Source organism: Arachis ipaensis, chromosome B5 (assembly GCF_059453495.1).
Source record: "Arachis ipaensis isolate K30076 ecotype BB chromosome B5, ASM5945349v1, whole genome shotgun sequence".
Classification (NCBI taxonomy): Eukaryota; Viridiplantae; Streptophyta; class Magnoliopsida; order Fabales; family Fabaceae; genus Arachis; species Arachis ipaensis.
The window spans coordinates 158080269-158150634 of record NC_142440.1 but is presented as its reverse complement, the minus strand read 5'-3'; the positions used below and the strand labels follow the sequence as shown (position 1 = coordinate 158150634).

The window sequence follows — 70366 nt, the reverse complement described above, 5'->3', positions numbered from 1 at the left end:
AGGCAACTCTGCTATATATATATAGCAAGCTACCACAATTCTGTTGAAACAAAAATAACAGAATTATTGAAAACAAGATAGGCTAGGCTTAACTGTCACTTAACAAGTGTGACTTGATCTTGATCTATTATATTATATACTTTATCTCTATTACCCTCCCTCAAACTCATGGCAATTTTAGAAATAACCTTGAGTTTGAAACGAAACTTCTCAAAGGTAGGAGCTGATACAGCCTAAGTGAAATTTTAGTAGGAGGAGAGTTTTCAAATTGAATAATAGTGTCAGTGATGGAGTTGTTGTGAGGATGTAGAGATTGGTGTGGCTGAGCAGATTTCACTTGTGATGTTGGAAGGGGAGTGATAGGTTCGGAGTTCTGAATGGAAGCAATAGTAGTCTCAAGGACAGGATTGGCAGAAGAAGATGACAAAGATTGTGTCATACTTGAAGAGAATGGAGGAAATGATATAAGAGGTAAAGGAAGATTTGTATGAGAAAACTGACCAAATGGTGAAGAGGGCTTCTGAAGTGGAAAAAGTTGAGCATAAGAAAATCTGTTTTCATCAAACAAGACATGTCTTGTAATAATAACCTTACCCTTCTCTAGTTAGGCATTTGTAGCCTTTATGGTGAGGAGAATAACCCAAAAATACAGAGAATTGTGATTTAAAATCTAATTTATGAGTATTATAAGGTTTCATACAAGGAAAAGCAGCACAACCAAAAGTCTTCAAAACGGAGTAATCAGGTGGATGATGATGTAAAAGTTCAAATGGGGATAGATTATTAGTATTAGAAGAAGGGAGTCTATTAATAATATATGTTGCAGAAATAAAAGCATCATCCCAGTGAATTAAAGGGATTGAGGCAGTGGCTAAAAGTGCCAAGCCTACTTCAGTCACATGTCTATGCTTTCTCTCTGTTCTCCTATTTTGTTGATGAGTACAAGGGTAGGAGAAGCGATGAGATATACCTTCTTGAGCTAGATATTGTGTGAAGGCATTGGAGAGATACTCCCTGCCATGATAAGTCTGCAGTTGTTTCAATTTTAAACCAGTGAAAGTTTCAATTTCAGCTTTGTACTGAAGGAAGGCTTGAAAAGCTTGTGATTTGGTATGAAGTACATAAATGCAAGTATATCGAGTGAAAGCATCCACAAAAGAAATATAATATGTGAAACCATGATAGGATGTATATGGTGCAGGGCCCCAAATGTCACTGTAAACCATTTCTAAAGGAGCATGAAAATGGAATTCATCTAATTGATAAGGCAACAAGTGCATTTTAGCCTGACAACAATGTTCACAAACACCAGATTTTATTGAAGCAGAGGAAATGAGTAGATTACACTTGTTCATTACAGAAACAACAATCTTAGATGCACAATGACCAAAATGTTTGTGCCATAAATTGTAAGTATCTAATTAGAAAGCATAAGTAGTAGGTACTAAAATACATGAGATAGAATTTGGTGAAAATATATGACTATTCTTAGGTGTAGATTTTGTGACAGCAATGTTATCAAACTTGTACACCCCATTATATGGAGCTCCTTGTAAAAGAATCTCCTGAGTGTCCTGAGATTTCACATAACAAACTTAGGATGAAACTCAAAAAATCAAACATTATCAGTGGCAAACTTGTGTACACTCACTAAATTTTGTGTAATTTCAGGAACAAGTAAAAGCTGATTCAAAAGAAAACGTTTCTTTGAAGCTAAATTCACTAAATATGAGTGTCCAACATGAGAGATACTACTAACTGATCCATTACCTAGAAGGAGTTGGTCTGTACCAAGAAATTCAAAGGGAGCCAAAATAGAGTGTGCATCATTTGTGACATGATTGCTTGCCCCCATGTCAGGAAGCCAGCTTGTATTTGAGAAAGTGGATGGAGCAGCCATGTAAGTCCTTGGATTGTAATAGGTAGTAGGGGGTAGCAAGATTCCAGATTGAATTGGTGCTCTTGCATTAGAAGATGGAGCTTGATATTGTTGATCAAAGCGATGAAAACATGAGTGCAGTATGTCCTGTCCTTTCACAGACTTGACAAATCGGTCTAGAAACAGAATTTGCAAACCTGCCTCTGTTAGAATTTATTCCTCCTCGACCTCTTCTTAGAGCATAATTTGTGGTATTTGGTGGTCTAGGAAAGGAAGATGGTGATTGAGTATAGTGTGCTTGTATCGTTCCCAAAGCAGTCTTTTTAAATCTTTCAATCATTTCTTCATGTCCAAGAAGAAGTGCTTCAGCTTCAATAAGAGTAATGGATTCAGATTTTTCCATTACTGTTGAGAGATACAAAGCATAGTCTTCATTAAGACCATCTATAATGGCTGATATGTGATCTTCTAGGAAAAGAGTATAGCCTATTAATGCCATGGAATCAACAATTGTTCGAATCTTTTTGAAATACTCATTTGTTGTCATACCTTGTTTCTTTACCGACTTCAATTCATTCTTTAATTGCTGAATCTTGATCTTGGAGGTCTTTGCAAAATATTCAATGATAGTTGTCCAAGCTTAATGCGCATACTTGCAAACCAGCATTCGATTCTTAAATGTGAGGTCCAGAGAAGAAAGGAGCCATGTCATAAGGTAATCATCTTTTTGCTTCCAAGTAGTATAAGCCTTTGATTCTGTACCCGCTTCTCTGGCAGATTCAGATTCAAATTGTAATGAAATCTTGTCAGCAGAAAGATGATCAGTAAGACCATTAGCATTGATAACGTGAAGGGCAAGCTTCTGCCAGGTTCAAAAGGTGTTTTTAGTCAATTTGTCAAGAACAGGTGCAGTAAAGGGTTGAGAAAAAGGAGAAGAAGAAGAAGAAGAAAAAGGAGTGGGTGGGTTCTAATGAGGGATTGAAGCCATGGATCTCTCACCTATGCTCTTGATACCATGAAAGAGTGTTCAATGGAACAGAGAGATGAAGTGAATTATCTATCTATCATTGAGTAATTGGATGTTATACAATATATGAGGCAACTTTGCTATATATATAGCAAGCTACTACAATTCTGTTAAAATAGAATTAACAAAATTAAAAACAAGATAGGTTAGACTTAACTGTCACTTAACAAGTGTGACTTGATCTTTTTTATCTTGATCTTAATCTATTATATTACATACTTTATCTCTATTATCTTAAATTAATGTATGAGGAGCCAATATAATTAATATACAATGTGTACAATAAGAGTATTTTTGAAATTAACATTAAATGATAATTAAATTAATTAATTACAAAATTATTTCTAATTTTAAATACAAAGTAAATAAGAATTCCAAACAGTTATGAACACCTCTCTCTCTCTCTCTCTCTCTCTCTCTCTCTCTCTCTCTCTGGTGCCGCTGAAGACCAAGCTGTACCCTAACCCCAACGAGGAGCTTCCAAAGAGTGAGACGAATTAGTACACGACGCAGTTTCCAAGACCGAATTTAATGAATCCCTTAGCAAAGAAGAAGGCGAGGCAGACGAGCCACAAAGATCGGGTCGCCAAAGCCTGAGAACACCGTCAATGTTTGGTTTTTAATTGTTGTTGTGTTTAATTAGTGGATCATGCTACTAGTTTAATCTTCATGGTTATTAGCAGATGGGTGTGTGGTTTATTGTTATCCCATCGTAGAAGACCCTTCATCGTGGAAGGAAATCTTGTGATTTATAGTTGTTTTAAAAGTTTGTCTTGTTTGTTTTCATTTTTTCTTCTATAACAATTATTTTAATTCTGATTATAGCTTCTTTGGCCGTACCTCAGAGATGTTTTTTATAATTTATTGTGGATATTATTTACTGCCATATTATATTTTTTTCAGAGTCACTCTGTAAAGATTTATAAGGTTTGAGATAGCTAATTTGCGTACTTATATTCATATTTCATATCATATAATTTTTTGGGTTTTGGCCTTTTTGTCATATTTCATATCACCATGGAGAGTAGCAAATAGTCCTTCTTTCCCAGGTGTATCAATGCTTGCAAATGTTAGGAAGTCATTTATGGCTATTGGCTAAGAATATCATTTGGATTGCTGGTGCTGGTCTTTTGATATTTATTTTATTAGGCGTTTGTATTTTTATGTTGTGGTGTTTTAAGCGAAGGCCAGAGAAAAAAAAATACCAAGAAGCAAAATATTGGTGTCTTCGAAAGTCCTTTACATAAACCTACTTGAAGTGACACTTCCTTTGAAGCAACCAATAGGAAGAAATTCTTTGTTGGGAGACTGTATTTAGCGGAAGGGATTCTTTATTGGGAGACCGTATGTAGCGAAAGTTTTATATATGCATGTAAATGTTTATTTTTCATATAAATGAAATATTTTAATGTATTTAATGGCCAATTTAGGATGGTCATTTTAATAGGTATGCGAATAATTATTTTAATTTTTATGTAGATGATTATTTTGATTGGATTGAGTTTGGTTATATATAATTAAAATATGTTGGATGTTCAATTCATTAAGTATGCAAATGATTATTTTTATTTTTAAGTGGATGATTATTTTTACTAAGGGTGAATGGGATGATTATTGATGAAGGTGGGAGTGGCCGCCGATTGAAAAAGAAGAGGGTATTGGAATGAAATGTTTTGATAAATTAAGATTTTGGATGATTAATTTTTTGAAATAATTAATTGAATTTTTTAAAAATTTTAAATTTAAAATTAAAAAATTTAAAATTTAAAATTCAATGTGAAATAATTAAATAAGAATTTTTGAATTTAGAATAATTTGTGGACAGATTTTTATTATTTATCCTTATTAGACTAAATAATTAGCTCATTATACACATTATACAGATATCTCATTAGTTCCTAGCAAGATTCTATATGTGTATTAATATTGATGTACAAGTTTTTAATTGGTTATTTTCATATGCAATAATGAGTGAAAATTTCTTAATTAATTTCTTTTGTATATTTTATTAGTTTCTTTTAACTTTTCAAACTTGATGAATTATTTTACTATTAACTTCTTTTAGCTTAAAGAGAAAATAGGCTAATACATACATGATCAAAACAAAATTTGTTATATTTTTGTTTACGTAATTTCACATACTACTAGATCTAATTATTATATTTACATACATAAAAATACATTTGTTAAAAAAATGTAATAAGGAATTGATTTTTTAGTCAATATAAGACAAATTTTTAAATTTTAAAATTTAAATTCTAAAAGAATTACAAGTTCTTATAATTAAAAAGGAAAAAGGGAAAAAAAAATACCGATTACTTAAAAAACATATATTTTTTTATATTTTCACAGAATAAATGGAGACCAATTGAGAGAAAAGAGATTGTGGGTAGTAGTAGCAACAGGAGAATTGACTATGCAGTATGCACTGAAGTGTTAGCATGCACCTTCCACATAGACGATCCCTTGTTCCCTTCCACGTACCAAATTTGTTCTTCTCTATCACCTATCACATGTCACCGCCCCTGTTTCCTATCATATCATATTCTATTCTAAACTCTACACACACATATATATAGACGTCACCCATCTCCATATTCCATCAACAAAACACAACACAACGCTACCCATATTCTCTCATTAACAACCCACACCAATGGAACAATCTGCCTCCTCCACTCTCACCGGACTTCTCCGCCGGGCAGCCGATACCTTCCCCTCGCGTCGCGCCATCTCTGTCGCCGGCAAGTTTGATCTCACCCACTCCCGCCTCCAACATCTCGTCGATATCGCAGCCAACCGCCTCATCTCTGCTGGCATCAAGCCCGGCGATGTCGTGGCTCTCACCTTCCCCAACACCGTCGAGGTTCGCCTCTCAAATTAAATATTTTTTATATTTTCTTTGTTCCATTTTATTTTGTTCAACAAATTAAATATTATTTATTAATTTTTAATATTTTGCAGTTTGTGATAACCTTCTTAGCTGTTATTCGAGCGCGTGCGACTGCAGCGCCACTTAACCCCGCGTACACTGCGGAAGAGTTCGAGTTTTATTTATCAGACTCAGAATCCAAACTTCTAGTAACTTCTTCTGAAGGAATCAAGCCGGCTCAAGCCGCGGCTTCCAAGCTCACCATCCCTTGCGCCGCGGCTTCATTAAATACACCCGAACAAGCCGATAATGAAGCAGCCGAAGCCGAATTCACCCTCTCCCTCAGCCACCGTCCTGACTCGGACTCTAACTCGGACCACGACTCGCTCTCCGGACTCACCAACGATCCTTCCGACGTGGCGCTCTTCCTCCACACCTCCGGCACCACGAGCCGCCCCAAGGGCGTGCCGCTGACTCAGCACAACCTCTTTTCCTCCGTTCGCAACATCCAATCGGTGTACCGACTCACTGAGTCAGACTCGACGGTGATCGTGCTCCCTCTCTTCCACGTCCACGGCTTAATCTGCGGATTACTCAGCTCTATCGGCGCCGGAGCAGCCGTAGCCTTGCCGGCGGCGGGGAGATTCTCCGCGTCGACGTTCTGGAAAGACATGATCAAGTACAACGCCACGTGGTACACCGCGGTTCCAACGATACACCAGATCGTACTTGATCGCCACCAGAACAACCCCGAACCGGTTTACCCGAAGCTCCGGTTTATTCGTAGCTGCAGCGCGTCGCTGGCACCGGCTATTCTGGGTCGGTTGGAGGAGGCTTTCGGTGCACCGGTTTTGGAGGCTTATGCGATGACGGAAGCCTCTCATTTAATGGCTTCGAATCCGTTGCCGGAAGATGGGCCCCACAAGGCCGGGTCCGTTGGAAAGCCCGTGGGGCAAGAGATGCGCATATTGGATGAAACGGGCCGGGTCTTGGAGGCTGAGGTTAACGGTGAGGTTTGTATTAAGGGTCCCAATGTGACGAATGGTTATAAGAATAACCCAGATGCTAATACGGCGGCGTTTCAGTTTGATTGGTTCCATACCGGTGATCTTGGTTACTTTGATTCTGACGGCTATTTGCATATTGTGGGTCGGATCAAGGAGCTCATTAACCGTGGAGGTATTTATTTATTTATTTATTTCTAACAAGTTTAATTTTGATTCATGGACAAAATTTGACGTAATAATCTAGTCAGATTTAAATGTGAAAATAACCTTTGTTAATACCATAATATATGATTAGTTGTTATTTTCTACAAGTAGAATAGTAGGAATAACGTTGGTTTTCTCTTTGCATGGGAATGAGATGACAGCTGAGAATTATTCTAATCATCTGATGTCTAGGTTGAGAAAATCAGAGTACATTGAAATTTCTTACAATTGCATAATTGCATTGAATTTTGATTTTGGGATATTGTGTATTTGAATTAAATACTGCTTGTTTGGAGGTCTTTGGCCACGAGTCAGATGACGCGTGGGTTTTCTTGTTGTGTTATAATTTGTTATCTAGTAAACATTCAAGAAGCTTTTGCGCGTTGGATTATTGTTACAAGATTTTGACATGTTGAATTCAATTCAATCAAGTACGTAGCAGTTTGAAACGGTTGGAAAATCAGAAGTGAAACTGACTTTTTCCTTACCTGATAGTCCAAGGAGTTGAACAATATTGGTTGAAGTTGGCTTTCCTAGTTTGGTATCAAGCTGGTTATGAGTTGTGTGGCGGTGTGATAGTGATGTTAAATAGCTTTTTGATTTGATATTATCTTCTTGATAGATGCAATTGTTGTCAATTATGACCCACTAAATCAAACCACAGCAATCTGTACGTTACCAACTTATATTACATAGAAATTATGCATGATTATAGATTGAATTATTGATTGAGTTTTATATATTTTGTAGGAGAGAAAATATCACCAATAGAAGTGGATGCTGTCCTCCTATCTCATCCTGATATTGCTCAGGCGGTTGCTTTCGGAGTTCCCGATGACAAATACGGCGAGGAGGTATGTATTTTTCTTATTTTGTTTTTTTGGGCCTTCCATTCCTTTGTCTTTTTCCCCCTTACCAATCTAACCCAAATAATAATGGAACTCTCAAAGATTAAAACAGTTGTCCCACTTTGTTTCACACACTTTATTTATTTTCATACACCATACAATAAGTGCACAACAGCCATTTTTACTTTATTATAATCAATGAATGAGTTTCACATACATAACTCATATGCCTGAGGCCCTACCATGTGGGGTCACGTGTACCTGAAAGTTGAATTGATCTGAGGTTTTATGTGGTGTTCAATTTCTTTTGCTTTGTATGCTTCTACAACTAGGTAAAGGTCACGCTTTAATCACGTTAGTAACATTATGTGGCGTACAAAACATTGCTGATTGTGAAGCTCAAGCTCCAGAACTAATATAGAAGTTTGGCAAATGGAATATGCTACCAAATATGAAATTATCAATTTGCTAACTTCTTTCTCCACCGAAAAATAGCAATAAAATAAATAATTTATGGTCCATGTGTCTTGAAAGCGATTTCCCATGGTTTATGATCCACTACACTTTAACCTTTAGATCCCGTAAAAAAAATAAAAATAAATAAATAAATAAACTTTAGATGCCTTTCTTGTTAGGGAAAGACAGCTACTTATACCTGTAGACTGTAGTAGCCAGTTGTTTTGTTGACATGTGAATTGTGAAATACTTTATATGACGTTTATAGCATTTCTATTTTGAAAGAATTTAATTTCCTTTGAAATACAATGTTTCGAAGATTAATATGTAACTGCTTAAGAGATGTGTAAACACCGCACTTTGTTTTGTTTGTATACTAGGCTATATAGATAGATATGCATGAACTTATGAACTTATCAACTTTGAGTTGATCTTGGATACATATATTTTTTTTCCCTTTGTACAGATAAACTGTGCAATCATCCCAAGAGAAGGGTCAAACATTGATGAGGAAGAGGTGCTGAGATTTAGCAAGAAGAATCTTGCATCTTTCAAAGTCCCCAAGAAGGTCTTCATCACTGATTCATTGCCCAAGACAGCCACTGGCAAGATTCTACGCCGCCTAGTAGCTGAACATTTTGTCTCTCAAAAATGATATGCTTGCTGGAGTGCCTCACCTTAAACCTTTCCTACCTGGCCAATAAAGGGTTGGAGTCTATAATTATTCATAAATGTTGACAATGTTGGCATTATGAGGAACAAAAAAGAAACATGCAATTAGCATTCAACATTGTAATTTTATGATTGTGAGGGGTTTACAGATTACAACGCAACGTTTTTACATGGGATTAATTTTGTGATGAGATATAGAATACTAATAGTGTGTTGATTTTGTAGGCAAATTCTAAAACTTGAATTTCTTAATTCTATACTTTGGATAAGTGAAGATAACACATGTACCAGGAGAATACGAAACAAGCATCCGAGAAACAATTATATAACTGTTAGTGCTGGTTACGAGAATCCAGTTTAGAATCAATAATCCAATTTAGAATCAATAATCAATCATCTACACTGATCTACATCCCTCCAATTCGTTAACCGCTTCATCATACCGAAGCTCTTGATCCAAGTGTTAGAAATGACAAAAAGCAAAATCACATTCATTCCAATATTTAGTAAGATCACCTTAAGTTAAAATCAACAGGAATGCACCATGCAACACATAACCACCTAGGCTTCAATCAATCAGTTTAGAAAGTGTTAAACATAATTAGAAAGGAAATAATACTACAAGTCTACCACTACAGTACCCATAAGGATATAATAGAACAAGTCAACTCCCTTTCCAGGCAGAAAGGGGAAAAAGGAAAAACATCAAATCCCACAGCACACAGAACAACACACAGTTCAATTACACTACTACTTAAGCCTCTTCCTGAACATCCTCATCTTCATAGTCTTCATATTCTTCGTCATCAGCAGTGGCATCTTGGTATTGCTGGTACTCAGCTACAAGATCATTCATATTGCTCTCAGCTTCTGTAAACTCCATCTCATCCATACCTTCACCAGTGTACCAATGCAAGAAAGCCTTTCTGCGGAACATGGCTGTGAACTGCTCACTCACCCTCCTAAACATTTCTTGAATGGAGGTGGAGTTGCCAATAAATGTTGACGCCATTTTCAAACCAGATGGTGGAATGTCACACACTGTGGATTTGACATTGTTGGGGATCCACTCAACAAAGTATGATGAGTTCTTGTTCTGGACATTGAGCATCTGCTCATCAACCTCTTTGGTGCTCATCTTGCCACGGAACATCGCAGATGCAGTCAAGTAGCGACCATGACGGGGATCAGCAGCACACATCATGTTCTTGGCATCCCACATCTGTTGTGTCAACTCAGGTACAGTGAGCGCTCTATACTGCTGTGACCCACGAGATGTGAGTGGGGCAAAGCCAACCATGAAGAAATGCAATCGAGGGAAAGGAATGAGATTCACGGCCAGTTTGCGAAGATCTGAATTGAGTTGACCAGGGAATCGAAGACAGCAAGTTACTCCACTCATGGTAGCAGAAATTAGATGATTCAAGTCTCCAACTGTGACAGAATACGCCAACGCAAATTTAGAAAAATAATCAGAAAAATTCAAATGTCAGTGGAAATATGCATGCAAACTTAAGACAGACATGTTAGTTAGAAAGCAGAACATAAACTCACAGCTGGGAGTAGTGAGCTTCAAGGTGCGGAAGCAGATGTCATAAAGAGCTTCATTGTCCAGAACCATGCACTCATCGGCATTTTCAACAAGTTGGTGAACGGAGAGAGTAGCATTGTAAGGCTCCACAACAGTGTCTGAGACCTTAGGGGATGGGAAAACAGAGAAAGTGAGCATCATTCGATCAGGGTACTCTTCCCTGATCTTAGAAATAAGAAGTGTTCCCATTCCGGAACCGGTTCCTCCACCCAATGAGTGGCACACTTGAAACCCTGCAAAAACAAGCAAGATTTTAAGCTCGTTGCTCACCAGTTACTCAAAACACAGATAACAAGAAATTTCAAATAGAAATCAAACAATAGTCATCATAACGTAGCACGCTCGCTCCTATTCACGCACAAAATATTTACATAACATGAAGAAAATAACAAACAAATTATGCACATTTTCATATCACAGATTAGTATGATTTAGTTACTATGATATTCTAAACCATGGTGGCGATTTTACGTAAATTACATAATAAATCAAAAAGAGCTGCCATGGTACCACAGTTGCATATCAGAGTTTAAAGATGGTATTGCTCGTAACACAGTTGAATATCAGGCATACGAGTTATCACTCGTTAGTAGTAGTGGTAGAAAACGGAGTCCCAAGGAAATAATAAAAACGAAGACAACAAAAAAAGCTAGATTATTAGTATTTGCACTTCTTTTTATCATTTTGATATTTTAAATTTGAACTCAAAATCGGTCGCATCTACTACGGATTTATTGAAAAATGTTCTCACTATACTGATAATTTTTCAAATATTAGTAAAAAAAATGAGAAGTAGCAAATCTATGTCAGAAATGAAAAATCGAAGCTCAAAAAATAAAAAACGAAACAAGCAACACATCATCATCCAGATCAGCAACCAAGAACTAAACCCTAACACATTGCAAGTTCAAACGCAAACCAAAACACAAATTAGAAGCACCATTGACTTCACGACTTACCTTGAAGGCAGTCACAGTTCTCAGCTTCCTTCCTCACCACATCGAGAACCGAATCGATCAACTCAGCTCCTTCTGTGTAGTGTCCTTTCGCCCAGTTGTTCCCTGCCCCGGACTGCCCGAAAACGAAGTTATCAGGCCTGAAAATCTGCCCGTACGGCCCGGATCTGACGCTGTCCATCGTCCCTGGCTCTAGATCCATGAGCACCGCGCGTGGAACGAACCTCCCGCAACTCGCTTCGTTGTAGTAGACATTGACTCGCTCGAGTTGCAACTCGTTGTCGCCTTGGTACCTTCCGGTGGCGTCGATCCCGTGCTCAGCGCACACCACTTCCCAGAACTTTGCTCCGATCTGGTTCCCGCATTGGCCTCCCTGGATGTGCAAGATCTCACGCATCTTCGAAGCTGAGTTAAACGACCGAGTTCTAGAGAGAGTGAGGTAGTGAGTAAGTGAGTGAGTGACTCGGTGAAGAACAAATCTGAGAAATGAAGTTGACGTTAGAGAAGGGTTTGTTTTTTTTTATAGGTGGGAATGTAACGGGCCTATGACGGCGTTAACCTGGGGTGTGGAGGCTAACGGGGCCGTTGGGCGTTGGGTTCAAAAAGTGGGAATTTAAATTTTGAATCTGAATGGGGAGTTATCCTGTGTTGTTGCGCTTATTTATTTGATGAATCACTAACCGTTGGATATCTTTGTCTGTACGTAACAGTGATCTCTGTACGGTTGAGATACCTTTCAGGTTTGGGGCCGTGAATGAGAGGATTGAGGCCCTTATTATTCTTTTTTTTTTGCGTTTGGGCTTTCGAAGAGCTGGAAACAGTGCACGTGATATATGGGCTGGATCACGTGAGTGGCACTTGTCTTGCTCAAGCTTTTTAATTTTTTATCCCCTTTCGAATTTTCTATTCAGACAAAAAACAAAAATAAAAGAGGGAGAGAATTTTACAGGCAATGATGCAAGGACAGAACATAATTCTCCTGCCAAAGGAACTATTTTCTCTCAAAAACAAATGTAATGTTAATTTTCAATATTTGTTGTTGTGTTTTTTTTAATACAAAATATGAAAATGTTAAATCTACTTACTATTAAAAAGAATGTTAGAAAAATAGTACAAGTTATTATTTTTTACCAACAATAATTAAAAATGCAAACTAAAAATATATTATTAGATTATTCTAAAAATATTAGCTAAAAATAATAAATAAGGTTGGTCCTAAACAAATTTTTCATCCTTAATTGATAACATAATACATTGGTACTTGCTGTTTCAATATATTGAGGCCTGAAATCATTATACTAAAAGATTGGACATGTTAGCTATTTTGTACTTAGTGATGATTATTGTCGAAAAAAAACCAGATTTATTTTGTAAAGTTTCATTTGTTTCCAAGTGTAACAATGGGATCGGAGTTAGAGCCATTCTACTTTGTTTCACGTTAGCCAAAATTGATGGTGGGGCTGTTGAAGAAAAAGTATAGTATAAACAATAAATAATGTAGAGAGTAGGATCTTCTTTTTGTACCATTGACAACAACTGAAGCAAAGGTCTTCTTCATAGACAGTGACCACTGATCACACACAACCCTTCTTCACAAAGCTATGCCCACCTTTCATTCACTTTTCATCCTCTCAAATAATAATAATCTTCATCATTATATAAATTATTTTATTGTTCCTTGAGTTCTCATTATTGTTCTTAATATATAACTCGTCCATGCTAAACACCATGTATATCCCATAAGCCGCAATTGGCTTAGGGTAAACATTCAGGTGCAGTCGACTTCACATTCTTAAACATGCAAATGTAACTGGTAAAATAAAAAATCAAATTAACATAAATAAAATATTAACTATTAAGGTACCATTGATTTAACAATGTGATATCATATATTATTATTAAATAAAAATAATGAAATTCTAGTAACACGTTTTTAACATGTATGTATTTTCTGCTTTTCTTTTCTTTCTATTTTTTTTTTCAAGCAATTTGCGAAGCGCATGCAATGGAAATAATTGATGGATAGAAATATAGTACCTTGTTCATTTGTGGATGTGATAATTCATGGTAGTTTAGCTATATTTTGACCCTTGTTTCCTCCCTCGAAATTCTCTTGCCCCCTCAGTTTTTATCTCTCTGCTTTCATATAATCCTTTTTCCAACCAAAATAAGAAATTAAGAATCTCTTACCCTCTCTCTCTATCTGTTCTTTCTTCCTTTCTTTCTCATTTCTCTTAGGACTTTTTTTTAGCATCGGCAGCAACATGGTACGATTTTTTCAATGTTTCTATCTCCCTCTATCTTAATCAATATAGCTCTTCATTGTATTCTCAAGCTCATGCATTTAAAAGAATGTGCAATATAATAATAATAATAGTGTTAATGGTCAAATTAAACCTAAAGGATGAATTATTTTTTAAATTTGTTCCTAAAAAATTTTATTAATCAAATTAGTTCTTTAAGTATTACAAATTAATTATTTGTGTCGTTCTAACATGTCTAATTGGACGTTAGATGTTATGTATGTTGTCTGTTAATATTCTTTATCATTAATCAATGAAGTAACTAAAAGATGTTAGTTTATAATTTTTGAAGGACTAATTTGATAAGCAAAATCCTTCACGAACAAATTTGAAGAACGAGTTATTTTTTAAAAATTTAATTTTGACATATTGTGAGTGTAAAACCCATTTTACACCTGTACACAATCACATAACGCCACGTTCGGGTGAATAATCATCCAAAAAATGATTGTGATTGCATAACTATGTAGACTTAATTTTGTTTCATGAAATGACGTGTAGGCGAACGCGGCGTCAGGAATGGCAGTTAGCGATGAATGTAAATTGAAATTCTTGGAGTTGAAAGCAAAGAGGAATTCCCGTTTCATTGTATTCAAGATTGTGGATCAAGCAGTGGTGGTGGACTCCATTGGAGGCCCACAAAATACTTACGATGATTTCACGAAGGCTCTGCCTCCAAATGAGTGTCGTTATGCTGTCTTTGATTTTGATTTCACCACTCATGAGAATTGCCAAAGAAGCAAGATTTTCTTCATTGCCTGGTAATTAATTATAGTTCCACAAACTATTACTTATATCACAAGGTAACAAAAACTTGCCACTAAATAAATGACCATCATACTCGAATTCAAGGTATAATCACTACAATCTTAGTCATGATCTTGTACCATGGGACTCATAAGTCATAAGTTCAAATCTAAGATCAATGGTTTAAATTAGGGTATATTCTTTAAATATCATTAATTCATATATAAAGAACAGAAATAATTTGAAAACACACAAAAAAATTATCTATCAAATTAACCATAATATATTTATATATAAATATATGTTGTTTAATATATTTTTAATATAAATTTCATATTTTAATTTATATATTATACGAATAACTGATTTGATGATTGAATTTTGTATATAATCTAAGTAATATGGTTGAATATATAAAGAATGTTTGATCCAAAATGAATATTATTTATTGAAGGATAAAATAATAAACATTAATAGTTTGATGATTATTTAAAGGTAGAAATTTGGGTAGTGCTAGGGAGACAAAAAAAAAAAACAGACAGAATTTGCCTTATTTAGTATTTATTAATTGTCGCAACAATTAATGAATGCTAAATAAGACAAGTTATGGCTGTTTTTGGTTGATTTTCTTTGGCTATCAAACATTTTCGTAGAAATTTACATGCAGTTATTTTCATGTGAAGTTGCTAGTTGAAAATTCTTAGATACAATTTAGTCGACGATGTCAAATCATTTAACGATTTTTAACTAACAACTTCACATAAAAATAATTGTACGTCACCTTATTCGAAACACAAGAATTTCACCTAGAATTGCATTCAATTTAATTATAGTATCAATAAGTTTGATTTATACATGGCAAACAACCCAAATAAGAAAATATTTGGTACAAGATAGAACTCTAGGAAAGAGCATATACATATAGCTAGAAATGGAAATGTGAGGGTGATGTCTTTAACTTTGTTTTATGTTTCTAAACTAATGTGTAGGTCTCCAGATTCAGCAAAGGTGAGACAAAAAATGGTGTATGCGAGCTCCAAAGACAGGTTCAAGAGAGAACTTGATGGTATTCAGGTTGAGTTGCAAGTAACAGATCCTAGTGAAATGAGCATGGACATCATAAAAGCTAGGGCATACTAATTAATGAGCTAGCTAAATATATAACTATAACATTGTTCTTCAATTTTCTTTCTTTGATGCTTTCATTTTCTTTGTTCCTTTGGATGAAAAGTTCAGAACTTTAGTTCAATGTATTATAGGTTCGTTTATTGTATATAGTAACAGTGCACTCTACTTTTATTTACCATTTACAAACTTGAAATTATGTGTAATAGATCTGTCATTGTTGATAGATATTATTGTAATTGAATGGTTAGTTTTTATTTTAATATATTGTCATGTATGATAATCAAGGAATGCACCTTACTAAAGAAAATTGGAAGGACTAATCTTACTTAACGATGATAATCTAAGATTAGTAGGGCATACAAATTTAATCTAGAAAATTCTATGGTACTTGTAAAATTTATGTCTAATGTGTCTAAAAAGTGAGGGATAAAAAAGTGATGAATCTCATTATTTATTTTTGTGTCAAATTAAATAGTTAAAAAATTAAACATGTGAGAACGTATTTTTAATATATTAATTAGTCAATTATAAAAAGTAAATGCTTATACCTAAATATGGTTGAAAGTCATCGTTTAATGAATGAATACTATAGCAACTTATTAACTGATTGAATTGTTACAGTATTTTTAATATTAGTTTTAATTTTATTTTTATTTTGAGTCTTACAAGATGACATATAAATATTTGTAAGATTATATATTATAAATAATTTTATTAATTTTTTATTAAAATAATATTATATCTCTAAGGTGATACCAAATTTATTTTATCAATTAATTTTAATATAAATTTTAATTTTAAATTAATTCACTTCTTTAAAATGTTAAAAATGATATTATAAAAATATTTTATTGGAAATACTCTTAGATTTGGATTAAGACTTCCACAACATAAAAGTTGATTATTCACATGATCAAAAAATTGGAAAATACAATACAATTTACATTCTCATGCATGGCACCATTTCAATAATTTGTTATCACAATTATTTTTATCTCTATAAGAAAATAGACCCACCATTCAAAACTATCTGTAGTTTACCATTATTAAAGAAAGTAACAAGAACTACAATAATGACATTGTGGTAACTTATTAGACTTAATTAGATAACTACTTAAAAAAAAGCACATTAAGATTTTATTCCTTTCCAACATAAACATAAGTAAATAACGAAACTACATGACAAACAAATGAAAATTCAGAAGTAGCACTGTAATTTGTACCACATGTTATCAAAGAAATGAAAATAGACAAATCTCCATGATTTATAAATGTAGAAAAGAACAATTATTCCCCCAAATCCCATGATGGATCTAAAACCCATAATCACAAAGAACCAATTTATTTCAATCCCATTGTTCTCTCTTCTATTGTCACTAATACCAGGAACCTTCTCATTCAAACTGCAGTTGACTGTTAAAGATAAAATTATTACCAATAAAACTTGATATTTTAAAAGTTTGAAGACATGCAAGTTTAGCACTGTGAAAGAAAGGAGAGCTTGCATGCTTCTAAAACCTTTCAAGCATCAAATTTTGTTGGAAGCATTGATCATGCTGCTTGCAACTAACACATATATTAGAATATAAGTTTGTATTGTAAATTATGTTTTGAGTGTGAATGTGATGAGCAACTTCCTTAAACTTTCACCTATTTATAGTGCCACCCACACACACATGTGATGAGTAATTTTTTTTCCTTCAGATTTTTCTTTCTTTCTCTTAAACTTTATTATTCATTCACCGTTTTTGTTGACTAAAGAAAAGAAACGTTTTTTTAAAAATAAGGAAACTTATTACACATACTATTAAGAACGTCCTTTCCAAAGTATATGCCACATAATTTAATAGTAAAAATTCGGGTGCAGTTAACTTCATCTGAAGTTAATAATTAATAGTCGTTAGACGATTATAATTTAGTCAAATTTGTCAAATTATTTAACGATTTTCAATTATCAACTTAACATGAAATTGTCTGTACCTAAATTTTCACTTAATTTAATATAAAAACGGAAATTAAAATTTATTTCATGTGTCTACATATATGGCTTGTTTGGGTGAGTTTTTAAGAAAATATCTTTTTTCGAGTTATCTTTTTTTAAAAGATCTTATAGAAAAGTAAAAGTAAGTTTATGTTTGGATATCTCATGTAAAAAAGTCTTTTTATCTATCAATTATGTTTGGGTATAACAATATAAAAGTACTTTTTTGTTTATTTATTACATGAAAAATATCTTTTTTTATTTTACTAGTACTTTTATTTTTACTACTAGAAATTTGCCAAACACATTAAAAAATAAAAAAAGATTTTTAACAAAATAATGACGTCCAAACATGTACATAAACTACAAAAAGTAATTTATAAGTGATAAAACAAATACCATAGACGGATTATTATTGTTTAAAAAATAAACGTCTTAACTTTATTTTTTCTCAAATTTAATATAATGAAAATTTATTTAGTAAAAGTTTATAAAATCTTATATATTACGTTAGCACGGTATGTTATATTTAAGTCTTCGTTGAGTTACTCGCAGTGACGTTGAAGGTTAAGTGAAGTAGTAATATTATGAAAGTCAAGTCAAGCCAATAAAAACAAGAATAATTATTCAAGTTTGAATGTTTGAATGTTGAAGTTTCTTACCTATTTCTTAATTTTCAAGAGTTTGATACTCTCTTTATTTCCTTCAGTAACATTTCTACCACATATACATAGTCTTTCACTTAATTACTAATCAATTATACAAAGGAAAACATGGAAGAAAATAAAAATGGTTTAATTACCCATTACACACGACTCCTAAAGTCTTCCAACCAACACGTAATTGAGTAAAATTTTCAAGAAGTGATATTGAAAGTTAAGCTAATAATAAAAGCAAAAGTACGTACGTCCATTATGGGATACAATTATACACTCTCGAACACGCAATTTTGCAATTTTGAGGTTTAATTTCTTCGGTCTTTTTTTTTCTAAAGAGAGATTAATTAAAAAAAAAATATTCAGTAGTTAATAGTTACTTTTAAATTTTAAAAGATATTTTGTTAAATATAATTGTGATTTTTTGTGTTTATTAAAAATTATTTTTAATTTAATACTCGTTCAAAAAGCATATCCATGATGATGAATAATAGATTGGTTATGTTACACTGCGTTTGGTTAGTGTGTCTGTCTGGGCAAGACATAGACACGGTAGAACGTGTCTGGTGTTTGGTTAGTGAGACACAAAAATTGGAGATACACGCATACCCATAAGCATACACAGTATACATGTTTTTAGTGTCTCAATAAAATGGTGAGACACGGAACAAAAGCCTTGGACACAGATCTAAAATTTTATTTTTGGACCATTTTATCCTCATCAATTTTTTAAAATTCCAAATATCTCCTTCTCTATTTACAAACCCTAATAAGTTCTCAGCCCTTGTCATTTGTTTTCTGAAGCATCGTGGATTCTCCATTGTATGTATGCGCTGGTCGATTTTGTGAAACTTGTTGTTATTCTATGAAAATCTCCTTCTCCTTTTCATAAACCCTAACTAGTTCTAATCTCTTCTCCTCTGTTTTCTTGCTTTTGCAGCTTTGTAAATCTTCTTCACTTGTGTGTGTTGTTCGATGTGCTGAAGCTTTCTATTGTTCTATCACAAGATTTCTCCTTCATCTGTGCTAGAAAACTCAGCTCAAGGTTTGAAATAATCGTAATCTTCTTGTTTGTTTGTATGTTGTATTTGTATGTTGCTGTATTGGATATCCAATTTTTTTTTGAACACTTATGTGTTGGGTAATCTTCTATTTTGGATATGTATTTTTAATGGGGTTTAGTTGAAGTATTATGTCATAGTATTATGGTTCAATTTGAATCAGTTTGATGTTTCAAAATTATGAATTTGAGTCCATGTGAGAGCTTCTTGTACTTAGTCCCAATTGTATACTTGTTATCATAACGGAGCATTGTGTATCTCCACTTGATGACTTATTATTTAATTAGATCCCAATAATTTATTTGTTGTTTTGTTCATGGAATCTGAGCCCGCTGGTTGATTGCTTAGTTTTGATATTTATTAGTATATTTTTACCTTGAATTTTATTTCCGATTTATAGTCCAGAGAAAATTAGCAACTGTAATAAATTAAGAGTTCTCCATTTATGTATCAAAAACTGTTAGCTTGCTAATATGAGTAAGTGATTATCTAATGGGTGTTTTCTCTACTTGTAGTTTAGTTAAAATCATAAAGAAAAGTTTACTCTTGAGTGTTGTGAAACTGGGTTTTAGAATTTATTTTATTTTTATGCATTTATTTTTTATTGTTTCTTAGGAAGTGATGATGGATCGTTCTGAACAAATTAAGCTATGTGTTGGATATTACTGGATCATGAGAATGCAATCTGACACGATGATGTTGTTTCTTTTAGTTACTTTGTATATGTATATTAGGAATAGAAGGAGGGGTCATTCTTCAATTGGGCGAAGAGTGAACACATTGCCATTAAGGCGAGATGCATTAGATAGCATCATTGGGGCGGGTGGCGATAGAAACTGCATATGGGAGTTAAGAATGAGTTTGAATGCATTTGCTAATTTGTGTGAATTGCTACAAGTTCAAGGTGGGTTAGATGATGATGGTCATGTTGGCATAGGGGAGCAAGTAGCAACTTTCTTGATTATATTAGCTCATCATACCAAAAATCGCAGTGTACAAGTTAGGTTTTATAGGTCTGGTGAAACTGTATCTAGGTATTTTCATAAGGTGTTAGGTTCAGTTTTGCGTGTCCAAAGTGTGTTATTTGCAAAGGCAGACCCTGTACCAGAGGATTCTATAGATCCCAGATGGAAATGGTTTAAGGTAAGGTGTTGCATAAACTTTAAATTTGTCTTGGTCAACTTTATTTGTATGTAATAACTATTTTGTTTTGTCCATTTGATAGGGTTGTCTAGGAGCATTAGATGGAACTTACATAGATGTCACAGTCCCCAAGAGTGATAAATCTAGGTATCGGACAAGGAAATCTAGAATATCCACCAACGTCTTAGGAGTTTGCAATCGGAACATGAATTTCGTCTATGTCCTTAGCGGTCGGGAAGGATCGGCATCTGATTCAAGGGTACTTAGAGATGCCATTACTCGACGTAATGGCTTGAAAATACCTGTTGGTATGTTTAAATTAATCTCTTCATAAGTGCATTAGCTATCTATTAAAGAATTACGATATACCCCTTATAATTTTTTCATCCTTCCATTTTAGGGTCTTATTATTTAGTGGACGCTGGCTATACCAATGGTAGAGGATTTTTATCTCCTTATAGAAATGTCCGGTATCATATCAATGAGTGGGCTCAAGGCCACCGTGCACCACAAAATCGTCTAGAGTTATTTAATAAGAAGCATTCATCAGCTAGGAACGTGATTGAGCGGTGCTTTGGGCTGCTTAAGAAGAGATGGGCAATTCTACGAAGCCCCTCATTCTATCCAATTAGAATCCAAAGCCACATTATTATTGCGTGTTGTTTGTTACAAAATTTTATTCGTATGAACATGGATGTTGATCCCGAAGAAGATGCAACTCTTTTACCGGAGCATATACCCGTTGGAGATGACACTGTTGTTGATGAAGCCGACGTAATTGATGCTGTGGAAAGTAGTCATGAGTGGACTCAATGGCGTGAGGACTTAGCAACTGAGATGTGGGAAATATGGAGAGGAGAACATGGAGCATAGAGTTTCAAATTTTTCTTAGTTTTATCATATCTGCTTTGTTTCTCTTGAAATTATTTGAGTTTTTTTAAGGCGTAATGTATTTGCATAATAGGATTAATTACTTGTGTTCTAATTTGGTTGAAATTGTTGAATTATGTTGATATTCTACTAGTGATTATTTAAATTCTGTTGCAATTGTTAATTTATTGTAGTGTTACTTTGTTACAAATCTGCTAGCCAGTATTGATTTGCTAAAATTCTGCTAGTAACTTGATATTTATTGTGTAGTTGCTGTTATTGTAAGTCTGTTGCAATGCTGATAAAGATTCTGCTGTAACTCATTTATAATTCCGATAGTAACTCCGTTGGTCTGGTGTCTTTTTCCTTTATTGTGCAACTACATTATCCAGCATCAATGGCTTCCATACCACGTCAGTGGACTGAACAGGAAACTGAACAATTTGTGGTCTTCATGGAGGAATTGGTTGTTGAAGGCAAGAGGGCAGATGCCGGTCAATTTAAACCCGGAGCATTTCAAAAGCTGGCAGATAAGATGAATGAGAAGTTTCCTGGATGTGGCCTCACTGTGAAGCACATCAGAAATAAACACAAGCGACTAAAAGAAAAATATATGTATGTGGCTGAGATGTTGGGTTGTAGCGGCTTTGGATGGAATTCGGAAAAAATGTGTGTTGAAGTCGATAGCAAGCAAGTATTGGAAGCTTGGGGAAAGGTATGTTTTTCGTTTTAAATCACTCCTCTTGCAAGATCTTTAAACTTACAAATCTGAATTTCATTTTTTCTATGTTTATTAATATCGACCTTGGTTTATGGTATAGGGTCGCAACGTCACACTCTACACTCCTGGCAAGCCGTTTCCCTTGTTTGAACGTCTTGGCAATATTTTTGGTAAGGATAGAGCTACCGGTGTTGAAGCATGCAGTGGCAAAGATGCTGAAGAAGATGTTACTCCGGGATCTACATTTGCTGCGGCCACAGCTGGTGGTTTGGGATTAGGCAGCGATGATATTGACATGGAGGATTTAGGGGCTGCTGAGAGTGAATTACCCAACACCTTCTCGACTTCTTTTGCTTCATCAAGTGAGAGAAATCAAGGACGTCAATCTGCAACTAAGAAAACCAATGATGCTGCAATCCTATCAAACTTGGCTGAAACTTTTAAGTCCGCAGTAGAAGATCAAGGAAAGCATGTGCAAGTACTAGCAAATGCAATGAGTGGGGTAAATGACCAAGTGAACCTGGGCAGAACTTTAAAGAGTCTTGGCTTTGATACAATGGAGATTGTGCAAGTTGCAAAGAAATTTGTGCAGAATCCGGAATTGAAGGCAACCTTTTGGAGTTTGGACGAGGAAAAGGCAGCATTCATACGAGATATAATGAAAAACTTTTAGCTATTATTAGTGTTGTTTGTTTAATTAGTTGTTATCTTATTAAGGTCTATTGCTAAATACTGTGGGTATTTTGCTATAATTGAAGAGGGTTTAGGTAATTGTTGTATTATTAAAGTGCAATAGCTATATATGCACCTAATTTATGCATGAACTGACTTTTATTTGTAATCTGCAACAATATGTGTTGATATTTTGGTTTATGCAACTAAGTTATGCCTTACGTGTTTATTAATTATATTATGCAAAGTTACATTTTATACTGTGCAATTATGCATTATTGCAATCAAAATCTGTAATTCTGTTGTCGAGGTTCAAATGTATTGTGTAATTTTGTCCTTAAAGTTATTTACTTCTGCATATTTAAAATTAATTTCTGCATTCTGTTTGTTGATTTTCTGCACTTAGGTACAGATGAATTATAATTGTGCAGCTTACTTTTGCACAACAAAGTTGTGCACTTCTGCAAAATTTGATTCAATTTTTAGGTACAGTAAAATACTGCACTTCCTGTATTGCTTTCATACACTTGGTTTACAGCTTGAGTTTCAAATTCTCCAGTTACATATTAGTGCAAAGCAAACAACATATACTTCAAATACTCATTGCTGAAAGCAAACAACAGGCCAAATTAAATTTCAAAGAAACCACCTTTCATTCAATTTTCAATTCATACAATTTTCAATCATACAATTGTCTTGAATACTAAAACAATACCAATGGAACTCTTATGCTATTGTTTCTCAGGTGTTCATTGTACAAATACAGTGCCACATAATTGAAAAAAAATTACAACTTTTAAAGGTAATTTTTGTTCCAAAGTTGCAGTTGTCTCAAGCCGTTCAACATTTGATCCATGACCAACTTATGTTTGTGCATAGCAACCAATTATTTGCTAAATACTATGCCAAAGCCAACCATTTCTACTGCTAATCATAACTGCCTGATCCTTTGATAGCAGGCACAAACCCTTCCTGCAAAAAGAAATTCAATAAACACATTCAAAATTTGAAATAAGAGACAGCTTAAGCTAAATGCATTACCACGAAAAAGCATATAGCTCAACACCAATTTCTATTCTCAAAGTATTAGCATGAATTCACCGGTAAATGGATGGATTATAAATATGGATTTCATCAACATTTCTAACCATACTAATAAATAAAAAGCATCAACAACATGAAGCCTAATATCAATATATAGTGCATCTTTCAAGATGTCACCTACACACTTCAATCTACTCAGCATTACAAGCTAAATTCTTAAATATATTTAGATCAAAATTATAAAATGGATATTTGTAATTGCAAAGCATTAAGAATAGCAATACTGAGTATTGATGCAAATCAGGCCAACAACTGTAGTTGATTGCTCTTCGCCATATGAAAACAAGAAAAATAACAACACAAACAAGTGGACAGATGTTGAAACCATCAATCGGTTGAACACAGTACACCACAAGCAAAGCAAACCCTAACTTTCATGTCTGGTTGTTTCACCAAGATAAACGAATTTATGAATAACTTGTACATGCTGTGGTTCAAGTGTTATTTCTGCATTGATTACATTGCAGCAGAAAACAAAAGGGGAAAAGAAGAACAACAAGAAGAAATATTCCATCCTATGAAGCACTTACCAAGTTAAGCCCAACGAACAATCATCACAACAATTGATCACCATAAAATTCTAAATATATCAAAAGTATCGACTAAAGTATCCACTAATTTGTAAAGTTTGATAAGTAAATTTTTTCAATTACTACTATTTTAAGCACCGTATTCCCAAAATTGCAGCAGCTAGATATTTCAAGCACCGTATTCCCAAAATGCAGTAAACCTTAAACCCTAAATTGCAAACTCCTAACTCTTAAAAATATAGTATAAGCTGAATATTATGAAGGGGTATGGTACATACCTGCCAAACGCGGAGGAGATGGCTTCTTCTTCGACGGTAATTCAACACACAGGCTTTTCATCAATGAGCCGCCTTCCTCTTTCCCTCTCGTAAACGGAACCTATCAAACACACTCGCAACAATTAAGACCAACAATGAAGAAGAAGAAGAAGAAGAGAAGAAGACCGCGAACCAGGGGATCGCACACGAGGGAAGAGCACCGCGAAGAAGGAGATCGCACAAGAGGGAGATTTCTGGGGGCTTGAGGTTTGAGGGAGAAAGTATCACCGCGAAGAAGGAGATCTCACAAGAGGGAGATTTCTGGGGGCTTGAGGTTAGAGGGACAAACCCTGGAATCAATTTGGGCCTCTGCCTCTCTGGCTTTTTTTTTTAAATTACTGAATTTTTAATTAAAAATAGGAGGGCAAAATAGTCATTCTAATTATATAGTGTTCTTGTGTTCTATTAACCAAACATAAAATTAGACACTACACTAATGTCATGTTCATTATATCCAAACATCATACATAAACACAAATATCTAATGTCTATGTCTCAACTGTCTATGTCTTAGTGTCTATGTCTTAGTACATACACAAACCAAACGGAGCCTTAGCTAGGCAAGACTTTCAATCAATTTGAACAAGGTTCAGTCTAAGTAGTACTGAGTTTAAAATAAGATGTTTGTGCATTTTTTAAATATTTATTTAAATATTATAATAAAAATTTAAATTAATTAATTGAATAAATTGTTTGTTAAAAAAAAAAGGATTATGTTATGTGTATACTAAAGTTAGCTACTAAAGTCAGTTATCAGTATAAAATATATATTAAACCACACATGTATTTATACACAAATATATTAGTGACTGATTTTAGTGTACAAATAATATTTTTGATAAAAAAAAAGTGTGTGTGTTTAAATTAAAGTTTATGAAAATTTGTATCAAATTGATTTTACAAAATCATTTAATAAAATTGAATTGGTGCTAACGTGATTTATGTTAAATAAATTTATATCAAAGTAGATTATAGTAAAATGAATATTATTTATATTGCATTATTCAATGTTTAGTAATTTTATATCAAAGGACTTGATAGGCGATTTTGCTTTTAGATCTACTCCCGCCATTAAACAAAATCTTTGGGATTGTCATCCAGCTAGGGGTGGCAATGGAGCGGGTATGGATGGGTTTTTGTCATACCCGACCCGTCCTACAATAATCCATATTAAACTCGTTCCGCTTCTACCTGCGAGTAGTAAAAAGTTAAATCCTAACCTGCTCCGTCCCTATAATTATTAAAATACAACAAATAAAATTAAATTTTAAAATTTGTATAGCAATCATTACATACATAACATAAATTAAACTAAAAATTTAAATATGATACAATATTATTAATTTTATTAATTATTTTTTATACATTATATATTAAAAGTATATATATATATATATACCAGTACGGATAGGGGCAGATTTAACCTAAAGCCGACCCGTCCTGTCCCGCCCAAGAACTCGCCCCGTTAAAAACCCTCTTCGGTGCGGGAACGCGAATAATTACCCGCCCCGAGTGGATAAAGATAAAGTGAGTACTCACAAGTTCGGGTAGTGTTGCCACCCCTGTATCAGCAACCACCATGAGCGTCAGCCACTGCTGATTTCTTGGATGATCCGCGAACCATCACAGCCATCGTTGATTCTCGTCGCACCTCCTATGGCCGTGGTCGCGACTCCCTCTTCCAGTACAGATTGCGGCACTATCACACCCTCCAAGTAGTGCCCTGCTGCGTTTGCAATGGGCACACGGTGAATGTCAGCTACTCTAAGCATGGATACCTGCCAGACTGTTCTCGTCACCTTGGTTGACCACGGTTCCATGAACGCACTTCTGTTTCTACGAATTTGGCTACCTCTGCGCCTTTGCTCGCTCATTCTGCTTCAACAACGCCATATCAAGCTTCTCCTTCACATGCCCTGGCTCATAGTGAAAGGAAACCCCAACTTTAGTCTTCAGATTTAATTTTGGGCCTCTTACCAGCCCAATCTTAATCTCTCAAAATGTAAAGGCAAATATGTAGTCGGGTCCAGAGGTACCGTGCGAAAAAAAAAAAAGGCAAATATGTAGTTTCAACTTCTAATGGTCATAATTCTTCCAATCCAACTGGGCCTTTACAAAGCCTAAGTTTTTTTTTAACAAACATATTTTTTTAGCATTTGGATTATTGATTCTAGTGTTATAGATTATATCATACAATTTTTACCATTTTTAATTTTTTATGATGTTTTTTATCTACTTTACTTTAATTTTAATACTATCTTTATTTCTAAACTCACTTCATCATTTAATTATGAACTCATATTTTTAATTTTTTTTGCAAAATATAGGCCAATAATTTGAAGATGATTGATTTAAGTAGAATGAGGTATAGGTTATACATTCTTGACAAATTCTTCACCAAGAATAATCTGCCTATTTTACATTCTATAAATACCATCAATTCATCACCTATTACCCACACAAATCTACGCATTTTTGTTTATGACATCTTTTTAAAAAAATACTTATTTTTTTTTTACATAGATAATATCTCTTTATTTTTCTATACCATGATAAAGCATGTGATATTTATCATCTTTCCAAACAAAAATAATTTCATTTTCTCCCAATTTTAATAAAACAATTGTAAATTTTGATTTATCACATTTTAATATTTAAAGACTATTTCGTCAATTTTCTGTTCATAATCACAAATATTTGTTTTTATTATTATTGATAATTTTATTAGATTTACATAAATTATTTTATTAAAATTAAAAGAAAAAATTTAAAATTATGTAAAGAAAAAATCAGTCCTATGTACAAAATTCTATCCAGCATCAATAATACAATTCCACTAATTTCTACTTGCAAACTATATTGTCAAATTTACAATAATTTATAAAGAAAAAGTTTGGTAACTAAATTTAGGGAACCAAAATCAACCAAAACCTTCTATTTTTAGTTTTATTTAATAAGATAAGCAAAATTTAATTACTATTCTTTGACGCGCTTATTTGTTTTATTGCACTTTTTATTATATATAAAAGCATGAATGGCATGTATTAAATAGCATATTATAAGCACATATCTTATCAATTTATATTTTTATTAAATGAATATACATAATTTATATTTATGATATTTAATTTATATTATAATAATAAAAGCACATCTTTTATTTATTATGTAACATTTATATATTCATACGCACATAATTTTCATAATTAATAAACTTTTATAATTAATATTACGTAATTTTAAATTATATTTTATTATATATTTTAAATTATTTCACATATGCACTAATAAATCATGATTTAAAATATTTTAATTTTTTTTTTGAAGACATTATACATTTCAAATTATACATAATTTTCATAATGAAATATATTTTTACAATTAATATTATGCAATTTTAAATTATATTTTATTATACATTTCAAATTATTTCACATATATACTAATAAATTATGATTCAAAATATTTTAATATTTCTTTTTAAAGACATTATACATTTAAATCAACGTATAATTTTTTATTAAATAACCGTCTTTGATTGATAATTTAAAAATTTATTTCTTATTTTTCAAAGTGAAATGATTTATTCTGATTTACATATATTTTCAAATTTTACTATAATTATTAGATTTGAAAAAAGAAGGTCAAATATTTAAATTAATTTATTATTTAATTAACAAATTTACTCATAACATCCATAAGTTCATACACATAACATCCATAGTTAGGTAGGATACATATAACATCCAAAATTTTATATTAATAACATCTATAATTTCATACTCATAACATTCATAATTTCATATATATAATATCCATAATTAACAAATTTTTACAATTAATATTACTAAATTTTAAATTATGTGTCTTGTTATTTTAAATTATCTTATATGTACACTAAAGGATCATAATTTTAATATTTTTATTTAATATTCATGCGTATGCTTATTTATTGATTTTAATATGACAAGTTAATAATTATTTTTAAAATTTTATTTCTTAATTTTTGTTGATATTTTATTTTCTATTTTTTATTATAATAGTCTATATGTAAAATATGAATTGTATAACAGAAGTTGTTAAATTTTTTAATTTAACATCCATATTTTTATACGTATATATTTATAATTTTATATACATAATATCCATAATTAATAAATTGGTGCTAATATATTATTATTTATTATTTTATTTTGTAGGTTATAAACCAACAATTTTGGATGTTTATCATTTTCAATAAATAAAAACCGATCAAATTTAAGATGCTTTTATTTTTTATGAAATGTGTTGAGGTGATTTGAGATTTTTTAAAAATAAAAAATATAAGAATTTGAAATTTTTATTTAAGAGGAAAAATATTATAGAATTATAAATGCATGTAATAATAATGAGGGAGAAATTTTTGGAATTTGATTCACATTAAATTTAAAATTAATTTTTAGTATAATTAAATGAGGAAAGATAATTAATTATAGAAAAAAAATTAATTGTGTCAATTAAATTAGGAGAGTGATTTACACTCTTTTATAAACACAAATGTTATTAATCATATATCTTTATTTATTATCTATAATATTTTGGCTACGTAGCATTACCCAATTTATAATTACAATCAAAAGGCACAAAGCCAAGCCAACTTACAACAAATTTTTCTTATTCTTGTTTATATTTTAATTGTTATAATTATTATTTTTTTGTTGTCTAGTGATGTTGCTTCTTTATTTTTCTTTGAATTTGGGCACATTCATTTTTGTGGTGCATGTAAGAACGTGCGATTCGAAAAGATTCGAGCATTTTTTACAGATGTAATTGAAGGTTGAATGATACTGATGAGCATGTTGTTCCAATGCCAATTTGGTAGGGAAGCTTTTGTTGGCACAATGGCAGCAATTGTAACTCGGGGCGTTGGGGCTTGAAGATCATCATCAGAGTCAGACATGAATGGTTGGAGAGAAAATTTGGAGTTAAATTTTAATTTGGCCTCTAAAATTTGGCTTGATATTCAGAATCACCTTCACAATTTTGTTGGTCCAATTAGAACTTCCAAATTTATAATTATAGCTCCAACTTGTCCCTGCGATCATCTTCGCCACCGAAATATTGATATAGGGCAATTGCATGATACGGTGAACACTACTTAAACATTAATTTTGCGCGCAAACCCTTTAGAAACCACGTTGTGTAAGGGTTTTCGTGAAAGATGCTTTGGAGCAATACTCAAATGCTTTGGAGCAAACCCACTCCACTTTTAACCATGTATGGGAAAATGTGCTCCAACCAGTTTGAAACACATGCGTCTGCAGTTACAGCACAAGAATGAGGTGACTTCTAAGTTAACATTTTTTTTCTTTCTATTTTTAGGTAATTTGCACAAGAACAATTTTTTTTGCATTAGTCGTCCATTATCCATTTTTTGGATAATGAGAACTCAGATGCAGTTAATTTTATGTGAATTTGATAGTTTATTATCGTAAAATCATTTGATAGGTTTGACTAAATCGTTATCTAACGACTCTCAATTATTAACTTCACATAAACTAACTGCATCTGAGTTTCTACTATCCGAAAAATGGATAAAACAGCTAACACTTTGACCCAAAAATGATTAAGATTTTTTTTTAATGAATGACATTATCAAAATAGGAGTGATATTATTATAATATAAATTCATACAAAATATAATTAAAAAAAACATGTAATTTTGAATGAGTGGTAGGTGATAGACATGCAAAATATTTGGACTTAATTTACAAGGGTAACAATAATAATAATAACAATAATAATAATAATAATAATAATAATAATAATAATTTATTATTATTATTATTATTACTACTACTACTGTATAGCTAACTTGTATTTTAAAAATACATACTAAGGTTATAAATTAAAAAATTTTTATTGTAAATACAAAAAGTTAAAATTTTTAATGCATTTATTTTGTATTTATTAAAAAAATATTTTAAAATTTCTACTAATAGTAATATTGTCATATGTCAATATGTTAGCTAAAATAATAATAATAATAATAATAATAATAATAATAATAATAATAATAATGTTGTTGTTGTTGTCTTCGTCTTGAATCATATTTATTTATAAAGAAAAAGTATAGGTAGACAATGAAAATATTAAACAATATGTTCAATTTACTAGGTGTGCGGATGATTATTCTAATATTAAGATTTAAGTTAGTAATTTAGAGTGTAGTGTGTTATACTTGAATTCGGCCAATTTTAGAGTCCGTTGTTCATGTTGTTCAAGAAAATTATTGATTACCTAGTATAACCTATATCTAAATCATAAAAAATAACTAATATTTTTATTGACGGTATGAATAGTCGTCCAAAAAATTAAATATGATAATATAATTATATAAAATATTTTATACTGTGAGTATATAAAAAATAAATTGTATCAATGCATTAAAATTAAACTTTTTTAAAGATTTGAGAGGTTTAATACGTAAGTTCATGGGACTTATGATGGTATAACACTGCAACCCCTTATTTGATATTGCATAAATGACTCGCATAATCTACTATTAACATACACCAAATGAATTTTATTTAGATACAAAACATGAGAGCTTCTATATCAGTAAGGGTTGAATCTCTCACTTTAGAATTCTTCGAGAAAGTTTGAAATTAATATACTTTCATACAGGAATATCTTTAATTCTTGATGCTTCATATCCTGAAGTATTTTAGTGGAGAGACATCGTCATCTAGCTTTGTGGAATTGTGGTATACGCCAGTTTAATCAAGTCCTGCATTTTTATTTCCTTATAAATTGGAGGACTCTCTTCTGTCACCAACTCTTTTACTGGTCCATACATTCTTGGACATTCATCCTGAACATGTTGTCTCAGAGAACATGAAACCAAAACTAGTGGACCTACTTTCTGTGCAAGAACTCCGTGCTTGGCGCTCATAAACTTGTCATTTGTGATCAGCTGTAATCAGTACTAAGACATTAATAGGTCAATTGAAGAACTTAAATGTTTGTTTAATTTTGTAGAAAATTATATACAAAGGTATATAGTAACGTAGTAATACACAATTGGATATACAATATAAATCACTACAAAAAACATTGATGAATTTATTATAATCACCTGCATCGTATCACCAAGATTAATGATGAAAGAACCAGAAATAGGAGTGACATCAATCCACTGGTTCTTGTAGAAGAACAGTTACAAAACCTACATCTGTATGAGCACTTAACCCCCAAGTGAGTTCAGGCTCAGGGCAAGGAGGGTAATAATGTCCAAGCATGAAAATCCCTTTAGCTCAATCTATGTCCTTAAGGTAACTGCATTCTAGGCCTAATGACTCCAAAAGCGATTCTAATTTCTAACAGAGTCAGTGCCAGTTTCTTGACATGATCTAAGTACTTAATTGTTATGTCTCTTCAAACATATCAAATCAAATCATCTAACAGTTTTCAATTATCAACTTTATATGATGACAAAATACATGTAAGTCTCTACCAAATCAACAACTAGGCTGGAGTTTTAGTCTTTATGGCTGTCATGAACGAATATCTTTGGTAACTTGGTCAAACCAGCATCAACAAGACCCTTCACACCTGCTTTTGTTTCATCAAGAAGCTTTAATTCCTTGTTCCTATCATAACCTCCATCTTCATGATCTGCTTCCATCATGTTTCCTCTGTTTTCAATAAAATTTCTTTATTCAATTAAGAACTTAATTCATAGTATCTGAAACCTTGCATGTAATGTTATTTTCTCTGCCTTGCTTGCCTTAATGTTATCAATTATTGGAAGTCAGCTTTGATAATTGCAACATTTATAATATAATCAAACATTGAAACTCGAAAGTTTATAAAGTTTGTAAAGATTGAATATTTTATTGCAACACAAAAATAGTTTTGGAAGAAGATAAAAAAAAAAACACAAGAAAAAGTTGCGCCATCAATTTGGGAGTAATATTATCATTTTTCTAATAACTTAATAACTAATAATTTTTCTAGTTAAGTTACAAAAATTCACAACTAATAATTTTTTATATCATTACAATATTTTTTTTCTAATAACTTAATAACACTCAAACAAACTCTTAATATCTCGGGGTCATGAGATTTATAATAGTACAACCACACTTATTAGATGCCACGCCATTTTTAGAGTCCAAATTATACTCCAATCAATTTTAGGATTCTTATTTGATATTCCATAAATAACATCATCTAGTTTAACATACACCAAATGAATTTTGAAGGGACTTTTATTTATCGGAAATATTTGGTAACCAAAGAAAATCAGCCAAAATCAGTCATAACTTGCCTTATTTAGCATTCATTAATTGTTACGACAATTAATGAATACTAAATAAGGCAAGTTCTGGCTGTTTTTTTTTTTTTTTTGTCTCCTTAGCACTATCCTTATTTAAATACAAGATGAGAGTTTTTAAAACTGAAAATGTTGAATCTCTCACTCTAACATCCCTCAAGAAAGTTTGTAATTTAGTTTCATACAGGAGTATCTTTAATTCTTGATGCTTCATAGCCTGAAGTGTTTTAGTGGAGAGGAGACATCGTAATCTAGCTTTGTGGTATACACCAGTTTAACCAAGTCCGACATTTTCATTTCCTTATAAATTGGAGGATTCTCCTTTGTCACCAACTCTTTTATTGGTCCATACATTCTTCCACATTCATTTTGAACATGTTGTCTCAGAGAGCATGAAACCGAAACTCGTGGACCCACTTTTTGAGCCATAACTCTGTGCTTGGCGCTCATAAATTTGTCATTTGTGATTAGCTGTAATCAGTGTTGCGACATTAAATAAGTCACTTGAACAACTTAACTATTTGTTTGATGGAATATTATATAACAGTAATACATGATTAGTTAGGTATTTGCTTAAAATAGAAATTAAATTCGATATAAAATATAAAGATTAAAGTACGTTTTTCTAATGTTTAATTTTTTTATTTTTAATATGAGTTTTTTATTTATATCAAAATTACTTCTATACATTTTTAATTTTGTCTCTAAAATTTTAAACAGAATTAACGTTCAGAATAATTTTAACATAAATAAAAATATTAAGAACAAAACAAAATAATTTTTAAGAGGAATGCTAGGGGTCAGCAACTTTTGTGATTTGTAGCCATCAAATAGCCATCAATGATGGTTTTAATGGTGTGAGATTAGTGTAAGATTTCATCCAATGGCTCACTTTTATTTGCTGGTTACATGCTGGCCAGAATTTAACAAAATTGCTGACCCTAAATTTTTTCATATAAATATTAGAGATAAAAAATATATTTTACTTTTAATATAAATCCTGACACAACTAATGATAAAATTATGATCACCTGCATCATGTCACCCACGTTAATGATGAAAGCACCAGGAAAGGGAGTGATATCAAACCATTGATTTTCATGAAAGACTTGAAGTCCACCAACTTGGTCTTGTAGAAGAATAGTTACAAACCCCAAATCCGTATGAGAACTTAACCCCCAAGTGAGTTCAGGCTGAGGGCAAGGAGGGTAATAATTTCCAACCATGAAAATCCCTTCAGCACAATCTATGTCCTTGAGATAATTGCCTTCTAGGCCTAATGCCTCCGAAAGTAATTCTAACAGCGTGAGTGCCAGTTTTTTAAGATGATTTAAGTACTCAATTATTACATCCCTGCAAACAAATGAATCTCACACGTCAAGGAAATAAATAATTTTAACATTTTTGGTTTGTGATTTTAGTTTTCAAATTTTATTTTCTCTTTTTTATTTTTATTTTTTCTTATACAAAATTTTAAATAATGAAAATATAAAAAATAAAATAGAAAGGTAATTAGTTCCTTCTAAATAAAAATAAAATTCATCACCTTATTTAAAGAAAAGAAATAGTTATTACCTAAGTTAAATTAATAGATAAAAATTCATATACAGTTATTTTTATAAAAAATAAATAGTAAAAAACATATTGAATTAGTAGGTTAAGAACTAGTCCATTTTAAATAAGAATTTTATTTAAAGGTTTGCAGCCGATCAATAGTTATTGCATACATAAGACGAGATTTAAACTTTTTGACATTTAAAAACGAACGAGTAAATTAACCACTGACTAATCCAAATTAGTGAGTGTATACCAAACTAAACCAAGCTAGAGTTCTACTCACCTGCAAATAGAAGGGAGTTGGTGAGGGTCAAGGGGTCCTGGTGCCAATAAACAATAGAGGGTGTCCCTCCAATTAACCTCTGAAGTAGAAAAATTGAAGTTGGTGTTGTAGAACACTCTCTTTGTAATATCACGTGAATAGAATTCTCTCTTCACCTCAGCATCTTGCTCATGAAATTTACGCACCCCATGCTCATGAAATTTACGCACCCCATCAAGCATTTCATCCAAAACACTCTGTGGAATTTCATGGTTGACCACTTGAAAGAACCCCCATTTTTCACCTGCATCTTTGACTTTCTGAACGATCTCATGGCGTGAATTACCTTCTTCGTGTAGTGATCCCAAATCAATAACTGGAATACTAACATTGGTAGCAGAAGAGGAAGAAGAAGGAGAAGAAACGTTGACTTTATGGTTATCATGAACGAATATTTTTGGTAACTTAGTCAAACCAGCATCAACAAGACCCTTCACACCTGCTTTTGTTTCATCAAGAAGCTTTAATTCCTTGTTCCTATCATAACCTCCATCTTCATGATCTGCTTCCACCATGTTTCACTCTGTTTTCAATAAAATTTCTTTATTCAACTAAGAACTTAATTCATGGTATCATATCATAACAAGAGTCGTGTTCTACTTGATTTTCTTCTGCATCAGTAGCCATCATGTTCTTCAATTCCACTCTCTTTCTGATAACAGCACATTGCGCTATCCATAAAAACATGTGGTTAGTTTCTTTTTTAATTTCCTCAACCTTATCTCTCTAATGTCATTCTCTGCTTCTCTGGAAGTCTTTTTTGACGCCGGAATTTAGTACTATTTTAAATTAAACTTATCGAGTTTATGAACTTAAGTTGCCATAAGGGAAAAAAAAAGGGGTGAAAATTTGTAAAAACTATAATCAAATTAATTAATAGTTGTAAATAAAATATACAAAAATTAGATATCTATTTAAATATAAAATTATTATTTTTCAACAATATGAGTAATGCAAAATAATCGTCCGTGCAGTATGATCAATTGAAGTTTCTATACCCAACTTTTTTCCAATGTCATAAAAATTTCAACAACCACTATCATTTAATTGTTTCAAAAATGCCACCTTTTTTTTTTTAATCAAAAAGCTCAACACAACAAGTGGAGCAACATAGTGAACAAATTGGAAACACCAGGTAAAGGCATAAACTATTTAATAAAACTACATGATACCCCTTGTCATCTTCGGCATTGCCATCAACAACAGAAGGGATCCATACCTAGCCACTCCTTGAAGTTCATTAACGACTGGTGAATAATATTGTCAACCCCTTTTCTTTTATTTTGAAAGATCCTCATATTCCTTTCAAGCCAAATATTCCAGATTATAGCACAGAAGGATACCATCCACCTTTTGCGCTCCTGCTTACTATTTGGTAACTCAGTCCAACTCTGAAAATGTTTTTTTAGCGTCCCTGAGCATGACCATTGCCTTCCAACAAAAGATAGCCATGCACACCAAACCTACCAAGAAAAATCACAAGCAAGAAACAAGTGGTGACCAAATTCAACACCGTTATTACACAACACACAGACCACATCTTTTTGGTTAACCACTCCCAACTGACTCAGCCTCTCCTTTGTATTGACCCTCCCAGTCAAGACAAACCAGATAAACAATTCAACTCTTGGTGGGACTAGACCCTTTCATACAGTCCTAGTAAAGCTAAAACTCGCTATATCCTCCGGAAGCAATTCCACCTGCAATTCCTATACAAAGGAGTTAGTAGAAAATACACCCTGTTTATCAAACTTCCACACCACTCTATCCTCTCTGTCATATACAAGATTAACCAGTCTTAATGTTTCATGCAACTGGTTCAGCAGGTCCAACTCCCATTGGAATAACTCACGCCTCCATTAGAAATTCCACCTCCACTCTAACCCGTCCCAGAACCCACAATCCCCTATGACGGATCCTTTTTGGTTTGAAACTGAGAAGAGTCTCAAAAAAGTATCTTTCAGTGGCCCACCATGCAACCAAACATCATCCCAGAATCTCGTTCCTCTCCCATCACCAATTTTCATAGACAACCCATTAATTATCTTCTGTCTTACTCGATGATCCTTGAACTGAAATACCACCTTTTTAGGGAGTGGATATTGATATTTATTTTTAGACAATGAGTTTGGTTTTTTTTTTTTTTTGGACAAAACATGATAGTTGTTATCTATTGTTAGTGCCCAAATAGTACCTTATAAATATCATCCATATTTAAATTTGGAAAAATTTAGGTAATTAACAATATTGGTGAATAATGGATATATCTAATATTTATTTTACTAGGTGTATAGATGGTTATTCTAATATTAAAATTTAAGTTAATAATTTAAAGATGTAATGTATTTTTATTTTATTGATGATTATTTATATGGGTTAATACTCAAATTAGTCCCTGAAAGATCACCCGATCTTCATTTTCGTCCCCGAATATTTTTTTTAATCAAATTAATCCCCGAAAGATTTAAATGGAAACCACGTTCGTCCTTCCGTTAGGTCACTGACGTCGCCGTTAGAAACTGCTGACGTGGAGTGTGACTTGGCTGCCCACCCTAACACCTGGCATGGTGTGTGTATTGCTGACCAGATATGTTTAGTGTGTTGCATCAATTTGGTCCCCAAGTGTGAGATTAAAAACCCTAATTCCCAACCTTCGAAGAACACGGTTCCCTTGATTGAGCGTTGTCGCAGACCCAGGTGTTGTGCTTGCGGGAGGAAGTTGGTCTCGGCGCCATGATGGGAAGCGGAAGTGGAGGGGCCGGTCGTGGGTTTCCATCGCCGTCACAGAGTAGTTATACATCGAGCTCGTCCATGCGAAGAAGAAGACAAAACCATGAAGAAACCTGTTTCTGCGGTTTGAAAACCTTGATTAAGAAATCAGGGACATCAAAGAACCCAGACCGGTTGTTCCATACCTGTGCAAGATATCGGGTGAGTTTAATTTTGTATGAATCATAGCATGATGTTGGCTTCTACTCTTGTTCTGGGCTTTACACTGTTGTTCAATTTTTCCAGAAAGGGAACCATTGCAATTTTTTTAAATGGGTGGAAGAAAATGAAGATGTAGCTGTTGCAGAGGGTTCCAGGGGTGTCCCAGAAATGGAAGGAGAACTGGACATTGACTATGAAGATTGGAAGATTAAGTTAGCATGGAAAATAGGTAGTTTAGAAGCAGAAGTTAGAGCACACAGAATGTTATTGTGCTTCATGTTCACTATTGTGATGCTAGTCATCTTAGTAGGAGTGTTAGTTTGCATCTCAGATATGTACAAGTAGGGCTGGTTTTGTTGTTTCCAGTACCCTAGCTAAAGTATTGTAATCTGAAACCAGAGTTTATCAATGGCTATTTGGTTTTTGGATAACCTGTGGTGAAAAGATAAAATGTAAAGAAGCAAATGGCAAACCAGACACATAACAAGATAATAAAGTTTCTTTAATTTCTTAATATGAAGTTTCATAACAAAAGGTAGTAGAATTCCTAAAAGTGATTCAACAGAAACACTTCATACCAAGGCATAACATGCACCCAAAATAGAGTCATTACAAAACATTGATGCTAGATATTGTTTAACAGAAACATAAACATGTCTTTCTTAGTCTAAAGCCTAGAACAAAAAAAAAAAAAGGTTGCATATGTTTAGATGGATGTGCTTCAGATGGCGTCGTCTTTCTTCCTAGGCCGTTTGAACCCTGGAGTCGGGATGAAGGTCATAAAACTTGCAAGCTTCTTGGTTGTGGCAGCACTAGATCCTCTAATTGTTCCAACAGAAATTGGAGCTTTTGCTGTTGGGGGAGCAGGTTGGGGAGAGGCAGCTCTTTTCCCTTTTCCCTTACAAACTTGAAGCTTTGGTGGTCTTCCCCTCATTTTAGCCTGCATGACATGGTAAACACCAAACTGAGAAACTAAACAGCTGTAGTGAAATGAAATTGAAGTTAAAGCAGTAAAGCAAACCGGTGTTGTTTCAGTGGTTGCATTTGACCGCTTTGGTGGTGGGGAAACAGACAGAGGGAGTGGATTATGCAGAGTTGCACTATCAGCATCAGTTGGGAGCTCGTTTGGTACATCAGAAGGGAGCTCATTTGGTACATCTGTGTTCGGGTTAGTTAAAGCCAGTTGCAGCTGCATTAAACGTGATTCTTCTTCAGCATCAGCCTGTTTCTTCTTCTGGCATGTTCTCTTGTTGTGTCCAACCTCACTACAGAACATGCATCGGATGGGGTTATATTTTCTCTTCATTCTTGTCTTGGACCCAGATCCTCCATCATCTTTGTCTTTTCTTCTGTTCTTTGTCGGTCTACCTGGTTTGGGCTTAATTGGAGGGGGAACTGGGGCAGGACGACCTGTTTTTTCCCATAACTCTTGGCCCTTGACTGGATTAACATGGAAAGCATACGTTTTTCGGTATGATTCCATGGTTAACCACTCATGGCAGTAATCCTCAGCCCTCTTATCATTCTTATCTTGTATACAGGATATGGCATGCATACAAGGCATACCTGTGGCAGCAGTTAATATCTCAGACATAGTTTTGCAGTGTAAGAAAAGTACACTTCAGAATCTTAATCTTAATATAGGGTGAGAATTTATACCTGTCAATTGCCAGAATCTGCATGTGCAAGTTCGATTTCCTAAGTCAACAACCATTGTTGTTGGCCAGCCGTGAACCTCGTATAACTCCTCATTCTGATCACCACTCCATTGTGGGCTCCAATGCTGAGAAAGCTTTGTCATTGCCTCCAGCCTGCTCTGTTGCACTGGAGGCAGAAGACCTTGGTAGTTGGCCAGTTTCTCCCTATTGTCAATCATGGATTTCATTATGATCCTCCTAACCTCCTCCGCCAGTGTAAGGATAGGCTTACCCCTATCATGTTTGGTCCTTGCATTAAATGATTCACAGGCGTTGTTACAGATAGTGTCCATTTTAGGCCCTTCACGAAAATGAGATTTCGTCCATGCTTCTCTCGGCCACTTATCCAGATAAGCCCAGGCTCGTTCATTCAACACCTTCACCCTCTTCATATTTCTTTCAAACTCAGTAACGGTTCTGGACATCCCTCTATTTTACATACAGCCCTCACTCTCACATTATCATTTTTAATGAAATTGATATTCCTACCCCATTGTATGGTATAATCTCTAGTGGCATTCATGAAGTGTTGTTTAGACTTAAAGATCATGCTAACCTCAAGCTTCAGAGTTCCAAATTTTGCCTTTTCATTGTATGGTGGATAAACAGTAGGCTCCTCCTCATCAGAGTCCAGGACCTTATCCATATCTTCCGAGTGCCAGGAGTCACAGTCGGATTCAGTCTCACTACCAGAATCCTCTCCAGAGTCTGTCAATCCAATCACAACACAGAGGTCAGTTATCAAACTAATATGTCTGTTAAAAATAAAAAAACATGATTAATATAAGTCGAATTAGAAACCATCAGTTACCTGAATCTGATGGGTCATCCTCTTCAATGTCTTCGTAGCTAGAGTCATCTGTGTCAATAACCTTGTCTTCCTTTCTAGAAGATGCTGGTCTGTGCTTCTCTCTAAAATTATTCTTTCGTGTACCTCTACTTTCAAACTCTTCACCCCCACTGTCAGTGTCACTAGCATCTCCCAATCCTTTGGTGGGTTTATATAGACTGTCCTCAGCACTCTCATATGACTCATGAGAGTCACTATCATCCTGAATAGGGGGTGGCTTAACAGCTCTCCCAGATCTAGTGCAATGCTGAGTTGGGTTGTTCTTGTTTTTAGAGTTTGACTTCGTTGGAGGTTGGTGCCTACTTCCTACCTTAACAGCAGTGGTAGGATTTGCAGGTTGGGAGAAGCTTCTTGGTTGGAACTTGGGCTGCTGTTTGGGCTTTGGAGTGGGCTGAGAACTACACTTTCTGGTGGGGGCAGAAATGGGCTTCTTAGTGGGCTTTTCACTGGGCTCAGAATTGGGCTTTTCCTTGGGCTTCTCTGCTTGCTGGGAAGACCTTGTCTTGGGCTTAGCATAGTCCATGTTCTTGTGGTGAGGACTGGGTCCAGCAGAGTTGGGAGTGGCTTTGGCTTTATTTTTGGGAGTGGGATGCAGAGGCTTTGTTGACTCCCTCTGTGAGTGGCTCATTGTGGGCTGGGATGCAACTTTCCTTGCTTGCATTGCACGCTGTGTGCTGGGCAGCTTCAAGAAGGGTGCATTGGTTGGCAAGATGACATCATCTTCCTCACTCATGCATTCCACCACGTGTGGCTCTGAAACTCCATGTTCAAAGTATATGTTCATCACATTGTGATTCCTCCTACAGGTCTTACACAGTTTCAGCAAGTCTTTATCAGTCTCCAACTTCCTCAGCCCTTTCTCAAGCGACAGCCAAGGAACCTTCCACCAACATAAACCCCCCCCAGCATATCCCAGTTGCTTATAGTATCCTTTAACAAAAAATACATCCAACGTATCCCCATCCACCCCCACCAACACTTCCGTATTATCTGGTTCGTATATTCTACTTCCTTTCTCATCATTTCTAAAGATTCCACCATGATGAAAAATGAACGTCATCGGAGGACCCTCCATCTTAGAAGTGCAAGGATCGCCAAACCCTATACAAAAATTAACAAGGAACATGAAAAACACTAAATCATCACCAACACAGACCCTAAACCACTAACCATTACTCCATTAACACAAGCCATACTTAACACTTTTCCTAAGCCAAAAATACAGACTCTTTCCTAATTTACGCATTCACCCGTTCATAAACCCAACCCTGGAATAAAACCCTAGACCCTATTCACTAACAGATTGTTAACGATCACTCAATCAAATAATGCGGAAACTACGGTTTTACACACTTTTACCAGAGGATTTTGGCAACATACAAAAAAGGTTACCTCTTTCTTCCAACGCAGAAACAACACTCTGTTCTTCCCTTCAGGTTTCCCACCGGGCTCCAGAGCAGACGCACCAACAATGCTCCACGCCGACTCCAACGGTTGCGTTCAATGGGGCAGTCTTCTTCGTCTTCCTGTTGCTTGCTTAGGGGGCAGAGAAACAGAGACTCAAGCTTACTTTGAAGAAGAACAACTGAGGTTAAACACCAAAGACACAGTGAAAAACGTTTCACTATCCCCTCAAAACGCAAGCGTTTCATTGCGATATGCTGGAGTGACCAAACGGCGTCGTTTGGTTGGGGTGGGCAGCCAAGTCACACTCCACGTCAGCAATTTCTAACGGCGACGTCAGTGACCTAACGGAAGGACGAACGTGGTTTACATTTAAATCTTTCGAGGATTAATTTGATTAAAAAAAACATTCGGGGACGAAAATGAAGATCAGGTGATCTTTCAGGGACTAATTTGAGTATTAACTCTTATTTATATTGTTCAAAAAAATCATTAATTACCTAGCATAACCTGTTAACTTTTCTTCCTTTTTCACGTCCAATAACTTTGATCTTCTAGCGCCACCCATCTATGATTGTGCACATTGTCCTAACAAGAGCTTTCCCGATTATGCCCAACAATCCCATTCCACTCTCGACTGTGTCTCTGAAAAGTTTTCCAACCGATTCAAAATGCATGCATCGCATTTACAGCCAAAAAATGCTATAATTTTTTAGGCTTTATTTTCTGAAAGATTTAAACATCGTAATTAATTTTTTATTCTACATTTTTTTATTTGTCAAATTTATTTCTTTTTAAAAAAATAATTTTGAATATACCATAAAAATAATGGGATATATTAAATGGTATACATGACAAGTAGAAATATATCTCAATAGTCAATATATAAGTATAATTAGTTTATATTTTTATTTTTTCTTTTAAAATTTTATATAAAAATAATAATAACAAATTATATATTTTTAGATACTATTTTCAGTTTTTATGTAAAAATTTAAAAATAAAAAATACTGGAATACCATATTTTTATCACAACAATATTTAAAAAAATTAATTAATTGAGGATTAAATACCAAAATTAAAAATCATAAATATTTTTATAGTTGTTCAACATATCTCAGATACTATTTTTTTTTTTTACCAAAAATAAAAAGACTCGAACCCGCCCCTCTTAAGTGAAGATGGAAAAACTATGTCATTTGAATTATAATTGATTGGCCTCGATACTCATTTTGCAATTAGAAATTTGTTAATTTTTTGCATCTCCCCTTCCTACTACTAATGAGCCCTGCTTGATTACTTCTGCTCACATTTGACTTGATGGGTGCCATTGATTAGCATCTACATTGAAATTTACTATGCAATTTAGTTGGATTTTTCTTTTGCGCCACTATTGGTTCTTCTTGATCTGTTTGTGTTAGCATAATTCTTGTTGTATAAATGCAAGTTGTCCTTAACTTCATAGTTTACAGGGATTGATTGGTCTTCTCCAGTCACCTGTAAGAGGAGCTGAGAAGTATGGTCTCCCCGGTGTCCTCTCAGGTAAATTGAATTGAATTTTAGAGCAACTTGAAGAATGCCTTGTGATAATTTTTTCGTGAGATGTGATATTACTTTTCTCCTGACTACTGACTACTTTTCTATTTCATATTTATTTACTGCAGGAGTTGCTTTAGGAATTACAGGACTAGTAGCAAAACCTGCTGCTAGTATACTTGAAGTTACTGGAAAAACTGCACTCATTATTTGAAACCACAATAAGCCCAATCAATTGAGATCCCAATGCTTTAGGATCTGGCTTCCAAGGCCACTGAGCCATGAACATCCATTAAAACCTTATTCATGGGAAGAAGCTGTTGGGATATCCGTCCTTCTGGAGGCTGAGGATGGTCTAAAAATAAGAGAGGAGAAGTTAGTGGCTTGCAAAGCCCTCAAAGAATCTGGTAAGTCTGTCGTCTTAATAGAGAGATTTGTATTGATTGTTTTCAGTCCTTATTTAGTAACATTGGGCAAGCCTGAGTTTCCGGCATCCCTGCCGATCTCGAGTGGATAATTGAATGGGAGATTGGATTGGAAAACATAGTACATGCTGACGCCGCTCAAGCGGTTGTACACATAGTTAGTAGCAGACCAGATTCCCTATTGAGACAAAATCACCATTCTACTAAGCGAAGCATCAGTAGAACCAGAGCTGTGCATTGGAACCATAATCCAACTCATCTTCCACTCCCCCCAGACGAACTTGGAGCTATCATCTGAGGAAGATGCAACCAACTTGTTACAGCTCTTGTTGTCTGCCACTGAAGAATGGAAAGGCAAAGCTTCACACTGCGGGCGCATCCTGCATCGGCTAATCTCAAGTATGTTACTTTCTACTGGAAGTTTGAGTAGTTGCACGCTGTACAATGTCTATCTCATAGAGGGTTCATATACTTCTGGATAGCCGAGTCTCATCTCATGTTTTGACAAGTTTAGAAAAGAAGACTGAAGCGTTAGACAAAATTGACTGTGAAAAAATTAACTATAAATAATAGTAAAAAATTATAGCATATTAAAACAAGAGTATTAGAAATACTAAAAATATACTATATACAAAAATCATCAAGAATTTTTAGATTTATTTCAATTACTATAAAGTAAATATTTAATTTTTTTTATTATTTTTAGTGCTATTTTTTATAATTGTAATTCTCATATATTATGTTTTAGTGTAATTTTTTATAATATAGATTATGATTTTATTAAAAGATAAATTAAATAAAAAATTAATTATAAATAATAATAAAATCATAAACGTTGAATTCTAAATTAATATTAAGAATAAGATTATTGAAAATACTACAATAAGAGTACGATGTAAAAAAATACTAAAGTAACATTCTTAGTTAATATTTAAAAAAAAAATGTAACATATTTGATTAAATATTCTTTTATATATATATATCTATAATTTATATTGTGTTATTTTTATTTAAAAATATATTTTATCTATTTTTATATGTTATTTTTATTTTAGTAAGTAAATATTAATTTTATTATAAAATTAATTAATAAGATCTATTTAAATATCTAAATTAAAATGATAGGATAATATAAAAAAATTATTTAAGTTGAGGTCTATTTTAGTAAAATTTTATCTAAAAATAATTTTGAATGGTATAAGCCAAACAACATTTATTTTACTATAATCAATTTTGATACAAAATTACCAAACATAAATCACTTAACACAAATTTACTTTTTATCAAAATTAAGTTTGCAAAATCAATTTTATACAAATTTCCGATTATAAACTGTAATCCAAACACATACTATATAGTTCCATTCAAAGGTAATCAATAATCATGGATTACAAAAATCTAAAGCAAGTGGACTATGTTTGAAATTAGCTAGCAATGCATGAAAGACAAGTATAAGCCGTGAGCATTGCTTATTCCAATCCAAGTCCAGAAGAGACGCTTCAATTGCAAGCATGAATTCACCATACGGGGAGAACTAACATTTCAAGGATATGTAATAAATAGTCTAAACAAATTAAAAGACTTGAAATATGAAAAGATTAAAGTACAAGGACAAAAGCTTAAGGAGTATGAATTAGGATAACAACCAAACAGGAGGACAAAAAAACTTCACATCTAACAATACTCTCTGGAAATTTCCATGGTCCAAGTCGAAGATGCCGATATCTTGGGCAACAGGATCGTAAAATGATGATTGCAACTCCATTTGGTTATTTGTAAACCAAATCTGATTTCCTTTGCTTAGAAAAGGCACAGAAATTTGAACAGATGAATTATATCCAATCACTAGTATATAATCACCTAAATTATCTAATGTTGACCATTCTTTCCCGTTTCTTTTTAACTCATGGATATCGAATTTGGAAGTCCCTAATTCCTTCCCCAAGGGAAGGTTAACATATCTTGTCAACATCAATAAACTTCCATTGGTGCACCCAATAAGATATTTAAGCCTGAGAGGGCCTACTGGAATTTCAGATGGAGGTCTGGTTTCATGGATTCCTCCCTTAAGCCCTGTTCTTGTGTTTGTATCAAATTCATATAGCTGCCCGTCATTGTTTATGGCATATATCTTTCCTTGGAAAAATATTACGTCATTAAACTCCTTATCTCTGGTTGGAAATTCTACCCATCTCATATTGCCAGGCTTGTAAAAGGCCAATCGCTGGTTAGGTCCGAATATCACCACCGCCATAAAATTTTCAATGTCATGCTCAGGAGATGAGTTTATAATAACCTTTTCAACTTGGAATCTATGTGTTCTATCTCTATCCAGGGTGATCCTAATGTCACGGAAATCCCACATTGTGTATTCATCCCCATGATTATCAGGCTGGAAATCAATTATAGTGGGTAAAGTTGAGACTGGAGGAAGATCCAAACTACGATTTGTAAATGGATTTAACATTTGTATAGTGCCATCAGATATGGATTGGACAATCAACCATCCATGACCAGAACCGCGAATGAACTTGTTGTACGACTGCATCTCTGACAGCATGATATGGTAAATATCTTTCTCTTCAAGGGCACAAGTATCAAGAGTTTCATCATCTGCAGCACCTAATTGCATGAGATGATGAATCTCCTCGTCTTCGTAGTAATAATTCTTGACAGTTTCGTCAGGTAACAATAACCACGGAATTTTGTTTCCATTGGGAATCTTTGGATGTTTCAAGCTCCACTCTTTGCAAACCAATCGAAGCCGGATGTAATCATCGTAGGCATGGAACCGTTTTGAAATTTCTTTAAACAAATCTTCATTAATGTCTGCCCATCGATTAATCTCGTCCATGTCTCTGACGCAAGCTATGTTGAGTTACAAAGAGTCAGATCTGAAAACAAAAAAAAAGGGTCAGAATTTGAAAATTCATAGAAAATAAAACGTCAATTCACTCCACCCACAAATTAAACTACAAACACGAAAAAGGATTCATAATAATCGTCAGAACCAAACCCTAGAAAAAAAAGTCACTCTGTGCTGCACCGAAGCCGATGCTGATGAAAGTGTTGGTTGAAGAAGCTGTATATATATATATATATATAAGACTAAGAAGAGGGAGTTCAAGAGAGAATGTGAACGGAATTGATGTTCCACAAAGATTTGAAGCGAAAGGAAGGATAATTAGAGATGGAAAAGAAGGCGGAAGAGCTTTTGCATTGGGGTTACACTTTATATAGAGGATTTTCTTATTTAAATATTGAATTAGCGGTTGCTCAAAGAAGTTTTGAATGATATAATTTAAAATTGGTATTATTATTATTATAGTTATAGTATCTAAAAGATAGTGTCTAATATATTAAAAATAATTAAAAATTAATATTTAATTTAAAAGATAAAAATTTAAAATTTATTATAAAAAATGAATTAGATAAAATTTAGATATCAATTCATAAAAATTATAAAATTAAGAGGTTGCGGGTTCGAGTCACATATCTTTTCAAATTTTGCCAATGAATTATAGTTCAAATGACATAGTCTCTCCATACTCAATTAAGAGGTTGCGGGTTCGAGTCTCCTATCTTTGGTAAAAAAAATTAAAAAAAAAACTTTTAAAATTTAAAAATGACTATCTTTTAAAATAAAAAATTGATAAAGTAGTTAAATAAAAAATTAATTACTCTTAGATTAAGATAGTTGAACACATATTTCATAAAAATGATAAAATTAACAGTAATTAATTTCTCACTTTATCAACATTTTTATTTTAGAAGATCTAAATTTAAAATTTAAATAAATATAATTTAATAAGAAGTTGGCTAAATTGAATTTAAATATTTTATAATTTAAAATTTTTAAATCATTAACTTTTTTTAAGTTGAATACAAATAATTTTTAACAATTTCATCAAGGTATAAAGTATGGGACAAATGTCATATTTAAATAAATTGTAATTCAAATTTGTATAATTATAACATTCTCAATCTAATTACATCTCATTCTTAAACTTAGTCTATGTAAATTGTTATACCCAAAAAATTTTGAACATTATCATTTAAAATCCTATAGGCAATAGCAGATTAATTTTGATTTTATAAAATTAATTTTGATAAAGAGTAAGTTAATATTGACATGATTTATATTTGGTCATTTTTATTTAAAATGGATTATAGTAAACTAAATATTGTTTGGATTATATTGTTTAAAATCACTTTTAGATGAAAAATTAAAGAAAAAGACATGAATTTAAATAATTATTTTATGTTATCTTATAATTTTATTTTAAATATTTAAATAAATTTTAATATATTTTTTTAGTACTCTCAATATTTTTTAGTATTCTAATAGAATTAATAGAATCATAATACAAAGTAAAAAAAATATTCCATAAAAAAAATAACAATAACAGTAAAAGAACTCATATAAAAAAAACAGAATTTTATAAAAAATAATAATATACATAAGAGAGTATTAGAAAAAATATTATAAAGCAAACAACAAACATATAAATAATAAAGGATATAATTGGTACATAGAACATAAATTTCAATACAAGGTGAAAAGGTGAACGAAAAAGCTAGAATGGGTAGCTTTTGGTAAACGTGGATTGAAGATATAAATTATTTTTGCGTTTAGAGGATAAAAACGTTGCCAAACATAAAAATAAGGTGGAAACTCACGTGCAGTCGACTTCACGTGAAGTTGATAGTTCAGAGCCGTTAGATGATTTGACTGATTTGACTAAATTTTCATCTAACGACTCTCAATTATCAACTTCACGTGAAGTCGACTGCACCTGAATTTTCACCTAAAAATAAACGTTCAATAAATTTAAGAGAAAGTATAGGGAGCCAATGACCTAAGCGTACAATGTGTACAATGAAGGTTTAGAAAGTATTAGAGATATGATTATTAGTGTTACATTCTCCTATCAGGTTATGCTTTTGGGATGAGTGGTTTCAGGACATGGTATTAGAGTTTCAGATCTAAAGGTTAAGAGTTTGAACCTTGGTGAACCCAAAATTAACTTTTTATAACATGAGATGTTTATTATCCCTGATATCTGAATAGTTATCTCTGGTATCCGGATAGTTATTCTAAATAGTATAGGTGATGTTCATTTTATTCATTTTATTCTAGATAGTTTAGGCCATTGGCTCTCTAGCACTATTCTAAATTTAAACACGCTTCTCTCTTTTCAAACGCAAGTCCAAACACACCCTTAGTGTTGAAGAAGAACAGAAAGCAGTATCCTAATGACCACTTCACCCTAAAGTGAGTTCTGGCTAAGGGCAAGATGAAAAATAATGGGCAAAGCATGAAAAGTCCTTCTGCACAATCTATGTCCTTAAAAGTAACTAGGCTTAAGGCCTAATGCTTCTGATAGCAACTCAAACAGGATTAGTTCCAATCTCTTCACATGTACTCCATCATTATATCTCTGCAAATAATAATAATTTTATTTCACATTAATCATTGATATGAAAATCTATTTGATCATTCAAAATATTATAAAAATTTCTATAAAACAATATTTTTTACTGAAATTGATGGAAGACAAAAAAAAATGACTAAAATAAAGTAGAAACAATTAGGTAAAGAAGTAAAAATTTTACCAAAATAATAAAATATATAATATCACAGAAGATATTTCTGTATGAAAATAAAATTAAAAACCGTAAAATAACTGATACCACCAAATAGAGAAAAGTTAGTTGGGATCAAAAGGGGCCAGGAACAATATTAGTTGATGGAGGTGTATACAAATTAAAGTTGGTCAGAAAATACACTCTTTTTGATATATCACGTGAATAGAATTCTTCTTTGCTTCTGAATCCTGCTCATGAAATCTATGCACTCCATCAAGCATTTAGGAGTTTCAGAGCGTTAAGAGTTCACTACTTTTTACCTGGCCTCTATTATTTTTCTGTTCTTTCTTTTATTTAGGTAGAGTTCGAATCTTCCTTTTTCCTTGTAAAATATTCTCCTCATCATTAAGGTTTCAATTTTAAGGATTTCTATACTCATTAGTGAACATTTGGTCTGTGAAAATATACACTTATTTTCACATATGGAAATATAAAGTTCAGACTCATGACAAAATCAAGAAAATTCTACACCAAGAAGACTGCTCCTAAATTTTGGAAAAAAAAAATTATATTTTACATATGTAACCTTTTCGCAGGAATTGTCTCCTAAGTTTCCAAATTTTTTTGAGTTATTATGTGCCTGGAGATGACTAGTGTGAGAGGTAGAATAAAAGTGGACAAATGAGTGAAAGAGTGTACATTTTACAGGTGTGGTGCACACAGTGTAGTTAGCAGCCAAGGGTGCAGTGGCGCCTCAGGAATGTTAAGAGATTCTGAGTGTGACAGTACACCATATCTAAAGTGCATAGGTAATCCCTTGGGTTTTGTGAGAAGCATGGGTCTTGGCATTAGAGATTTCTTATCAGTGCTGCAAAGTGCATTATGCATGTAAAAGTTTAAATTCTTCTTATTCACTTGTTTTCGGTTATCTTAGATACTCAATTAACTAATGGATTTAGCACTATTGGTATAACCTTCAGAGTCCCACCGGACTTGTAACGGGCATGGCCCAAGGCAACTCTAGTCTTTTAAGCAACACAGTGTATGCCATCAGTGATGCGGCTTCCAAATTCAGTAAAGCTGCACGCAAGGTATTTCTTGCTTTGCCACAATGATAATTCGATTTACATTACTTTGTTTTTTAACCATAGCGAATCTTTTACTTCCAGGGTATTGTTGCATTTACATATATGACGACCAAGCAGTCTCACATATGGAAAAACACCAGGCAACTGTAACCTCAGATAACAAAGGCGAAATTAATGAAGTCTTAGAGGTTGGTTAATGATTTCATCATTTTCATGTTATAGCATCCAATAAGAATATTGTGTTGCATGTTGTCCAAAGAGAAACCTTCAGCGGATGGATATGTTAACAAAAGGGCAAAAAACCAGAATAAACCAAGGGAAGTTGCAAATTACCTAAATAAGCCAAAGTGAAATTCGTTTCTGCAATGAGCCAAACCCTATATTTATATAATTCGAACCAGTGTGGTTCGAACTCAATTCATAAGTAATTCGAACCAGAGTGGTTTGAATTATGAAGATGGAAATTCATTCAACTAAATCGAACCAGGGTGGTTCGAATTACTTGGGAGGAAAACGTAGCACATAATTCGAACCACGCTGGTTCGAATTATATAGGGAGAAGCTGCATCAAGTAATTCGAACCAGGCTGGTTCGAATTACACAAAATGAATTCGAACCAGTCCGGTTCGAATTAGTGGTAGACAGTGCAGTATATATATGGTTCTAAACGTGAGTTGCTCTCATAGAGGGTGTAATATGGCTAGTGAGGAGAGTTTTGGGGTTTTGGTTCACCATAGAGGATCCATTAAGAGAAAAACTCGCTCCGGTGTGAAGTTCACAGATAAGGATCCTCTCTGTATCGTCGTGAAACCAACGACGAGCTATGATGATCTTGTTAGTTCTGTGCTGATGAAACTCGGTCTGGAAGGTGCGAAGCGAGTGAAGAAGTTTTTCTATCGCATTCCAATCACTGTCTTGCAGGATACGGTGAAGTATGATTGCTTCACGATTGGTAGTGATGAGGACCTGCAAGTCATGTTTCTATGTCGGAGGCAGTTTCCCGAGGTTAGGACACCAGAGTTGTTGGCAAAGTTGGTTGATGTGGTATCCAGCTCAGGGGGTTCGAACCGGAATGCCACCACTGAAGCAGCGGCAGCCGGTTCGAGTTCAAGGCCTGCCGTTGCTTCTTCGTCCGTCCCTGTGTACGAGCCAGCGGTCGAACCAGTCGCCTCCCCGTCTTTTGCTGTTGATCTGAATGATGGAGTAGGCGACGTGGTAGGATCAGTTGATATTCTGCCGAACGCTTTACAGGGAGTTCCACCGGTTGGCGTCGGTGACGGAGTGTTGGGTGATGTAGAGGAGGACGACGTCGAGCCGGATATGATTGAGGATGACAGCGGCGACGAGGTTGGAGCGACTGAGCCTGCATTGGTAGTCGGTGGTTCTAGTTCTGGCACACAGCAGTATCCACCACATTTTTCCTCTTTGGACCTAGATGCCATGAGGCAAGAGGGTGTTTCAGGGCACTCTGTTGGATTCGGAGCTAGAGATGCTGAAGGGACTGCTGGTTTGACAGAGTTTCAGGTTGGTCAGCAATTTCAGGATAAAGACGAGGCCCTGTTAAGTGTGAAGACTTACAGCATCCGGCGAGGGGTACAGTACAAGGTTGTGGAGTCTGATCATCGCCGTTATGTGGGCAAGTGTTCTGAGTTTGGGAATGGGTGCACATGGTTGATTCGACTGAGTCTGCGGAAGCGCAAGGGCATTTGGGAGGTCAAGTGGTACAATGGACCTCACACTTGTCTTGCGACCTCCATCTCGAGTGACCACAGGAGCTTGGATTATCATGTGATTTCCGCGTTCGTTATGCCAATGGTTAGGGCTGATGCATCCGTCAGCATCAAGGTGCTCCTAAATGCCACGGCAGCACACTTCGGGTTTAGGCCGACTTACAGGAGGGTCTGGATAGCGAAGCAGAAGGCAATTGCCCTCGTATATGGTGACTGGGATGAGTCATACAACGAGATCCCTAGGTGGGTTTTGGGAGTCCAGTTGACGATGCCCGGTACTGTTGCAATCCTACGGACGAGCCCCGTTCGAGTTAGTGGACAAGTAGACGAGTCTCAAGCTTTTTTCCACAGACTTTTCTGGACGTTTCCACCACTCATCCAGGCATTTTGCCATTGCAAGCCTTTAGTTAGCATTGATGGGACCCATCTGTATGGGAAGTACGGGGGTACTTTTCTCATCGCGATTGCACAGGACGGGAACTCCAACATTCTACCCGTTGCATTCGCACTAGTAGAAGGTGAGAATGCAGAGTCTTGGTCATTCTTTCTCTCCCACCTTAGACAGCACGTGACACCGCAGCCCGGTCTTCTGGTTATATCGGACAGGCATAACGGCATAAAGGCTGCGCTTGAGGCTCCGGACGGAGGTTGGTTACCTCCATCTGCATACCGTGCATTCTGCATTCGACACGTAGCGGCTAATTTTGCCCTTACCTTCAAGGGCAAGGATGCACGTAGGCTTCTAGTGAATGCCGCATATGCCAAGACCGAGGTTGAGTTTGATTACTGGTTTGATATTCTTCGGTCTGAAGACCCGGCGATGTGTGAGTGGGCGAACCGGATTGATTATTCCTTATGGACTCAGCATCGTGACGAGGGACGGAGATTCGGTCACATGACGACGAATATCTCGGAGTGTGTGAACTCAATCCTAAAGGGTGTCAGAAACCTCCGTGTTTGCTCTTTGGTGAAGGCAACATATGGAAGGCTTGCGGAACTCTTTGTTCGCAAGGGTAGAGAGGCTGAGGCCCAGATGGGAACCGGACAGCAATTCAGTCAGTACTTGGTGAAGTGTATAGAGGCCAACTTGAAGAATTCGAGGTGCTTCACGGTGACTTTGTATGACCGGGATAACTCCGAGTTCACCGTAGCCGAGACCACTCCGACGGGCTCTTTCTCATTAGGTACCTACAGAGTATCGCTTGCGTCCCGGACCTGTGACTGCAGGTACTTCCAGGCACTTCATTTCCCGTGCCAGCACGCACTTGCATGCTGCGCCTACTCACGGGTCACCTGGTTCTCTTATATTCACAGCGTGTATCAGATTAGTTCAGTGTTCCGTGTGTACCAGATGGGATTCACACCACCGATACCGGAGGGATTCTGGCCACCTTACGATGGGCCAACCGTGATCCCGGACCCTGCCAAGAGGCGGGCAAGAGAGGGTCGTCCGAGATCCACTAGGATACGGACGAACATGGACGAGGCAGATCCGAATCGGCCAAAGAGGTGTGGCCTTTGTCGCCAACCCGGACACACCCGCAGGAGTTGCCCACAGCTTGGAGGACCGTCTCACACGGGGGGCCAGTAGTAGCGATCTTGTTATTGTTAGTGTTCATTGATTTTATTTTTCCTGTTACTTGTTATTTAAGATGATTTGTGTTATCTGTTTATCCTTTTACCTTCTAGTAATGAAAAAGTTGCATCTGAATTTGAATATGTTTAGAAATCCCATGACTGCAAAAGTTGATAACTACAGTGTTATACGATTCAATGATAATACATAGTCACTAATCCACTAGGTAAATAACAGATTTTTAAGTACAATAAGATGAGCAAACAACAAGGAAAAATAGCTCTAAAGTAAATCATCTAAAATACATGAGTGAACCCTAACGTCCAAAATACATGAAATGTAAATCATCTAAACAAGTGGGAGCCTGTCCCACAACGACGGTGAACCCGTGGCCTCTGACCTCTGCGGATAAACGGCTCCTCATCCTCTATCTCATCTGCGTCCTCATGCGGGGCAGGCTGTGCGGGTGGCGTAAAATGGAGTGGTGCGGCAGATGGCCCGGCGACAGACTGTGATGCAGCGGTGTAAGCGGAATGTGGGGTACCTCCCAAAGCAAACTGGTCACCAACAGGAGTCGTAGCAGGCTCGTTCAGATCAACATCTAAGGGTGCCTGCGTGGCAGGGGTCTGAGGACGCCTCCTGCCCGGCTCGTCCTCCTGCATGATAGCCGAAATCTCTGCCAGAAACCGTGGACTGCCGAAGTCCGGATCGAGCGTATCTGCCCCAAGGAAGTCCTGCCACTGTGATCTGGGAATAACCCATGGAGTACCGTCCTGCTGAGGCTGGTCGTCGGTGGGTACTCCAACAAAGTAATGTCCAAAAGAACCGGACCTAAGTCCAGCGTCACTAGGCTCAGCCCCGTCACCCATCCCGGAGCCATACCACTCACCTCCGTGAACCCCATCCTGGGTACTACCACCAGCAACTGAGGCCGCCCCTGCACCATCCCCGCCCTCAGGCCCATGCTGATCATCGTCATCGTCCTCAGGGTCAGGTGCAGCGGCATGAACCGCAGCACGCCCTCTACCTCTGCTAGGATGATGTCGTCGTCGACCCCTAGCGGGGCCGGCCTCGTCGCCAGCCTCCATAGCACGCTCAAGCCACCCCCAGTCACGCTGGCTACGACGTGTGCCCACGCGAGCTCTCCTATCAACCCGCCTCCTGTCCGGCACGTCGTCAGGCCGATCCATCTCAGGTACTTGCCCAGCTCCCCGCTGTGAGGCCTCAACAGGAATAGCAACGGCTCTCGGATCGCCCAACTGCGGATCCGGAGACAAAAACCTCTTCCCGTGCTGACTCCACCAATCCAAGAACTGATGCGACGGACCAGGGTCAGCAACAACATCGAATCTCAGCACGCTCTCCGTACGGTCGTCCCAATACTGATGCCACTTCTGCAAATGGGACGGGAACCATCGATCACCGCCTCTGCCGTCCTTCGACATCAGAAAGTCGATGTTCAGGGCGGCCTGTGGACGGGGCTGCACCCTTCCAAACTGCGGAAGAACCCTGTCTACCTGATGCCACTCTATGACGGCAAAGTAGATAAGCGATGTAACAGACCGCCACAGCACCATATGCCGAGGCTCAAAAACCTCGGGATGCACGACCTGAAGTACGTCAGGGCTACTGTACGGCATCCAGATAAACTGCACGCAGAACGATACAATGTCAGGGCAACTCGTGATCCCAACTCGTAAATCGTGGTTAAATAAAAAAAACTTATTAAGTAACATACTGACCTCTCTATCCTGCAACCGGTCTATCCATAGCCTCCACGTCTGAACTCTAGGACCCTTCTCGCTACTGGAAGGGATGTAACCTGACCACCTGCAACATGCACATGTGTTACCGCTACTTATATGTGTGCTTAGGGTATCCAATACATTATGAATGAACACGCGGTTATGTGTAGTAAATTGAAATAGACAAAGATTAGGGAAGTACCTCGAGGCCAATGGCCAGCTGAACGTCTCAAATCCTGCAGGCCTAAACCGAGGAAATCGCCAGAAAATCCATGACTGAAGTAGCTGAAGTGGGCCCGCTAGCTTGATAACATTTCTGTTCGCCACACGGCACATGCACCGGTACAACCATGCCAGTGCTGCAGAACCCCAGCTGTAGGTCCCCATCTCCTCCAGCCTAGCTACAAACGGAAGCCATCTGATGTGAACGCGGTTGCCCGACTTGTCCGCAAAAAGCTGCGTGCCCAACAACATCATGATGTACGCACGGGCATAACGACGCACAGTATCCTCATCAGCTCCCTCCGGGCACTCACCAAACGTCTCCTGAAACCAGCTGCAGTTGACCGCGTACTTCTGAACCTGGCTAGGAGGAGGTACCACTCCAAGCAACTCCTCGAACCAAACCCAGGCTGGACGGCCACCATCGATGTATACATGGAACTCTGATAGGCAGCCGCTGACGTAACGCCCATCCACTGGCAAACCCAGCTGGTATGCCACGTCCTGCAGTGTGATAGTGCACTCTCCGAACGGCATATGAAACGTGTGCGTCTCCGGACGCCATCGCTCAACAAACGCACTGACAAGGGCCTCGTCCAATCGGAACCATCTATCGTTCAGCCTAGCAAGATGGTAAAGACCAGCCATCTGCAGGTACGGAACGTATCTGTCATCCAGGACCATGCCCTGCTGCCGCCGCATGCTCCTGATGCATCGCTGAGGCTGCGGAAGAAATGAACCGCATTATTAGAACCAACTTAATTACCGGTGACAAACATAATCAACAGGATAATCCCTAAACCAAAAAATCTTACTATGAATAGCCGCTTAAAAATCCAAGAACGAGAACCATTTGCATAAGAAACTTAAATTAGAAACCACCATAGCCTACTGACATCAAAGATCTAACATTATAAAACCACAACTAAACCGCTTACATAAACCACTAACATAAACCACTAACGTAAACCGTTAACGTAAACTGCTTACATAAACCACATACATAAACCACTAAGATAAACCACTAACATAAACCACTAAGATAAACCACCAACATAAACCACTAACAAAAACCACTAACATAAACCATTAACAGAAATCACTAACATAAACCGCTAAAATAAACCACCAACTAAACCAACATCTAACCCGCATGCCAAACCACTAACTCACATGTACCGGTAAAATAAAGTTATTTCCGTACTAACCTCTTCGTTGATGACCCCAACTATATGGGCGACTCCGTCCAAGCGATATAACCGTGCCGGATCGTCCCCCATGAGCAGAGTATTCCGTTCAGGTCTTTCTCGGAGAGAATCTGGGTCGTTTTCTCTGAGATTTGGTGGGGCAGGAGAATATGAGAATGGTTCGAATGAGGCTGATTCGAACTTCTTATATAGCCGAATCACTAGTAATTCGAACCAGGGTGGTTCGAATTACTAACAACCTAGCTTAAGCGTAATTTGAACCAGGGTGGTTCGAATTACATGCAGAACTCATTTCCCCATAATTCGAACTGGAGTGGTTCGAATTACTTGCATAGGTAGTTCGAACCAGTCTGGTTCGATTTACATTCAATTTTTCTTTGAAATTCGAACTGCTCTGGTTCGAATTATTTGAAGATGAAGTTCGAACTAGCCTGGTTCGAATTACATAAAAATATGATCTGGCTCATTGCTGTATCGATTTTCATTTTGGTTCATATAGGTAAATTTGGATTGACTTTGGCTTATTATAGTATTTTGCCCTTAACAAAAGCTATAGTTTTCCCTTCAGAGGACAGGACACGATTTTTTGCAGCTCGCCTTCCTACTTCTAACGAGCCCTGCTTGATTACTTCTGCTCCCACTTGACTTGATGGGTGCCATTGATCTTTGAATGTGTAGGATATAGGTTAGCATGGCAATTAACATGATTAGCATCTACATTGAAATTTACCTATGCAATTTAGTTGAATTTTTCTTTTGTGCCACTATTGGTTCTTCTTGATCTGTTTGTGTTAACATAATTTTTATTGTGTAAATGCAAGTTGTCCATAACTTTATTGTTTACAGGATTGACTGGTCTTCTCCAGTCACCTGTAAGTGGAGCTGAGAAGCATGGTCTCCCTGGTGTCCTCTCAGGTAAATCGAATTGAATTTTAGAGCAACTTGAAGAATGCCCTGTGATAATTTTTTCGTGAGATATGGTATTACTTTTCTCCGGACTACTGACTACTTTTCTGTTTCATATTTATTTACTGCAGGAGTTGCTTTAGGAATTACAGGACTAGTAGCAAAACCTGCTGCTAGTATACTCGAAGTTACCGGCAAAACTGCACTCAGTATTCGAAACCGCAGTAAGCCCAATCAATTTTTTATTTATATAATTTAATATTATTTTATATTTTACTATTTATTTAATTTATTTTTTTATATGATAAAAAAATTTAATAAATATTATAAATTTTAATATTTCTAACTTCTTTTTTACATATTTTACAGGATATATATTCAAATTTTTATGTAAAATAATCATAAAAAAATTAAAGAATTGATACATTTTTTAAGAGGAAGGCTAATATTGAAGAAGGAAAACGTATAACTTTTACAATATTAACTCCTGTGGATAGTTAGTTCTTCTACTTTAATGAATCACGAAGAAAGTGAGATACAACCTTCAAAAGTTTAAAGAGATGCATCTGATGAGTTTAATTCTTTGGAACGAGACCTGGAAAACGGCTTCAAATTTGGCAATATCACCCAAATCAGAGAGATGATGTTAGACGAACTTATTTTAAATAGATCCATATCAAAAGCATCTCGACAATTATCTTCTATCTGGCCCCGCCCAAAATTTTGTTTCAAATTCCGCCACTGCAGAGCGGATAGAGACGAGTTTAACCTAAAGCCGACCCTGTCCCGTCCCGCCTAAGAACTCGCCCCGTTAAAAACCCTCTTCGGTGCGGGAACCCGAATATTTACCCGCCCCGAGTGGGTAAGGATAAAGTGAGTACCCACAGGTTCGAGTAGTGTTGCCACCCCTATATCTAGCAACCAGCATGAGCGTCAGCCACTGCTGATTTCTTGGATGATCCGCAAACCATCACAGCCGTCGTTGATTCTCGTCGCATCTCCTATGGCCGTGGTCGCGACTCCCTCTTCCAGTACAGGTTGCGGCACTGTCGCACCTTCCAAGTAGTGCAATGCTGCGTTTACAATGGGCACACGGTGGATGTCTGCTACTCTAAGCATGGATACCTGCCAGACTGTTCTCGTCACCTTGGTTGACCACGGTTCCATGAACGCACTTCTGTTTCTACGAATTTGGCTACCTCTGCGCCTTTGCTCCCTCATTCTGCTTCAACAACGCCATATCAAGCTTCTCCTTCACGTGCCCTGGCTCATAGTGAAAGGAAACCCCAACTTTAGTATTCAGATTTAGTTTTGGGCCTCTTACTAGGCCAATCTTAATCTCTCAAGATGTAAAGGCAAATATGTAGTCGGGTTGAGAGATACCGTGCGAAACAAAAAAAAAAAGGGGTAAATATGTAGTTTCAACTTCTAATGGTCATAATTCTTCCAATTCAACTAGCCTTTACAAAGCCTAAGTTTTTCATTTGTGACTTTACAAAATCTAAGTTTGGATATATTTTATCTCTGTTTTTTAATTTTTTTTTTCTATACTTAAAATTTTTTTTAACAAACATATTTTTTTTACATTTGGATTATTGATTCTAGTGTTATAGATTATATCATACAATTTTTACCATTTTTAATTTTTTATGATGTTCTTTATCTACTTCACTTTAATTTTAATACTATCTTTATTTCTAAACTCACTTCATCATTTAATTATGAACTTATATTTTTAATTTTTCTTGCAAAATATAGGCCAATAATTTGAAGATAATTGATTTAAGTAGAATGAGGTATAGGTTATACATTCTTGACAAATTCTTCACCAAGAATAATCTGCCTATTTTACACTCTATAAATACCATCAATTCATCACCTATTACCCACACAAATGTACGCATTTTTGTTTATGACATCTTTTTGAAAAAATACTTATTTTTTTTACATAGATAATATCCTTTTATTTTTCTATACCATGATAAAGCATGTGATATTTATCATCTTTCCAAACAAAAATAATTTCATTTTCTCCCAACTTTAATAAAACAATTGTAAGTTTTGATTTATCATATTTTAATATTTAAAGACTATTTCGTCAATTTTCTGTTCATAATCACAAATATTTTTTTATTATCATTATTACTTTTATTAGATTTACATAAATTATTTTATTAAAATTAAAAGAAAAATTTTAAGATTATGTAAAGAAAAAATCAGTCCTATGTACAAAATTCTATCCAGCATCAATAATACAATTCTACTAATTTCTACTTGCAAACTATATTGTCAAATCTACAATAATTTATAATTACAATCAAAAGGCACAAAGCCAAGTCAACTTACAACAAAATTTTCTGGTTCTTGTTTACATTTTAATTGCTACAATTATTATTTTTTTGGTTGTCTAGCTAGTGATGTTGCTTCTTTGTTTTTCTTTGAATTTGGGCGCATTCATTTTTGTGGGCGCATTCGAAAAGATTCGAACATTTTTCATCAATGTAATTGAAGGTTGAATGATACTGCTGCGCATGTTGTTCCAATGCCAATTTGGTAGGGAAACTTTGTTGGCACAGTGGGAACAATTGTAACTCGGGGCGGTGGCGCTTGAAGATCATCATCAGAGTCAGACATGAAGGGTTGGAGAGAAAATTTGGAGTTAAATTTCAATTTGACCCCTGAAATTTGGTTTGATATTCAGAATCACCCTCACAATTTCGTTGGCCCTAATTAAAACCTCTAAATTTATAATTATGACTCCAACTTGTCCCTGCAATCATCTTCGCCACCGGAATACTAATATAGGGCAATTACATAACACGATGGACACTACTTAAATGACGGTGCATTGGTTTTGTGCGCAGACCCTTTAAAAAACGTCTTTAAAAAAAAGATATTTTAGACGTATCTGAGTGCTCCTTCCCGATTATACCCAACAATCCCATTCCACTCTCAACTGTGTGTCTGAAAAGTTTTCCAACCGATTCAAAATGCATGCATCCCAGTTACAGCCAAAAAATGCTATAATTTTTTAGGCTTTATTTTCTGAAAGATTTAAACATCGTAATTAATTTTTTATTCTACATTCTTTTTATTTGTCAAATTTATTTCTTTTTAAAAAATAATTTTGGATATACCATAAAAATAATGTGATATATTAAATGGTATACATGACAAGTAGAAATATATCTCAATAGTCAATATATAAGTATAATTAGTTTATATTTTTATTTTTTGTTTTAAAATTTTATATAAAAATAATAATAACAAATTATATATTTTTAGATACTATTTTCAGTTTTTATGTAAAAATTTAAAAATAAAAAATACTGGAATACCATATTTTTATCACAACAATATTTAATAAAATTAATTAATTGAGAATTAAATACCAAAATTAAAAATCATAAATATTTTTATAGTTGTTCAACATATCTCAAATATTCTTTTTTTTTTTTTTTTTTTACCAAAAATAGGAAGACTCGAATCCGCCCCTTCTTAAATAAGTATGAAAAAACTATGTCATTTAAATTATAACTCATTGGCTTCGATACTCATTTTGCAATTAGAAATTTGTGAATTTTTTGCATCTCCCCTTCCTACTACTAATGAGCCCTGCTTGATTACTTCTGCTCACATTTGACTTGGTGGGTGCCATTGATTAGCATCTACATTGAAATTTACCTATGCAATTTAGTTGGATTTTTCTTTTGTGACACTATTGGTTCTTCTTGATCTGTTTGTGTTAGCATAATTTTTATTGTGTAAATGCAAGTTGTCCTTAACTTTATTGTTTACAGGGATTGACTGGTCTTCTCCAGTCACCTAGAAGCATGGTCTCCCCGGTGTCCTCTCAGGTAAATTGAATTGAATTTTAGAGCAACTTGAAGAATGCCTTGTGATAATTTTTTCGTGAGATGTGACTACTTTTCTATTTCATATTTATTTACTGCAGGAGTTGTTTTAAGAATTACAGGACTAGTAGCAAAACCTGCTGCTAGTATACTCGAAGTTACTGGAAAAACTGCACTCAGTATTTGAAACCACAATAAGCCCAATCAATTGAGATCCCAATGCTTTAGGATCTGGCTTCCAAGGCCACTGAGCCATGAACATCCATTAAAACCTTATTCATGGGAAGAAGCTGTTGGGATATCCGTCCTTCTGGAGGCTGAGGATGGTCTAAAAATAAGAGACGAGAAGTTAGTGGCTTGCAAAGCCCTCAAAGAATCTGGTAAGTCTGTCGTCTTAATAGAGAGATTTGTATTGATTGTTTTCAGTCCTTATTTAGTAACATTGGGCAAGCCTGAGTTTCCGGCATCCCTGCCGATCTCGAGTGGATAATTGAATGGGAGATTGGATTGGAAAACATAGTACATGCTGACGCCGCTCAAGCGGTTGTACACATAGTTAGTAGCAGACCAGATTCCCTATTGAGACAAAATCACCATTCTACTAAGCGAAGCAGCAGTAGAACCAGAGCTGTGCATTGGACCCATAATCCAACTCATCTTCCACTCCCCCAGACGAACTTGGAGCTATCATCTGAGGAAGATGCAACCAACTTGTTACAGCTCTTGTTGTCTGCCACTGAAGAATGGAAAGGCAAAGCTTCACACTGCGGGCGCATCCTGCATCGGCTAATCTCAAGTATGTTACTTTCTACTGGAAGTTTGAGTAGTTGCACGATGTACAATGTCTATCTCATAGAGGGTTCGTATACTTCTGGATAGCCGAGTCTCATCTCATGTTTTGCCAAGTTTAGAAAAGAAGACTGAAGCGTTAGACAAAATTGACTACGAAAAAATTAACTATAAATAATAGTAAAAAACTATAGCATATTAAAACAAGAGTACTAAAAATACTAAAAATATACTATATACAAAAATTATCAAGAATTTTTAGATTTATTTCAATTACTATAAAGTAAATATTTAATTTTTTTTTATTATTTTTAGTGCTCTTTTTTATAATTGTAATTCTCATATATTATGTTTTAGTGTAATTTTTTATAATATAGATTATGATTCTATTAAAAGATAAATTAAATAAAAAATTAATCATAGATAATAATAAAATCATAAACGTTGGATTCTAAATTAATATTAAGAATAAGATTATTGAAAATACTACAATAAGAGTACGATGTAAAAAAATACTAAAGTAACATTCTTAGTTAATATTTAAAAAAAATGTAACATATTTGATTAAATATATATATATATATATATATATATATTGTGTTATTTTTATTTAAAAATATATTTTATCTATTTTTATATGTTATTTTTATTTTAGTAAGTAAATATTAATTTTATTATAAAATTAATTAATAAGATCTATTTAAATATCTAAATTAAAATGATAGGATAATATAAAAAATTATTTAAGTTGAGGTCTATTTTAGTAATTTTTTATCTAAAAATGATTTTGAATGGTATAAGCCAAACAACATTTATTTTACTATAATCAATTTTGATACAAAATTACCAAACATAAATCACTTAACACAAATTTACTTTTTATCAAAATTAAGTTTACAAAATCAATTTTATACAAATTCTCGATTATAAACTGTAATCCAAAGCAAGTGGACTATGTTTGAAATTAGCTAGCAATGCATGAAAGACAAGTATAAGCCGTGAGCATTGCTTATTCCAATCCAAGTCCAGAAGAGACGCTTCAATTGCAAGCATGAATTCACCATACGGGGAGAACTAACATTTTAAGGATATGTAATAAATAGTCTAAACAAATTAAAAGACTTGAAATTTGAAAAGATTAAAGTACAAGGACAAAAGCTTAAGGAGTATGAATTAGGATAACAACCAAACAGGAGGACAAAAGAACTTCACATCTAACAAAACTCTCTGGAAATTTCCATGGTCCAAGTCGAAGATGCCGATATCTTGGGCAACAGGATCGTAAAATGATGATTGCAACTCCATTTGGTTATTTGTAAACCAAATCTGATTTCCTTTGCTTAGAAAAGGCACAGAAATTTGAACAGATGAATTATATCCAATCACTAGTATATAGTCACCTAAATTATCTAATGTTGACCATTCTTTCCCGTTTCTTTTTAACTCATGGATATCGAATTTGGAAGTCCCTAATTCCTTCCCCAAGGGAAGGTCAACATATCTTGTCAACATCAATAAACTTCCATTGGTGCACCCAATAAGATATTTAAGCCAGTGAGGGCCTAGGGGAATTTCAGATGGAGGTCTGGTTTCATGGATTCCTCCCTTAAGCCCTGTTCTTGTGTTTGTATCAAATTCATATAGCTGCCCGTAATTGTTTATGGCATATATCTTTCCTTGGAAAAATATTACGTCATTAAACCCCTTATCTCTGGTTGGAAATTCTACCCATCTCATATTGCCAGGCTTGTAAAAGGCCAATCGCTGGTTAGGTCCGAATATCACCACCGCCATAAAATTTTCAATGTCATGCTCAGGAGATGAGTTTATAATAACCTTTTCAACTTGGAATCTATGTGTTCTATCTCTATCCAGGGTGATCCTAATGTCACGGAAATCCCACATTGTGTATTCATCCCCATGATTATCAGGCTGGAAATCAATTATAGTGGGTAAAGTTGAGACTGGAGGAAGATCCAAACTACGATTTGTAAATGGATTTAACATTTGTATAGTGCCATCAGATATGGATTGGACAATCAACCATCCATGACCAGAACCGCGAATGAACTTGTTGTACGACTGCATCTCTGACAGCATGATATGGTAAATATCTTTCTCTTCAAGGGCACAAGTATCAAGAGTTTCATCATCTGCAGCACCTAATTGCATGAGATGATGAATCTCCTCGTCTTCGTAGGAATAATTCTTGACAGTTTCGTCAGGTAACAATAACCACGGAATTTTGTTTCCATTGGGAATCTTTGGATGTTTCAAGCTCCACTCTTTGCAAACCAATCGAAGCCGGATGTAATCATCGTAGGCATGGAATCGTTTTGAAATTTCTTTAAACAAATCTTCATTAATGTCTGCCCATCGATTAATCTCGTCCATGTCTCTGACGCAAGCTATGTTGAGTTACAAAGAGTCAGATCTGAAAACAAAAAAAAGGGTCAGAATTTGAAAATTCATAAAAAATAAAACGTCAATTCACTCCACCCACAAATTAAACTACAAACACGAAAAAGGATTCATAATAATCGTCAGAACCAAACCCTAGAAAAAAAGTCACTTTGTGCTGCACCGAAGCCGATGCTGATGAAAGTGTTGGTTGAAGAAGGTGTAAGCAAGGTTCTGAGAACCGGACCGGTCATAAAACCGTTCTAGTCACTGGTTTGTTAGTTCAACTGGTCTAACCGTGGTTCAACTGAAAAAACGGTTTTAAAATAAAATAATAAATAAATTATAAATAAATAAACATCCTAAAATATAATTATAATCTAATATAAATTTTAAAATATCTTTCAAATTTAAAACACTACATGAAATATCATCAACCAAAACTATATGATCTTATCAAAATACAAACTCAAAAGATAAATAGTAAAAAAAATATCTAAATATTAAATGCCAACATGAAAATTTGTCATCAACCATCAAAATTCGCAAAAACTTGTTAAGTACTCAACATTAGAAGCCATTAGTTTCAACTTTAACAGAATACAAGTTCATGAACAATTAGGGTAACTCCTGGGGCTGCAGAGCACAATCTTCACTTTAGTAAACGGTTTATCAATGATGACTTTCCAACATTAGGGTATCCAACTATTCCAGCTCGAACCTTTATACAGTGATATGAATAATTCACTTCAACTTAGTTATATTCATTTGAAACAAGTACTAAAGAGTGAGAACTAGTGTAAAACTTGAAAAGAAAAATAAACTTATTTTTGTAAAATGAAAAACACAAGAAATAGCATAAAGATTATACACAGCAAGCAATCAGATAGATTATTTTGATTATGCAATTTATTCATCCAAACTTTCACTCAAACAATGTGTTTCACTATATTTATATCATTTAGGAGTTATAAGAATGCTGCAACAAGAGAAAGAAGTACAAAATTACTACCCATACGGTTTAAATTATGTTTTTTATGTATACATATTAGATAAGGAAAGGAATTCTTTTGAGCAATAAGAGAAATTCTTTTGCCAAATAATTATTATCGGAATGACACAACTAAAATTGACACTTATTACATAACCCACTGACGAGGAAGCAGTCCTTTGGCTTTGCGTTTAATTGCTAAGCGGCCTACCTTCATTGTACCCTTTGCAATACATACAACACAGAATTAAGTATGTGGCATCTGAAACTTCCTAACAAGAGGTCAAGAGCTAGAAAGAAATTAATTTATAGAAGCAGCATAACAAATCCATTTTAAGCAATAATTTCAACAATAACAGTTACCTATTCCATAGTCAAGTGCAAAACCTATTCACAAGAGGAGAACATGTTTGATTCATATGAATTTATATTTTTTTCTTATTCATTAGAACAAAGATACTTAGTAATGCAATGCAGCAAACTGAATTACCCACGAAAACAATATGTCATTCACTTTCAGCTTCACATACACGATTGTTTTTTAAATACTTTTTAGTGATACAGGTGCCAAAAACAGCAATCTCCTCTTAAAATAATACCAAAGCCAATTCTTGATTGAATCCTAAATCCTAAATAAAAAATAATATTGCGGATTCACAATTCTTGGCACCGTTTCTGGAGGTAATCTAACTGCCATGGTGTTTAATCACATCAATAAAAAACCAATAATCAGTAAAGAACCTGAGCTAATCACAAAACATTCATTAATCAATAAAATCGCAACACACAAAATCAGAGCTAATCACAAAAACAGAGCATAAAAAAGTAGAAAAAAACGAAGAACAACTGAACAACTGAAGAACAAGCGAGCAAGACATTCACTGACCTTCGAAGACGACGCCGACAGACCCTTCACTGATAGACGACACCAACCAGACGACGGCAAGAAGATGAAGCCGATGGCAAGAAGATGCAAAGAGTAGGGGATGGGGCGAGCTCGCCGAAGAAGAGAGCAGGGGAGTTGGAGACTTGGGTGCAGTGGCTACACGGACGAACGGTGGCCGAGCTCGACGGACGGACGCGGCAGTGGCTCGACGGAGAGGCGGCAGTGGGTCGAAAAGAGTAGCTAGGGCTGGATAAGGGAGAGTGAATTGGCGTTCCACAAAGATTTGGAGTGGAAACGAAGGCTGAAGAACTTTTGCAATGGGTTACAATTTATATAGAGGATTTTCTTATTTAAATATTGAATTAGGATTTCAGTTGCTCAAAGATGTATACCACTTACCAGTTTTGAATGATATAATTTAAAATTGGTATTATTATTATTATTATTATTATAATAGTATCTAAAAGATAGTGTCTAATATATTAAACATAATTAAAAATTAATATTTAATTTAAAAGATAAAAATTTAAAATTTATTATAAAAAAATAAATTAGATAAAATTTAGATATCAATTCATAAGAACTATAACATTGACTTTTAAAATTTAAAAATTAATATTTTTTAAAATAAAAAAATTGATAAAGTAGTTAAATAAAAAATTAATTACTCTTAAATTAAGATAGTTGAACACATATTTCATAGAAATTATAAAATTAACAGTAAATTAATTTCTCACTTTATCAATATTTTTATTTTAAAAGATCTGAATTTAAAATTTAAATAAATATAATTTAATAAGGAGTTGACTAAATTGAATTTAAATATTTTATAATTTAAAATTTTTAAATCATAAACTTTTTTTAAGTTGAATAAAAATAATTTTTAACAATTTCAGCATAGTATAAAGTATGGGACAAATGTCATATTTAAATAAATTGTAATTCCAATTTGTATAATTATAACATTTTCAATTTAATTACCTCTCATTTTTAAACTTAGTCTATGTAAATTGTTATACCCAACAAATTTTGAACATTATCATTTAAAATCCTATAGGCAATAGCAGATTAAGTGTGAATCTTTCAAAGCATAAAACCTCTGAATTCGTAGCGGATTACTTAAAACCATATACCATACAACCATATTTCTATTCTCCTAACATAATTGATGAGCTTAACTGCATCATATCACCCACATTGATGATCAAAGAACCAGGGACAGGTGTGATATCGATCCACTGGTTTTCATAAAAGATTTGGAGGCCACCCACTTTTAATGTGTGTCTGCATTACCGTTTGCAAACGAAGATTTGTATAAAATTAATTTTGTAAAATTAATTTTGATCAAAAGTAAGTTAATATTGAGGTGATTTATATTTAGTTATTTTTATTCAAAATGGATTATAGTAAATTAAATATTGTTTGGATTACATTGTTTAAAATCACTCTTAGATAAAAAATTAAAGAAAAGAACATAAATTTAAATAATTATTTTATAGAGTAAATTATCATTTCTGACCATCAAAGATGTGAGCGCTGACAAAACTAACCATAACAAATTAAAACTAACTTAGTATTCACAAAAGATTAGATCTGCTTGACAAAACTAACAAAAACGTTAATCACATGTTAATTTTGTTGAAAATACCATTATTACCCTTCACTCTTTTTCCTTTCCCATTTCCTTTCTACCTCTTCCTCTTCTGAAATCCAAAATTCTCTCCCTCAATATCATAACACATTAACATCGACCAATCTTAACAATGAAATTAACCTATCACTCCTAACAATGAAATTAACCTCTTGGTTCTAGAGACATAGGAATTTGAATCCCAAATTCATCTTTTAATTTGCAAAAATGCAAAAACGTACCAAGACGTAACTGGAAGCTATGAACCGAAACTAAAACTTCGTTGAACAGTGAACACCCATCATCAAATGCTTCTCAAAGTTCAAATCTTTGGACTTCAATTAACATCTTTGTGCTAAAAACTTCCATGGTCAGGTTCAGGTTTGTGGAAACATAATTTTGATGATTGCCACCTATCATCTAAATGCAACTATTAATGAGTTAGCTTCCTCACCTCTGGAGATGTCAGAAGATGAAATTGAAGTAAACCCATTGAGATTAACCACCGAAGTTAATAACTTTGGATCTTCGCCGCTATCTTCAGCAACAACTCATAGTAAGGTCTCTTTGGTACTGCACCCATCAAAACCGACGATGAGGAAAATGGAGCCTCACCATGTTGTTGTTCCATCAACGGGGTCGTAGCTATGTTTCGCCTCGTACTCGTCTAAAAAAAAGAAGATTATGATCGAAAACGGGATACATTGGCCGGATCTAGCCATTATCGAATACATTATCGGCGGAAACTGGTGAAATCATGGGATAGGAAAACTGAAGCCAAACTATTCCTCTTCCTCCTACTCCAATTTCCTCTTTCTCTTGTTCTTCGTTTCTTGTTCTTGTTCTAACTCTTCGTTTTTATCTTTCTCATAATCGTAGATTCTAAGCTTCACTGCGAAATTATTTTGATTAAGTGTAATTTCAGATTTGAAAATTTTAGGGTTTGTGTATGTTGGGTGATGATGGATATTGCGTTGGTGCTGTTAGTGATGATAATGGCAGCGATGCTTAGAGAATTTTAGAAGAGGAAGAGATAGAAGAAAAAGAAAGGGGAGAGGAAAAAGAGTAAAGGGTAATAAAGGCATTTTAAACAAAATTAACCTATAATTAAGGTTTTTGTTAGTTTTGTCAACTATACTTAATCTTTCATAGATACTAAATTAATTTTAATCTGTTATGGTTAATTTTATCGATGCTCACATCTTTAATGGTCAAAAATGGTAATTTACTCTTATTTTATATTATCTTATAATTTTATTTTAAATATTTAAATAAATTTTAATATTCTTTTTTTAGTACTTTCAGTATTTTTTAGTATTCTAATGGAATTAATAGAATCTTAATACAAAGTAAAAAAAATATTTCATAAAAAAATTAACAATGACAGTAAAAGAACTCATATAAAAAAAAACAGAATTTTATAAAAAATAATAATATGCATAAGAGAATATTAGAAAAAATATTATAAAATAAAACAACAAACATATAAATAATGAAGGATATAATATAATTAGTATTGTTACGGTGGGTAACCGGAGATTAATGGGCTGGATGGCGTTGGTTGGCCCAAACGTATGAAGGAGGTGGCTTTCGAGCGGATCTGTTACTCGGTGTTCCTCCGTCCGACTTGTACGTGTGAAAGAATGGGGGGTGGTACCTGCAAAGACACTCCGATGCCTAAGTTAGCAAGAGTGTGAGCAGGTTAGAGAGTATTGGACTTAGAGATACCTGAATGGTGTCAGTATATTTATAGTGGTGAACCAATAACCACCGCTGAAGTAGTGCCACCTTTTTAGGTGGATAACCGTTCCCATATCTTAGGGAGGTTAAGATATGGCTCTTAGAGAATTTCTAGGGGCAGTTACTCATTCGAATGAGTGTTATCTGCCAGCTAACCCTCGTATCCGACTTCTTTGGAGCAGGTCGTGTTCAGTACCGACTTCTTGGGATGAAAGCTGGTACTGGGTG

At 34.6% G+C, this 70366-nt stretch overlaps 10 protein-coding genes and 1 pseudogene across 13 annotated transcripts; 5 read left to right on the top strand and 6 right to left on the bottom strand.

The window, feature by feature from the left end:
• Nucleotides 1-5391: 5391 nt before the first annotated feature.
• On the top strand, nucleotides 5392-9195 carry AAE3 (AMP-dependent synthetase and ligase family protein). The gene is made up of 4 exons (XM_088487942.1): nucleotides 5392-5772; nucleotides 5871-6957; nucleotides 7740-7843; nucleotides 8760-9195. The coding sequence occupies exons 1-4, from the start codon at nucleotides 5563-5565 to the stop codon at nucleotides 8946-8948; spliced, it is 1590 nt and encodes a 529-aa protein (XP_088344068.1). The 5' UTR covers nucleotides 5392-5562; the 3' UTR covers nucleotides 8949-9195.
• Nucleotides 9196-9435: 240 nt separating this feature from the next.
• Nucleotides 9436-12144, bottom strand: TUB8 (tubulin beta 8). The gene is made up of 3 exons (XM_016348783.3): nucleotides 11516-12144; nucleotides 10520-10789; nucleotides 9436-10399 (listed from the first exon to the last, which is right to left on the bottom strand). The coding sequence occupies exons 1-3, from the start codon at nucleotides 11907-11909 to the stop codon at nucleotides 9720-9722; spliced, it is 1344 nt and encodes a 447-aa protein (XP_016204269.1). The 5' UTR covers nucleotides 11910-12144; the 3' UTR covers nucleotides 9436-9719.
• A 1520-nt stretch (nucleotides 12145-13664) lies between these two features.
• LOC107644847 (actin-depolymerizing factor 12) lies at nucleotides 13665-15880 on the top strand. Its single transcript, XM_016348784.3, has 3 exons — nucleotides 13665-13779; nucleotides 14317-14576; nucleotides 15552-15880. Exons 1-3 carry the CDS (start codon nucleotides 13777-13779, stop codon nucleotides 15700-15702), a joined length of 414 nt encoding a protein of 137 aa, XP_016204270.2. The 5' UTR covers nucleotides 13665-13776; the 3' UTR covers nucleotides 15703-15880.
• Nucleotides 15881-20012: 4132 nt separating this feature from the next.
• Nucleotides 20013-21404, top strand: LOC107641527 (uncharacterized). The gene is made up of 3 exons (XM_088487522.1): nucleotides 20013-20531; nucleotides 20614-20712; nucleotides 21099-21404. Exons 1-3 carry the CDS (start codon nucleotides 20013-20015, stop codon nucleotides 21402-21404), a joined length of 924 nt encoding a protein of 307 aa, XP_088343648.1.
• A 601-nt stretch (nucleotides 21405-22005) lies between these two features.
• Nucleotides 22006-22795, top strand: LOC148566391 (uncharacterized). Its single transcript, XM_088487521.1, has 2 exons — nucleotides 22006-22116; nucleotides 22223-22795. The coding sequence occupies exons 1-2, from the start codon at nucleotides 22015-22017 to the stop codon at nucleotides 22793-22795; spliced, it is 675 nt and encodes a 224-aa protein (XP_088343647.1). The 5' UTR covers nucleotides 22006-22014.
• Nucleotides 22796-31277: 8482 nt separating this feature from the next.
• On the bottom strand, nucleotides 31278-32414 carry LOC148566390 (deacetoxyvindoline 4-hydroxylase pseudogene; annotated as a pseudogene).
• A 491-nt stretch (nucleotides 32415-32905) lies between these two features.
• LOC107644844 (deacetoxyvindoline 4-hydroxylase) lies at nucleotides 32906-35716 on the bottom strand. Of its 3 annotated transcripts, none has more exons than XR_015883273.1 (4): nucleotides 34903-35716; nucleotides 34094-34415; nucleotides 33150-33533; nucleotides 32906-32994 (listed from the first exon to the last, which is right to left on the bottom strand). XR_015883273.1 is itself a non-coding variant. In XM_088486478.1 (4 exons), exons 1-4 carry the CDS (start codon nucleotides 35626-35628, stop codon nucleotides 33273-33275), a joined length of 1212 nt encoding a protein of 403 aa, XP_088342604.1. In that variant the 5' UTR covers nucleotides 35629-35707; the 3' UTR covers nucleotides 32906-33272. The 3 variants fall into 3 exon arrangements, 2 of the variants coding, with proteins under 2 accessions (XP_088342604.1, XP_088342603.1); XM_088486478.1 differs by having other exon boundaries at nucleotides 32906-33533; nucleotides 34903-35428; nucleotides 35526-35707; XM_088486477.1 differs by having other exon boundaries at nucleotides 32906-33533; nucleotides 34903-35670.
• A 2877-nt stretch (nucleotides 35717-38593) lies between these two features.
• On the bottom strand, nucleotides 38594-39178 carry LOC148566389 (uncharacterized). The gene is made up of 2 exons (XM_088486479.1): nucleotides 38894-39178; nucleotides 38594-38812 (listed from the first exon to the last, which is right to left on the bottom strand). Exons 1-2 carry the CDS (start codon nucleotides 39176-39178, stop codon nucleotides 38594-38596), a joined length of 504 nt encoding a protein of 167 aa, XP_088342605.1.
• Nucleotides 39179-45387: 6209 nt separating this feature from the next.
• LOC148566388 (F-box protein SKIP23-like) lies at nucleotides 45388-46890 on the bottom strand. Its single transcript, XM_088486476.1, has 2 exons — nucleotides 46801-46890; nucleotides 45388-46678 (listed from the first exon to the last, which is right to left on the bottom strand). The coding sequence occupies exon 2, from the start codon at nucleotides 46636-46638 to the stop codon at nucleotides 45418-45420; it is 1221 nt and encodes a 406-aa protein (XP_088342602.1). The 5' UTR covers nucleotides 46639-46678; nucleotides 46801-46890; the 3' UTR covers nucleotides 45388-45417.
• A 4228-nt stretch (nucleotides 46891-51118) lies between these two features.
• On the top strand, nucleotides 51119-53820 carry LOC148566387 (uncharacterized). The gene has a single exon (XM_088486472.1). The coding sequence runs from the start codon at nucleotides 51119-51121 to the stop codon at nucleotides 53780-53782; it is 2664 nt and encodes an 887-aa protein (XP_088342598.1). The 3' UTR covers nucleotides 53783-53820.
• A 9704-nt stretch (nucleotides 53821-63524) lies between these two features.
• On the bottom strand, nucleotides 63525-67110 carry LOC107644842 (putative F-box protein At5g55150). 2 transcript variants are annotated; one of them, XM_021103234.2, is made up of 3 exons: nucleotides 66769-67110; nucleotides 65047-65198; nucleotides 63525-64925 (listed from the first exon to the last, which is right to left on the bottom strand). In XM_021103234.2, exon 3 carries the CDS (start codon nucleotides 64883-64885, stop codon nucleotides 63665-63667), a length of 1221 nt encoding a protein of 406 aa, XP_020958893.2. In that variant the 5' UTR covers nucleotides 64886-64925; nucleotides 65047-65198; nucleotides 66769-67110; the 3' UTR covers nucleotides 63525-63664. The 2 variants fall into 2 exon arrangements, with proteins under 2 accessions (XP_020958893.2, XP_016204266.2); XM_016348780.3 differs by lacking the exon at nucleotides 65047-65198 and having other exon boundaries at nucleotides 63592-64925; nucleotides 66769-67109.
• Nucleotides 67111-70366: the final 3256 nt, after the last annotated feature.

Bases quoted from the DNA above. Each gene is read 5' to 3' on its own strand.
- AAE3 (XM_088487942.1), top strand. From the start codon at position 5,563: ATGGAACAATCTGCCTCCTCCACTCTCACCGGACTTCTCCGCCGGGCA. The intron at 6,958-7,739 runs GTATTTATTTAT...TATATTTTGTAG, and splicing joins GGAGCTCATTAACCGTGGAG to GAGAGAAAATATCACCAATA. The intron at 7,844-8,759 runs GTATGTATTTTT...CCCTTTGTACAG, and splicing joins ATGACAAATACGGCGAGGAG to ATAAACTGTGCAATCATCCC.
- TUB8 (XM_016348783.3), bottom strand. From the start codon at position 11,909: ATGCGTGAGATCTTGCACATCCAGGGAGGCCAATGCGGGAACCAGATC. The intron at 10,790-11,515 runs GTAAGTCGTGAA...TTGTTTTTGCAG, and splicing joins GAACTGTGACTGCCTTCAAG to GGTTTCAAGTGTGCCACTCA. The intron at 10,400-10,519 runs GTGAGTTTATGT...ATTCTGTCACAG, and splicing joins GAAGCTCACTACTCCCAGCT to TTGGAGACTTGAATCATCTA.
- LOC107644847 (XM_016348784.3), top strand. The intron at 14,577-15,551 runs GTAATTAATTAT...ACTAATGTGTAG, and splicing joins AAGATTTTCTTCATTGCCTG to GTCTCCAGATTCAGCAAAGG.
- LOC107641527 (XM_088487522.1), top strand. From the start codon at position 20,013: ATGGATCGTTCTGAACAAATTAAGCTATGTGTTGGATATTACTGGATC. The intron at 20,532-20,613 runs GTAAGGTGTTGC...TCCATTTGATAG, and splicing joins CCAGATGGAAATGGTTTAAG to GGTTGTCTAGGAGCATTAGA. The intron at 20,713-21,098 runs GTCTTAGGAGTT...AACGTGATTGAG, and splicing joins AATCTAGAATATCCACCAAC to CGGTGCTTTGGGCTGCTTAA.
- LOC148566391 (XM_088487521.1), top strand. From the start codon at position 22,015: ATGTATGTGGCTGAGATGTTGGGTTGTAGCGGCTTTGGATGGAATTCG. The intron at 22,117-22,222 runs GTATGTTTTTCG...TTTATGGTATAG, and splicing joins TATTGGAAGCTTGGGGAAAG to GGTCGCAACGTCACACTCTA.
- LOC107644844 (XM_088486478.1), bottom strand. From the start codon at position 35,628: ATGTTTTTATGGATAGCGCAATGTGCTGTTATCAGAAAGAGAGTGGAA. The intron at 35,429-35,525 runs GTTATGATATGA...ATGAAGATGGAG, and splicing joins TCAAGTAGAACACGACTCTT to GTTATGATAGGAACAAGGAA. The intron at 33,534-34,093 runs GTGATCATAATT...CACTGATTACAG, and splicing joins ACGTGGGTGACATGATGCAG to CTAATCACAAATGACAAATT.
- LOC148566389 (XM_088486479.1), bottom strand. From the start codon at position 39,178: ATGAAGAGAAAATATAACCCCATCCGATGCATGTTCTGTAGTGAGGTT. The intron at 38,813-38,893 runs GTTTGCTTTACT...CATGTCATGCAG, and splicing joins CAACCACTGAAACAACACCG to GCTAAAATGAGGGGAAGACC.
- LOC148566388 (XM_088486476.1), bottom strand. From the start codon at position 46,638: ATGGACGAGATTAATCGATGGGCAGACATTAATGAAGATTTGTTTAAA.
- LOC148566387 (XM_088486472.1), top strand. From the start codon at position 51,119: ATGGTTCTAAACGTGAGTTGCTCTCATAGAGGGTGTAATATGGCTAGT.
- LOC107644842 (XM_021103234.2), bottom strand. From the start codon at position 64,885: ATGGACGAGATTAATCGATGGGCAGACATTAATGAAGATTTGTTTAAA.